Genomic DNA, 72089 nt, shown 5'->3' on the forward strand with positions numbered 1-72089 from the left:
AGAAATTTTTACCATTTAATAAATTAACTATGTGCCAGCAACCATAATTTATAGATTGAAACTCTGGTGATGGACTGGTTGACTTCAAATACCACAAGGATGTTTAATTTTGGGTAAGTCACTTACTTTCTCTATGCCTCAATTCCATGAGCTATCAAATGGAGGTAATAATGGTACCTACCACACAGAGCTATGTGTACTAAAAGGCATGATTCAGGTAAGTTAGCAAAGTATCTGGCACATAGTAGATGTTCAATAAATGCTAATAAATTAATTATCGTAGTTGCTACAATGATAGATACAATGGAAATAATGCTGCCACAGTAGCAAAAATAGGAAAAATATGAAAGTATGAAAACATTAATTCAAAAGATGGTAGTGATAAGTTGGGAATTTTAAGGTTTTTTTTTTTTTTAACTAGACATGTAGAAAGCCTGTAGATGATGAATATCATAAAACCTATAGCAACTGTTGACTTAAAATAGGTACAAATAGTGAGCCAAGAGTAGAGATAAAATGGAATAATAAAAAATACTTAAGAAAAAAGGAGACAGAAAAGAACGAGAAATAAAAGAAACAAAGGACTGCAAGAAAACAATTTCAAAATTATAGACTTGCATCCAACTATATCAATAATAAATTATAAATTATCCAACCACACAGTTAAAAGGCTGAGCTTGTCAAATTGGATAAAATTCAAGACCCAACTGTAAGAAGTCTAAGAGAAAATTACTTTAAGTATAAAAGTGTACACATATTAAAAGTAAATATCTGATAAAAGATGTACTATGTGAAGATTAATTTTAAAAGATGTAGTTATACTAATGTAATACAAATTACAATTCATAACAAGGAATATTACCAGGAATAAAGAAAGACACTAAATACCGATGAAGTGGTCAAGTAACTAAGAAAACATGGCAATACTAAATAAGTTTGTACCTAATAAGAGGGCTTCTTCACAAAACAAAAACTGATCAAACTTAAGAGAGAACTAGACAAATCCACAATTGTCATTAGAGACATCAAAATCCATCTCTCAATAATCAATAAAATAGAAAAAAAAAATCAGTGAGAATGTGGAAGACCTTAAAGTAACTATCAATATCAACTTTAACTATCAACCAACTTGACCTAATTGACATTTCAGGAACACTTTAAACAACATCAGCAACTAAATACACATTAATTTCAAGTACACTTGCAACATTCACCAAGATAGGCTATATTCTGAGTCATAAAAATACCTCAATAAATTTACAGAAATTTAAATCATACATAGTATGATTCAAGTATTGATTGTGTTGGATCAGTAGATCAAGTTGGGAAGACCTGAAATCTTAGCAATGTTGAATCTTCATATCCACATACATGGAGAATCTCCATTTATTCACTTTTGATTTTTTTCCATCAGAGTTTTATAGTTTTCCTCATATCAATCTTGTACATATTTTATAAGATTTATGCTTAAATATTTCATTTTTGGAGGTGCTAATGTAAATGGTATAGTATTTTAAATTTCAAAGTCTAATTGTTCATTGCTGGTATATAGGAAAGCAGTTGACTTTTGCATATTAACCTTGTACTTAACCTTTATTATAGTCACTTATCAACTCTAGGAGCTTTCTCATTGATTCTTTGGGATTTTCTACATAGGCAGTCACACCATCCACAAATAACTCAGTTTAATTTCTTTCTTCACAATCTGTTTACTTTCATTTCCTTTTATTTTCTTATTGATTTATTTAGGACTTCCAGAATATGTTGAAGAGGAGGGGTGAGATGGGACATTCTCGTCTTGTTGCTGATCTGAGAGGGAAGGCTTTTAGTTTATCACCATTGAGTATGATGTTAGCTGTAGATTTTTTGCAGATGTTCTCTAACAAGTTGAGGAAGATCCCCTCTATCCATGGTTTCCTGACCGTTTTTATCAAAAATGAGTGTTACATTTTTGTTAAATGCTTTTTCACATCTCTTAATATCATCATATAATTTTTTTTCTTCAGCCTGTTAATATGATGGATTATATTTGATTTTCAAAAGTTGAACAAACCCTGCATACTTGGAATAAATTCCACTTGGTCATGATGCATAGTTCTTTTCATACATTGTTAGATTTGATTTGCTATTATTTTGTAGAGGATTTTTGCATCTATGTTCCTGAGAGATATTAGTCTGTTGTTTTCCCTTCTTGTAATGTTTGTCCAGTTTTCTTATTAGGATATTGCTGGCCTTATAGAATGAGTTAGGAAATACTCCCTCAGCTTCTATTTTCTGTAAGAGATTGCAGAGAATTGGTAAAATTTCTTCCTTAAATGTTTGGTAGAATTCACTAGTGAATTTGGTGTTTTCCGCTTTCTTTTCTGTTTTTGGTTATTAATAATTGACTCAATTTCTTTAATATACTTAGGCCTATTCATACGATCTATTTTTCTTTGTATGAAATTTGGTAGATTGTGTCTCTAAAGTAACTGACCCTTTTTTATCTAAGTTATCAAATTCGTGGATAATAAATTTTTTATAATATTCCTTTATTATCTGTTTATTATAACTGGAATCAGTAGCTACGTCCTCTTTCTGTTTTGGAAAACTGTGTCTTCTCTCTTTTTTTCTTAGTTAATCTAGCTAGATGTTTTTCAATTTTATTGTTCTTTTCAAAGAACCAGCTTTTAGTTTTTCTCTATTAACTTCCTGTTTTGGATTTCATTGATTTCTGCTCTAATTTTTATGGTTTCTTTCCTTCTGCTTACTTTGTATTTAATTAGCTTGTCTTCTCTTAGTTTCTTAAGGTAGAAGCTTAGATTGTGGATTTTTAGATCTTTCTTCTTTTCTAGCATATGAATTCAGTGTTATAAATTTTCCTTTACTGCTTTTTCTGCATTTGACAAATTTTGATAAGTTGTATCTTTACTTTCATGTAGTTCAGTTTTTTTTTCTCTTGAGATTTCTCCTCTGACCCATGTGTTATATAGGAGTGCACTGTTTAATCTCCAAGTATTTGGGGACCTTCCAGCTATTTTTCTTTGGCTGATTTCTAGTTTAATTCCACTGTGGTCTGAGAGCAGATATTGTATGATTTATATTCTTTTAAATTTGTTAAGTTGTATTTTATGGCTCAGAATGTGGTCTGTCTTGGCGAATGTTCCATGTGAACTTGGGAGAAAGTGCTGTTGGGTGAAGTAGTCATTTATAAATGTCATTTACATCCAGCTGATGGGTGGTGGTTCAAATATGTCCTCACTACTTTTCTGCCTGCTCAATCTGTCAGTTAGTATAATGTTGTAGTCTCCAGCTTTAATAGTGGATTCATCTATTTCTCCATGCAATTCTATCAATTTTGTCTCACAAATTTTAATTCTCTGTTGTTAGGGGCATATACCTTAAGGATTATTCTCTTAGCAAGTTGATCCCTTCATCATTATATAAAGATCCTCTTTATCCTTGGTAATTTTCTTTGCTCTGAATTTGGCTATGTTAGAAATATCAGCTTTCTTTTTTTTAAATTTATTTTTTGAGGTAACATTGGTTTATAACATTATATAAGTTTCATGTGTACATCATATTTCTACTTCTGTATATGCTATAGCATGTTCACCATCAAAAGTTTAGTTCCCATCCATCACCATAGAGTTGATCCCCTTAACCCACTTTACCCTCCCTTTTACCCCTTCCCCTCTAGTAACCACTACTTTTCTCTCAGTCTACATGTCTGTTTGGTTTATTTATTTATTTTATTTGTTTGTTTTTTATGTCCCACATTACTTCTGATTAGTGTTAACAAACATGGTATATCTTTCTGTATCTCTTTATTCTGAATCTATGTTTCTTTATATTTAAAGTGTGTTTTCTTCTAGACAGCATATAATTCATTGTGTCACATCTCATTTTTTTGTCCACCTTGACACCTGACAGTCTCTGTCTCTTAATTGATGTGTTTAGCCATTGGCATTTAATGTGTTATTGGATTTATATTTACCACATTTGTTACTGTTTTCTCTTTGTTGCCCTTGTTCTTTGTTTCTATTTTTATCTTTTATTTTTCGTGTGCTATTGTGATTTTAATTGAACATTTTATATGATTCCACTTTCTCTTCTTTTTCAGCATATCGATTACACTTCTCATTTTTCCTTTTTATGGTGGTTCTAAAGTTTTCAATATACATATACATCTAATCCAATTCCACTTTCAAATGACACTATACCACTACATGGGTAGTGTATCTGATAATAAAGTATCCCTGATTTCTCTTTCCTGTCCGTTATATCATTGCTGTCATTCATTTCATTTATCCAAAAGGTATAATAACTGAATACATTGTTGCTGTTATTTTTTAAACAAACTCTTTTGTGCCAATTAAAAATAAGAAAAATTAAAGTTTTTAGTTTACCTTTACTTATTCCTTGTTTAATGCTCTTCCTTTCTTTATGTAGATATGAGTTTTATCTTTCTTCTCTCTGAAGAACTTATTTTGACATTGTTTTTTCAAGACAGATCTACCAGTGACACATTCCCTCACTTTTTAGTTGTCCTTTACTTTTAAAGGATAATTTCTCTGGATACAGAATTCTACTTTGGTGGTTTTTTATTCTTTAAATATTTCACTGCACTCTCTTCTTGCTTGCAGGGCATCTGAAGGTAAGTCTGGTGTAATTCTTACCTTTTCTCTCCTCTAGGTAAGCCTTATTTTCCTCTCACTTCTTTCAATATATTTTCTTTTCTGACATTTGAATATGATATGCCTTGGTGTAGGTTTTTGCCATTTTTTGCCTAATACTCTCTGGGCTTCCTAGATCTGTGTTTTGGTGTCTGATATTAATTTTGGAAAATTCTCAATCATTATTCCTTGTCTTTTTTATCTTGTCTTTTTTTCTTCTCCTCTTGGTATATTTCCATTACACATATTTCACATCTTTTGTAATTATTCCACAGTTCTGTTCTGTTTTTTTTTTTTTAAGCCTTTTTTTTCATTGGGATTTTTAGTTTGGGAAGTTTCTATTGACTTATTTTTAAGCTGACTGATTCTTTCCTCAGCGTGTCCAGTCTACTAATGAGTCCATCAAAGGAATTCTTCATTTCTGTTACAGTATGTTTTTATTTCTAGCATTTCTTTCTCTTTTTTTAAAACTTTTTATTTTATATTGGAGTATAGCTGATTAACAATGTTGTGATAGTTTCAGGTGCACAGCAAAGCGGCTCAGGCATACATATACCTGTATCCATTCTCCCCCAAACTCCCCTCCCATCCAGGCTGCCACATAACATTGAGAAGAGTTCCCTGTGCAATAAAGTAGGTCCTTGTTAGTTATCCATTTTAAATATGGCAGTGTGTACATGTCAATTCCAAACTCCCTAACTATCCCTTCCCCCCACCCTTCCCCCCGGTAACCATAAGTTGATTCTCTAAGTCTGTGAGTCTGTTTCTGTTTTGTAAATAAGTCATTTGTATCATTTCTTTTTAGATTCCACACAAGGGATATCATATGATATTTCTCTTTGCCTGACTTACTTCACTCAGTATGACAATCTCTAGGTCCATCCATGTTGCTGCACATGGCATTATTTCATTCTTTTTAATGACTGAGTAATATTCCATTGTATATATGTACCACATCTTCTTTATTCATTCCTCTGTCGATGGACGTTTAGGTTGCTTCCATGTCTCGGTTATCGTAAACAGTGCTGCAATGAACATTGGTGTGTATGTATCCTTTTGGATCATGTTTTTCTCTGGATATATGCCTAGGAGTGGGGTTCCAGGGTTATATAGTAGCTCTATTTTTAGTTTTTTAGGGAGACTCCACACTCTTCTCCATAGTGGCTGTTCCAATTTACATTCCCACCAACAGTTTAGGAAGGTTCCCTTCTCTCCACACCCTCTCCAGTATTCATTGTTTGTGGATTTTTTGATGATAGCGGTTTTGACTGGTGTGAGGTGATACCTCATTGTACTTTTGATTTGCATTTCTCTAATAATTAATGATGTTGAACAACTTTTCATGTGCCTCTTGGCCAATGGTATGTCTTCTTTGGAGAAATGTCTATTTAGGTCTTCTGCCCATTTTTTGATTGGATTGTTTGTTTTGATGATATTAAACCTCGTGCAGTTTGTAAAGTTTGGAGGCTAATCCCTTGTCAGGCACATCATTTGCAAATATTTTCTCCCACTCTGTGGGTTGTCTTTTCGTTTTGTTTATGGCTTCCTTTGCTGTGCAAAAGCTTTTAAGTTTCATTAGGTCCTATTTGTTTATTTTTGTTTTAATTTCTATTTCTCTAGGAGGTGGATCAAAAAGGATCTTGCTGTGATTTATGTCATAGAGTGTTCTGCCTATGTTTTCCTCAAGGAGTTTTTCTTTTTTTAGGTATTTCTGAGATGTGCATTTTAAAATAAAAACTAGAATTATGACTTATAACATTATACCAGAACATATAAGACTTTTTGGAAATTCATGTAATATCTGAAACATTTATATTAACATATTTCCATACAAATAACCCGCCAAAAATTTAGTATTAGTTTGTTTTTTTAAATATTTAATTTAATTTTATTTATTCTTTTATACAGCAGGTTCTTATTAGTCATCAGTTTTATACACATCAGTGTATACATGTCAATCCCAATCGCCCAATTCATCATGCCACCATCCCCACCCCACCACAGCTTTCCCCTCTTGGTGTCTATATGTTCTCTACATCTGTGTCTCAGCTTCTGCCTTGCAAACTGGTTCATTTGTCCCATTTTTCTAGGTTCCACATACATGCGTTAATATACGATATTTGTTTTTCTCTTTCTGACTTACCTCACTCTGTATGACAGTCTCTAGATCCATCCACGTCTCAACAAACGACTCAATTTCGTTCCTTTTTATGGCTGAGTAATATTCCATTCTATATATGTACCACATCTTCCTTATCCATTTGTCTGTCAAAGGGCATTTAGGTTGCTTCCATGACCTGGCTATTGTAAATAGTGCTGCAGTGAACATTGTGGTACATGACTGTTTTTGAATTATGGTTTTCTCACGGTATATGCCCAGTAGTGGGATTGCTGGATCATATGGTAATTCTGTTTTTACTTTTTTAAAGAACCTCCATACTGTTCTCCACAGTGGCTGTATCAATTTACATTCCCACCAACAGTGCAAGAGGGTTCCCTTTTCTCCACACCCTCTCCAGCATTTGTTGTTTGTAGATTTTCTGATGATGCCCATCCTAACTGGTGTGAGGTGATACCTCATTGTAGTTTTGTTTTGCATTTCTCTAATAATGAGTGATGTTGAGTAGCTTTTCATGTGCTTCTCGGCCATCTGTATGTCTTCTTTGGAGAAATGTCTATTTAGGTCTTCTGCCCATTTTTGGATTGGGTTGTTTGTTTCTTTAATATTGAACTGCATGAGCTGTTTATATACTTTGGAGATTAATCCTTTGTGCATTGATTTGTTTGAAAATATTTTCTCCCATTCTGAGGGTTGTCTTTTCGTCTTGTTTATGGTTCCCTTTGCTGTGCAAAAGCTTTGAAGTTTCATTAGGTCCCATTTGTTTATTTTTGTTTTTATTTCCATTACTCTAGGAGGTGGATCAAAAAAATCTTGCTGTGATTTATGTCAAAGAGTGTTCTTCCTATGTTTTCCTCTAAGAGTTTTATAGTGTCCGGTCTTACATTTAATCTCGAATCCATTTTGAGTTTATTTTTGGGTATGGTGTTAGGGAGTGTTCTAATTTCATTCTTTTACATGTAGCAGTCCAGTTTTCCCAGCACCACTTATTGAAGAGACTGTCTTTTCTCCATTGTATATCCTTGCCTCCTTTGTCATAGATTAGTTGACCGTAAGTGCGTGGTTTTATCTCTGGGCTTTCTACCTTGTTCCATTGATCTGTATTTCTGTTTTTGTGCCAGTACCAAATTGTCTTGATTACTGTAGCTTTGTAGTATAGTCTGAAGTCAGGGAGTCTGATGCCTCCAGCTCTGCTTTTTTCCCTCAAGACTTCTTTGGCTGTTTGGGGTCTTTTGTTTCTCCATACAAATTTTAAGATTTTTTGTTCTAGTTCCGTAAAATATGCCATTGGTAATTTGATAGGGATTGCATTGAAATGGTAGATTGCTTTGGGTAGAATAGTTATTTTCACAATATTGATTCTTCCAATCGACGAACATGGTATATCTCTTGATCTGTTGGTATCATCTTTAATTGCTTTCATCAGTGTCTTATAGTTTTCTGCATACAGGTCTTTTGTCTCCCTAGGTAGGCTTATTCCTAGGTATTTTATTCTTTTTGTTGCAATGGTAAATGGGAGTGCTTCCTTAATTTCTCTTTCAGATTTTTCATCAGTAGTGTATAGGAATGCAAGAGATTTCTGTGCATTAATTTTGTTTCCTGTAACTTTACCAAATTCATTGATTAGCTCTAGTAGTTTTCTGGCGGCATTTTTAGGATTCTCTATGTATAGTATCATGTCATCTGCAAACAGTGACAGTTTTACTTCTCCTTTTCCAATTTGTATTCCTTTTATTTCTTTTTCTTCTCTGATTGCCGTGGCTAGGACTTCCAAAACTATGTTGAAAAATAGTGGTGAGAGTGGACATCTTTATCTTGTTCCTGATCTTAGAGGAACTGCTCTCAGTTTTTCACCATTGAGAATGATGTTTGCAGTGGGTTTGTCATATACTGCCTGTATTATGTTGAGGTAGGTTCCCTCTATGACCACTTTCTGGAGAGTTTTTATCATAAATGGGTGTTGAATCTTGTCAAAAGCTTTTTCTGCATCTACTGAAATGATATGGTTTTTTTCCTTCAATTTCTTAATACGGTATATCACATTGATTGATTTGCATATACTGAAAAATCCTTCCATCGCTGGAGTAAATCCCACTTGATCATGGTGTATGATCCTTTTAATGTGTTGTTGGATTCTGTTTGCTAGTGTTTTGTTGAGGATTTTTGCATCTGTATTCATCAGTGATATTGGTCTGTAATTTTCTTTTTCTGTAGTATCTTTGTCTGGTTTTGGTATCAGGGTGATGGTGGCCTCATAGAATGAGTTTGGGAGTGTTCCTTGCTCTGCAAATTTTTGGAAGAGTTTGAGAAGGATGGGTGTTAGCTCTTCTCTAAATGTTGGATAGAATTCGCCTGTGAAGCCATCTGGTCCTGTACTTTTGTTTGTTGGAAGATTTTTAATCACAGTTTCAATTTCATTACTTGTGATTGGTCAGTTCATATTTTCTATTTCTTCCTGGTTCAGTCTTGGAAGGTTATACCTTTGTAAGAATTTGTCCATTTCTTCCAGGTTGTCCATTTTATTGGCATAGAGTTGCTTGTAGTAGTCTCTTAGGATGCTTTGTATTTCTGCGGTGTCTGTTGTAACTTCTCCTTTTTCATTTCTAATTTTACTGATTTGAGTCTTCTCCCTCTTTTTCTTGATGAGTCTGGCTAATGGTTTATCAATTTTGTTTCTCTTCTCAAAGAACCAGCTTTTACTTTTATTGATCTTTGCTATGGTTTTCTTTGTTGCTATTTCATTTATTTCTGCTCTGATCTTTCTGATTTCTTTCCTTCTGCTAACTTTGGGTTTTGTTTGTTCTTCTTTCTCTAGTTCCTTTAGGTGTAAGGTTAGATTGTTTACTTGAGATTTTTCTTGTTTCTTGAGGTAGGCTTGTATAGCTATAAACTTCCCCCTTAGAACTGCTTTTGCTGCATCCCATAGGTTTTGGATTGTCGTGTTTTCATTGTCATTTGTCTCTAGGTATTTTTTGATTTCCTCTTTGAATTCTTCAGTGATCTCTTGGTTATTTAGTAACGTGTTGTTTAGCCTCCATTTGTTTGTGTTTTTTACGTTTTTTTCCCTGTAATTCATTTCTAATCTCATAGCACTGTGGTCACAAAAGATGCTTGGTATGATTTCAATTTTCTTAAATTTACTGAGGCTTGATTTGTGACCCAAGATGTGATCTATCCTGGAGAATGTTCCATGTGCACTTGAGAAGAAAGTGTAATCTGCTGTTTTTGGATGGAATGTCCTATAAATATCAATTAAATCTATCTGGTCTATTGTGTCATTTAAAGCTTGTGTTTCCTTATTTTCATTTTGGATGATCTGCCCATTGGTGTAACTGAGGTGTTAAAGCCCCCCACTATTATTGTATTACTGTCGATTTCCTCTTTTATAGCTGTTAACGTTGCCTTATGCATTGAGGTGCTCCTGTGTTGGGTGCATATATATTTATAATTGTTATATCTTCTTCTGGATTGATCCCTTGATCATTATGTAGTATCCTTCCTTGTCTCTTGTTCTTTATTTTAAAGACTACTTTATCTCATATGAGTATTGCTACACCAGCTTTCTTTTGATTTCCATTTGCATGGAATATCTTTTTCCATCCCCTCACTTTCAGTCTGTATGTGTCCCTAGGTCTGAAGTGGGTCTCTTGGAGACAGCATATACATGGGTCTTGTTTTTGTATCCCTTCAGCGAGCCTGTGTCTTTTGGTTGGAGCATTTAATCCATTCACGTTTAAGGTAATTATCAATATGTATGTTCCTATGACCATTTTCTTAATTGTTTTGGGTTTGTTTTTGTAGGTCCTTTTCTACTCTTGTGTTTCTCACTTAGAGAAGTTCCTTTAGCATTTGTTGTCGAGCTGGTTTGGTGGTGCCGAATTCTCTTAGCTTTTGCTTGTCTGTAAATCTTTTGGTTTCTCCATGGAATCTGAATGAGGTCCTTGCCAGGTAGAGTGATCTTGGTTTTAGATATTCCCTTTCATCACTTTAAGTATTTCATGCCACTCCCTTTTGGCTTGTAGAGTTTCTGCTGAGAAATCAGCTGTTAACCTTATGGGAGTTCCCTTGTATATTATTTGCCGTTTTTTCCCTTGCTGCTTTCAGTAATTTTCCTTTGTCTTTAAGTTTTGCCAATTTGATTACTGTGTGTCTCGGCCTGTTTCTCCTTGGGTTTATCCTGTATGGGACTTGCTGCGCTTCCTGGTCTTGGGTGGCTATTTCCTTTCCAGAGGTCTCTTAGGCTGTCTTTATTTCTTTTCATTCTTTTTTCTTTATTCTGTTCTGCAGCAGTGAATTCCACCATTCTGTCTTCCAGGTCCCTTATCCATTCTTCTGCCTCAGTTATTCTGCTATTGATTCCTTCTAGTGTAGTTTTCATTTCAGTTATTGTATTGTTCATCTCTGTGTGTTCTTTAATTCTTCTAGGTCTTTGTTAAACATTTCTTACATATTCTCAACCTTTGCCTCCATTCTTTTTCCAAGGGCCTGGATCATCTTCACTGTCATTATTCTGAATTCTTTTTCTGGAAGGTTGCGTATCTGCACTTCATTTAGTTGTTTTTCTGGGATTTTATCTTGTTCCTTCATCTGGTACATAGCCCTCTGCCTTTTCATCTTGTCTGTTTTTCTGTGAATGTGGTTTTTGTTCCTCAGGCTGCAGGATGGTAGTTCTTGCTTCTGCTGTCTGCCCTTGGTGGATGATGCTATCTAAGAGGCTTGTGTAAGTTTCCTGATGGGAGGGACTGGTGGTGGGTAGAGGTGACTGTTGCTCTGGTGGGCAGAGCTCACTAAAACTTTAATCCACTTGACTGTTGATGGGTGGGGCTGGGTACCCTCCCTGTTGGTGTTTTGGCCTGAGGCGACCCAACACTGGAGCCTACCTGGGCTCTTTTGATGGGGCTAATGACAGACTCTGAGAGGGCTCACACCGAGGAGTACTTCCCAGAACTTCTGCTGCCATTGTCCTTGTCCCCACAGTGAGCCACAGCCACCCCCCGCCTCTGCAGGAGACGCTCCAACACTAGCAGGTAGGTCTGGTTCAGTCTCCCCTGGGGTCACTGCTCCTTTCCGTGGGTCCCGATGTGCACAGTACTTTGTGTGTGCTGTCCAAGAGTGGAGCCTCTGTTTCCCCCAGTCCTGTCGAAGTCCTGCAATGAAATCCCTCTAGGCTTCAAAGTCTGGTTCTCTAGGAATTTCTCTTCCTGTTGCCGGACCCCCAGGTTGGGAAGCCTGACGTGGGGCTCAGAACCTTCACTCCAGTGGGTGGACTTCTGTGGTATAAGTGTTCTCCAGTCTGTGAGTCACCCACCCAGCAGTTATGGGATTTGATTTTACTGTGATTGCACCCCTCCTGCCGTCTCATTGTGGCTTCTCCTTTGTCTTTGGATGTGAGGTATCGTATCTTTTTTGGTGAGTTCCAGTGTCTTCCTATCGATGATTGTCCAGCAGCTCATTGTGATTCTGGTGTTCTCACAAGAGGGAGTGAGAGCACGTCCTTCTACTCTGCCATCTTGTTTCCTACTGCCTCCTCTTGGAGTTTTATAGTGTCCGGTCTCACATTTAGGTCTTTAATCCATCTTGAGCTTATATTTGTGTGTGGTGTTAAAGAATGATCTAATTTCATTTTTTTACATGTCACTGTCCAGTTTTCCTAGCATTTGTTGAAGAGACTGTCTTTTTTTCAGTCTTTTATCCTCTGGGAGTTTTAGTTTGGGAAGTTTCTATTGACTTATTTTTAAGCTCATTGATTCTTTCCTCAGCCTGTCCAGTCTACTAATGAGTCCATCAAAGGGATTCTTCATTTCTATTACAGTATTTTTTTATTTCTAGCCTTTCATTTTATTTCTTAGGACTCTCTTCTCTCTGCTCATATTACCCACTGTTCTTGAATGTTGTCTACTTTTCCCATTAGAGTCCATAGCATAGCACTCGTAGTTATATTAACTTCCCAATCTGATAATTCCAACATCTCTGCCACATCAGAGTCTGTTTCTGATGCTTGCCCTGTCTCTTCAAATTGTATTTTTTACCTTTGTGTATACCTTACAATTTTTAGTTGATAGCCAGACATGATGCACTGGATAAAAGGAACTGGATTAAACAGGTCTTTAGTGATGTGTCGTTGAGGTGTGGGTGAAGGGGAGTGTTCTATAGTCCTATGATTTGGGCTCAGTCTTCAGTCCACCTGTGCCCCTGGGCTATCATCTTTATAGGTGGCTCTCGGTCTCCCCCAGCCCTTCTCGATAGAAGGTTAGACGGGGCTGGAAGTATTTTCCTGTTCCACACAGAAGGCTGTAGGAGGCAAAAACTGGGTATTTTCCTTCTCCTATGTCAAAGGCTAGAGGAGGCTGGAGTTGAATATTCCTTCCCCTAGGTTGGTTAGACTCTAGTGAAATAGTTCACTTTGAGGGCAGGCACTTTATTTCAAAATAGCTACTTTCCCTTGCCCCCTGCCAGATACACAAGGGAATTTGTCTCTGATCCTTACTGAAAGAACCCAGTGTGGCTCCTGGTGGTCAAACCCAAAAAAGTGTTGGCACCTCCCTAAGACAGGGTCCACTGCAGTTTTTAACTCAAATTTGCCCACCCTGAGCCTTGAGGGATTTGTTAATTACAGATTAGGTCTTCCTATCCTGGTACTGGATCCCTCAAGGTTTCTGCTTTTGAGTTTCTGCTCTAGTAAGTTGTGATTTTCTGTATCTGCCTCTCCAGATTTGGGGACAGCAATGTGTCTTATTTCAGTTCTCTGATACATCTAGGAAAAGTTGTTGATTTTCTGTTTGTACAGCTTTTTCCTTGTTGTACGTATGGGAGTGACAGCTTCCAAGCTCCTTAAGCGCCAGACCAGCAATCAGAAGTTGCTCTATTTTTTAAAAAAAAAGCCACAGTGAAATCAAGGGCTTGCCTAGGCAGTGCTATGTTTGTTTCTCAGATCATGGAACACGAAGGTGTAAGGCATGAGCATGTTTTGTGAAGGCACTCAGAATGAAAAGAAAGGAGACAAAGACTGGGACTCTCTTCCTGTTTCATTGATCGTATTTATTATGACCACACAAATAGGCATGTTCGTCATCCTACCTGACTTCACATCTAATTGGACTTGGAGACAAATGAAAAATGGAGTGTAGTTGTCAGTAAAGGGAGAAATTTGATGTGGAAACAGCTAAAGAAGAAATGATTGCACCCATCTTAAGGTGGAGAGAGTTCCATAGAAAGGAAGGTTAAATGTGGGAGACATATGGAAGATTCGAAAGAAATTTTTTCCTGATATTTGGTAAATAAAAGGAATCCATTTTCCCCTTAGAATGTGAGACTGGATACTAGAAGAACGATGGAAACCTGGTCAATTTTAAATGGCAAAAATGGTCCCTTAGTTCCTATTGGATATCATAATACTTAAGCATCAATAAATTTGTTGGACTGAATCCTTCAGTCTCACACTCTTAACCATGTTTATATAAAAAGCTTAGTTATATTCTGTAATGGCTTGCTTTTGCATTATTTGATTATGCAAACTCTCATCAAAGAGGTCATAATACAACTTTTACTTTCTGTAACAACCTAAATATTGCCCATGAATTTGAACTACTTCTAGATGTTGGCTCTCTTTCATATATTTATGGTTTGTATTAGTATGCCATTTGGGATATTTTATAATTGTGTGTAATCGTGTGTTACATTTATGTAGGCAAAGACTTTCTCATTGTTTTCAAAGTATTTGATTTATAGTAAAAAAGAGTTGTTTTCCCACATGCCATATATGTTGATGAGCTGATCTGGACAAGAAGTTCTAAAATAACATGGAGGTAATGAATGATTTCTAGTTTAATCACGTAACAGGAAAGCAGCTTACCCCTACTACATGCAAAGTATCATGCCATGGGATGAAGATCTATACAGTAATTTGGTTCAGTTTATCACATGTTTTGGGAATACATTCTTTGTCAGGTGCTAAGTATTAGATATTCAAGGGTAAATATAATGCAGGTTCAGCTTTGGGAGCCTTTAGTTTAGTAAGAGAGATGGAAACATTAAAAGTGACTTATATCGGTATATGTGCAAGGATGGACTTTGATAAAGGTGTTGAGGAAGCACAGAGGAGTTGTTTAGTCCAGAATGTTATTCCAAAAATGCTAGTAACCCAAAAAGAAAATAACTAAAACACCAAAAATGCAATGTTGTTGATGGTGATGATAACACATTTCATTTATTTCAAGCTTAATTAGTTACTTTTATGGTTTTCCTAGGAGAGGAAAGGCTGTATTATTCTTTTCATTTTACTAACAAGGAGAGGGAAGATTGGAGAAGTGACTTGTTGAATAGAAAAGAAATTCTATGTGGCAAATTAGAGACTAGAAACACAGTTACCTGACTCTATATAGGGCCCTCATAAATTTATGGAAAAATAGGATGTATATAAATGTCAAACACAGAAATCTGACTTACAGAAGTGTAGAGAAAAAAGAAATCAGAGAGGGTTGTAGTGTCTGGAAAGGCTTCCCTGAGGATAGGAATGGGAAAAATTGAGATCAACAGATAATATGGCAAAGAGCATTCCATGAATGAGGAATGATGTAAACAAGAGGGTCAGAAACTTTCCAGATGTCTTCTGGAGCCAATAAATACACATCTTTGATGAAGTGGAATTTTTATGAGGATAAAGGTGAGAAATGTAGTAGAAACTATGACCATTAATTGGAATGAAAATTCTATTGCCTTTCAAGAATGAGCCTAATTGTAGCAAAGGAGTGGCTTAAATATTCAATTTGATTCTAATTGTTCAAACACACCTGCCATAATTTATTCATGCTGCTGTTAATAGCCTAATGATCTAGGGAAGTCATCTGTACCAAGAGACACATCATCTCTTCTCCACTTGTACTGGTTTAGTAACATTTAAACTTTCCAAGATTACTTGCTTTATACATAAAATATGTTCTTACTGAAGGATAATTTGCCTTTTATGCAACCACCTGCACATAGACAGACTTATTTGTCTTTTTAGTTCCAGGAAGACTGTCTTTAGCCAAAGAAATCCATTTTGCCATCTCTGAAATAAAGATATAACAGAAAGTTCAGCTGTCAAGAATACAACAGGTGACGACTGCCTTCCATTTCTGGAGTCTCCTTTCAGTCAGTTTGACCAATAAACATTTTCTCTGCCTGTATTCTGGGTTTTTTTTCTTCCTTGTTTTGTATGAGGCATCCCTTGATCAAACAGGTAAACCTATGGTTTATCACTGCTCTTTGTATTTCTTTCCTTCTCCAGACATTGACCATGGAAATTAGCAATGCTTGTTCTCTCTACTGATGTCTATGGTCTAGCCATTGATCTCATAGTCAAGAAACACTGGCCTATGTGCTACTCAATCAGTAACAGATTTCAGCAATCAAAATGGGGCATATTCTTGGAAATGGACAGCTGACCCCATGCCTTTCTTCTTTATCAAAGCAGAGAAACTTTTGCAGCAGAACCATCATGACTCATAAGACTCAAAGAAAACTAGCTTTGATCATCTTCATTCTTATGGATTAATATATTTAACTTCAACTTTGAACTACCCAACCCCAACCCACAACTCAAGAACAGGAGACTGAGGTGATTGTTTTCATTTTCATAAACCATCAGTGGGACAACCCAGATCTACACCACTTTGAGTGTGAGAAAGTAACCCTCTCTGTCAACTACAAGCCACTACCTGTCCCAAGGACCTGTGCACCTCTAGGAATGTTTTGTGTGTTTTTTTTCTCTTTAATTTTTTTTTACACGTCTTTATTGGAGTATAATTGCTTTACAATGGTGTGTTAGTTTCTGCTTTATAACAAAGTGAATCAGTTATACATATACATATGTTCCCATATCTCTTCCCTCTTGCATCTCCCTCTCTCCCACCCTCCCTATCCCAACCCTCTAGGGGGTCACAAAGCACCGAGCTGATCTCCCTGTGCTATGCAGCTGCTTCCCACTAGCTATCTATTTTACATTTGATAGTGTATATATATCCATGCCACTCTCTCACTTTGTCCCAGCCTACCCTTCCCCCTCCCCATATCCGCAGATCCATTCTCTAGTAGGTCTGTGTCTTTATTCCCGTCTTGCCCCTAGGTTCTTCATGACCATTTTTTTTTAAAATTCCATATATATGTGTTAGCATATAGTATTTGGTTTTCTCTTTCTGACTTACTTCACTTTGTATGACAGACTCTAGGTCCTTCCACCTCACTACAGATAACTCAGTTTCATTTCTTTTTATGGCTGAGTAATATTCCATTGTATTTATGTGCCACATCTTCTTTATCCATTTGTCTGTTGATGGACACTTAGGTTGCTTCCATGTCCTGGCTATTGTAAATAGAGCTGCAATGGACATTTTGGTACATGACTGTTTTTGAATTATGGTTTTCTCAGGGTATATGCCCAGTAGTGGGATTGCTGGGTCATATGATAGTTCTATTTTTAGTTTTTTAAGGAACCTCCATACTCTTCTCCATAGTGGCTGTATCAATTTACATTCCCACCAACAGTGCAAGAGGGTTCCCTTTTCTCCACACCCTCTCCAGCATTTACTCTTTGTAGATTTTTTCATGATGGCCATTCTGACCGGTATGAGATGATATCTCATTGTAGTTTTGATTTGCATTTCTCTAATGATTAATGATGTTGAGCATTCTTTCATGTGTTTGTTGGCAATCTGTATGTCCTCTTTGAAGAAATGTCTATTTAGGTCTTCTGCCCATTTTTGGATTGGGTTGTTTGTTTTTTTGATATTGAGCTGCATGAGTTGCTTGTAAATTTTGGAGATTAATCCTTTGTCAGTTGCTTCACTTGCAAATATTTTCTTCCATTCTGAGGGTTGTCTTTTCATCTTGTTTATGGTTTCCTATGCTGTGCAAAAGCTTCTAAGTTTCATTAGATCCCATTTGTTTATTTTTGTTTATATTTCCATTTCTCTAGGAAGTGGGTCAAAAAGGATCTTGCTGTGATTATGTCAGAGAGTGTTCTGCCTATGTTTTCCTCTAAGAGTCTGGCCTTACATTTAGGTCTTTAATCCATTTTGGTTTATTTTTGTGTATGGTGTTAGGGAGTGTTCTAATCTCATACTTTTGCATGTAGCTGTCCAGTTTTCCTGGCACCACTTATTGAAGAGGCTGTCTTTTCTCCACTGTATATTCCTGCCTCCTTTATCAAAGATGAGGTGACCATATGTGCATGGGTTTATCTCTGGGTTTTCTATCCTGTTCCATTGATCTATATTTCTGTTTTTGTGCTAGTACCATACTGTCTTGATTACTGTAGCTTTGTAATATAGTCAGGGAGCCTGATTCCTTCAGCTCCGTTTTTCGTTTTCAAGATTGCTTTGGCTGTTTGGGGTCTTTTGTGTTTCCATACAAATTGTGAAATTTTCTGTTCTAGTTCTGTGAAAAAATGGCATTGGTAGTTTCATAGGGATTGCATTGAATCTGTAGATTGCTTTGGGTAGTATAGTCATTTTCACAATGTGGATTCTTCCAATCCAAGAACATGATATATCTCTCCATCTATATGTATCATCTTTAATTTCTTTTATCAGTATCATATAATTTTCTGCATACAGGTCTTTTGTCTCCTTAGGTAGGTTTATTCCTAGATATTTTATCCTTTTTGTTGCAATGGTAAATGGGAGTGTTTTCTTAATTTCTCTTTCCGATTTTTCATCATTAGTGTATAGGAGTGCAAGAGATTTCTGTGCATTAATTTTGTATCCTGCTACTTTCCCAAATTCATTGATTAGCTCCAGTAGTTTTCTGGTAGCATCTTTAGGATTCTCTTGTGTAGTATCATATCATCTGCAAACAGTAACAACTTTACTTCTTCTTTTCCGATTTGGATTCTGATTGCTGTAGCTAAAACTTCCAAAACTATGTTGAATAAGAGTGGTGAGATTGGGCAACCTTGACATGTTCCTGATCTTAGTGGAAATGGTTTCAGTTTTTCACCATTGAGCATAATGTTGGCTGTGGGTTTGTCATATATGGCCTTTATTATATAAAGGAAAGTCCCCTCTATGCCTACTTTCTGGAGAGTTTTTATCGTAACTAGGTGTTGAATTTTGTCGAAAGCTTTATCTGCATCTATTGAGACGATCATGTGGTTTTTCTCCTTCCATTTGTTAATATGGTTTATCGCATTGATTGATTTGCATATATTGAAGAATCCTTGCATTCCTGGGATAAACCCCACTTGATCATGGTGTGTGATCCTTTTAGTGTGCTGTTGGATTCTGTTTGCTAGTATTTTGTTGAGGGTTTTTACATTTATGTTCATCAGTGATATTGGCCTGTAGTTTTCTCTCTTTGTGGTATCTTTTTGTGGTTTTGGTATCAGGGTGATGGTGGCCTCGTAGAATGAGTTTGGGAGTGTTCCTCCCTCTGCTATATTTTGGAAGAGTTTGAGAAGGATAGGTGTTAGCTTTTCTCTAAATATTTGATGGAATTTGCCTGTGAAGCCATCTGGTCCTGGGCTTTTGTTTGTTGGAAGTTTTTTTTTTTTTTTTTTTGGCAGTACGTGGGCATCTCACTGTTGTGGCCTCTCTCGTTGAGGAGCACAGGCTCCGGACGCGCAGGCTTAGCGGCCGTGGCTTACGGGCCATGTGAGATATTCTCGGACCAGGGCACGAACCTGTGTCCCCTGCATCAGCAGGCGGACTCTCAACCACTGCGCCACCAGGGAAGCCCTGTTGGAAGATTTTTAATCACAGTTTCATTTTCAGTGCTTGTGATTGGTCTGTTCATATATTCTGTTCATTCCTGGTTCAGTCTCAGAAGATTGTGCATTTCTAAGAATTGGTCCATTTCTTCCAGGTTGTCCATTTTATTGGCATATAGCTGCTTGTAGTAATCTCTCATGATCCTTTGTATTTCTGCAGTGTCAGTTGTTACTTCTCCTTTTTCATTTCTAATTCTGTTGATTTGACAATTCTCCCATTTGTTCTTGATGAGTCTGGCTAACGGTTTATCAATTTTATTTATCTTCTCAAAGAACCAACTTTTAGTTGTATTGATCTTTGCTATTGTTTTCTTCATTTCTTTTTCCTTTATCTCTGATCTAATTTTTATGATTTCTTTCCTTCTGCTTTTGGGTTTTTTTGTTCTTCTTTCTCTAATTGCCTTAGGTGTAATGTTCGGTTGTTTATTTGAGATGTTTCTTATTTCTTAAGGTAGGATTGTATTGCTATAAACTTCCCTCTTAGAACTGCTTTTCTGCATCCCATAGGTTTTGGGTCGTCGTGTTTTCATTGTCATTTGTTTCTTGGTGTTTTTTGATTTCCTCTTTTGATTTCTTCAGTGATCTCTTTACTTAGTAGTTTATTGTTTAGCCTCCATGTGTTTGTATATTTAGTCTCATAATGTTGTGGTAGGTAAAGGTACTTGATATGATTTCAATTTTCTTAAATTTCCCAAGACTTGATTTGTGACCCAAGATATGATCTATCCTGGAGAATGTTCCATGAGCACTTGAGAAGAATGTGTATTCTGTTGTTTTTGGATGGAATGTCCTATAAATATCAATTAATCCGTCGTGTTTAATGTATCATTTAAAGCTTGTGTTTCCTTATTTATTTTCATTTTGGATGATCTGTCCATTGGTGTAATGGGGTGTTAAATAAAGTCCCCTGCTATGATTGTGTTACTGTCGATTTCCCCTTTTATGGCTGTTAGTATTTGCCTTATGTATTGAGGTGCTTCTGTATTGGATGCATAAATATTTACAATTGTTATATCTTCTTCTTGGATTTATCCTTTGATCATTATTTAGTGTCCTTCTTTGTCTCTTGTAATAGTCTTTGTTTTAAAGTCTATTTTGTCTGATATGAGAATTGCTACTTCAGCTTACTTTTGATTTCCTTTTGCATGGAATATCTTTTTCCATCCCCTCACTTTCAGTCTGTATGTGTCCCTAGGTCTGAAGTGGGTCTCTTGTAGACAGCATATGTATGGGTCTTGTTATTGTATCCATTCAGCCAGTCTGTGTCTTTTGGTTGGAGCATTTAATCCATTTACATTTAAGGTAGTTATTGATATGGTTGTTCCTATCACCATTTTCTTAATTGTTTTGGGTTTGTTATTGTAGGTCTTTTCCTTCTCTTGTGTTTCCTGCCGAGAGAAGTTCCTTTAGCATTTGTTGTAAAGCTGGTTTGGTGGTGCTGCATTCTCTTAGCTTTTGCTTGTCTGTAAAGATTTTAATTTCTCTGTCAAATCTGAATGAGATCCTTGCTGGGTAGAGTAATCTTGGTTGTACGTTTTTCTCCTTCATCACTTTAAATATGTCCTGCCACTCCCTACTGGCTTGCAGAGTTTCTGCCGAGAGATCAGCCGTTAACCTTATGGGGATTCCCTTGTGTGTTTTTTGTTGTTTTTCCCTTGGTGCTTTTTTTGTTTTATTTCTGTGGTACGCAGGCCTCTCACTGTTGTGGCCTTTCCCGTTGCAGAGCACAGGCTCTGGACGTGCAGGCTCAGCGGCCATGGCTCACGGTCCCAGCCGCTCCACGGCATGTGGGATCTTCCTGGAGTGGGGCACGAACCCGTGTCCCCTGCATCGGCAGGAGGACTCTCAACCACTGCGCCACCAGGGAAGCCCTTTGATGCTTTTAATATGTTTTCTGTGTATTTAATTTTCGATAGTTTGATTAATATGTGTCTTGGTGTGTTTCTCCTTGGATTTATCCTGCATGGGACTCTGTGTGCTTCCTGGACTTGATTAACTGTTTCCTTTCCCATATTAGGGAAGTTTTCAACTATAATCTCTGCAAATATTTTCTCAGTCCCTTTCTTTTTCTCTTCTTCTTGGACCCCTGTAATTCGTATGTTGGTGCATTTAATGTTGTCCCAGAGGTCTCTGAGACTGTCCTCAATTCTTTTCATTCTTTTTTTCTCTATTCTGCTCTGCAGTAGTTATTTCCACTGTTTTATCTTCCAGGTCATTATCCGTTCTTCTGCCTCAGTTATTCTGTTATTGATCCCTTCTAGAGAATTTTTAATTTCATTTATTGTGTTGTTCATCACTGTTTGTTTGCTCTTTAATTCTTCTAGGTCCTTATTAATCGTTTCTTGTATTTTCTCCATTCTGGTTCCAAGATTTTGGATCATCTTTACTATCATTATTCTGAATTCTTTTTCAGGTAGACTGCCTATTTCATCTTCATTTGTTAGGTCTGGTGGGTTTTTGCTGTGCTCCTTCACCTGCTGTGTGTTTCTCTGTCTTCTCCGTTTGCTTAACTTACTGTGTTTGGGGTTTCCTTTTCGCAGTCTGCAGGTTCGTAGTTCCCATTGTTTTTGTTTTCTGCTCCCGGTGGGTAAGGTTGCTTCAGTGGGTTGTGTAGGCTTCCTGGTGGAGGGGACTGGTGCCTGTGTTCTTGTGGATGGGTCTGGATGTTCTCTTTCTGGTGGGCAGGTCCATGTCTGGTGGTGTGTTTTGGGGTGTCGTGGCCTTATTATGATTTTAGGCAGCCTCTCTGCTAATGAATGGGGTTGTGTTCCTGTCTTGCTAGTTGTTTGGCATAGGGTGTCCAGCACTGTAGCTGCTGGTCATTGAGTGGAGCTGGGTCTTGGCCTTGAGATGGAGATCTCTGGTAGATTTTCACCATTTGGTATTACGTGGAGCTGTGAGGTCTCTTGTGGACCAGTGTTCTGAAGTTGGCTCTCCCACCTCAGAGGCACAGCCCTGACACCTGGCTGGAGCACCAAGAGCCTGTCATCCACACGGCTCAGAATAAAAGGGAGGAAAAAAAAAGAAAGAAAAAAACAAGATAAAATAAAAAAGTTATTAAAATAAAATTTTTAAAATAATTATTAAAAAAAACTTTTTTTAAGTAATTAAAAAAAGAGAAAGACAGGAGAGAGCAACCAAAGCAAAAAACAAATCCACCAATGATAACAAGTGCTAAAAACTATACTAAAAAAAAAAAAATCGGACAGACAGAACCCTAGGACAAATGAGAAAAGCAAACCTATACTGACAAAATCATACACAGAAGAATACACATACATACTCACAAAAAGAGAAAAAGGGAAAAATACATATATATCCTTCCTCCCAAAGTCCACCTCCTCAAATTGGGATGATTCGTTGTGTATTCACCTATTCCACAGATGCAGGGTATATCATGCTGATTGTGGAGATTTAATCCGCTGCTCCTGAGGCTGCTGGGAGAGATTTCCCTTTCTCTTCTTTGTTTGCACAGCTCCCGGGGTTTAGGTTTGGAATTGGCCCTGCCTCTGCGTGTAGGTCACCCCAGGGCGTGTATTCTTCGCTCAGACAGGATGGCGTTAAAGGAGCAGCTGTTTCAGGGGCTCTGTGTCACTCAGACTGGGGGGAGGGAGGGGTACGGGGTGCAGGGCGAGCCTGTGGCAGCAGAGACCAGCGTGACATTGCACCAGCCTGAGGTGTGCCGTTTGTTCTCCCGGGGAAGTTGTCCCTGGATCACGGGACCCTGGCAGTGGCGGGCTGCACAGGCTCCCCGGAAGGGGGGTGTGGATAGTGACCTGTACTTGCACACAGGCCTCTTGGTGGCGGCAGCAGCAGCCTTAGCATCTCATGCCTGTCTCTGGGGTCCGCGCTTTTAGCCGCGGCTCGCACCCTTCTCTGGAGCTCATTTAGGCGACACTCTTAATCCCCTCTCCTCGCGCACCGTGAAACAAAGAGACAAGATGTCTCTTGCCTCTTTGGCAGCTCCAGACTTTCTCCTAGACTCCCTCCCGGCACTAGCCCCCTTGATTCTGTGTTTACGCAGCCAACCCCAGTCCTCTCCCTGGGATCTGACCGAAGCCCGAGCCTCAGCTCCCAGCCCCCGCCTGCTCCGGCGGCTGAGCCGACAAGCTTCTCGGGCTGGTGAGTGGTGGTTGGCACCAATTCTCTGTGCGGGAATCTCTCCGCTTTGCCCTCCACACCCCTGTTGCTGTGCTCTCCTCCGTGGCTCCGAAGCTTCCCCCCTCCGCCACCCGCAGTCTCTGCCCGCGGAGGGGCTTCCTAGTGTGTGGAAACCTTTCCTCCTTCACAGCTCCCTCCCACAGGTGCAGATCCCATCCCTATTCTTTTGTCTCTGCTTATTCTTTTTTCTTTTGCCCTACCCGGGTACGTGGGGAGTTTTTTGCCTTTTGGGAGGTCTGAGGTCTTCTGCCAGCGTTCAGTAGGTGTTCTGTAGGAGTTGTTCCACATGTAGATGTATTTCTGATGTATTTGTGGGGGGGAAGTTGATCTCCACGTCTTATTCTTCTGCCATTTTGAAGCTCCTCCCCTCCTCTAGGAATGTTTTGCATTATTCATTACCTGGGGACAGGAGTGAAAATCCTTCAGCAGCCACTTATAAACAAATCCTGTGCTCCACTGACAACAACCTCCTGTCTCATATCTTTGATGTATCTTAGCAGGTAAATTGTGTATGTATAAGCAGAACTACTCTATACTTCCAGTGGCAACCTGGACAAGCCTCATGATCATAGCCATCAAAACACTTCCTATATTTTGAGAAGAAGCATTTTAGAGATCTCTGATACAAAAGCTAAGGTGGGAACGTATGGATTCGAGGCAGTTGACTTGTAGATCAGTTGGTGCTAAAATTATATGCAAGTCTGAGGAGTCCTTGGAAGTTGTGAAGTGCGATTCCTAGGCCAGATCAAGTATTGATACAACTGGTGACTTTTTTTTGCCTTGAATAACATAGCAAGGCTCTCATACTATTTTAAATGAACCCCCAATTTTTTATTAAGTCTATAGAGAGATTGTCAAACAGGATGTTTCATTGAATTGATTGAATGACTCAAAGCTCTCAGTTTGGATGCTCTATAGATATACCCCAGTTTGAAGGAATGTGAATTTTCAGGTAAAGGCTGTATCTTTTTATTTCTAGTGGCACAACAGTAAATATATACAACTTAGAAACAAATCCAAATTGCCTATATGTGTACATGAAAATCAATATTCAAATTGCTTCTGACTTGTACTCTTTAGCATTAAAAATACAAATATAGAATGACATTTTCAACCTGAAAATTAGATAAAATGAATTTAATGCTTTATTATTCTGAGTTAGAGAATTTATGTGTGTGTGTATATGTGTGTGTGCAAAATTTCCAAAAGATAAAATGGGAAAGAAAGCAAAATTTGTTTGTGTTCTCATAAGTAAAAACCAGCTAATTTGATGTTATACATTTATGGGGAAAAATACTGCCTCATGCTTTGAACAATTTTAGTTCAAGAGATGAATTTCTCATATACTAAAAGTTACAAATCAGAATGTAATTAAATTCATTTAACTGTTTAAGTGTAGCATTTGCCTATGTGAATTCTGTGATGTGATAAGAATAAATGTCAGAACATGTGAAAGTTAAATAGGGATTCAAATCCCCCATCATCTACGTTGTTCTCTGCAAAGTTATTTACTAAGTTACATTAATGTATTCCAACTACTAACATATCATTTGGAAACTTTGGCTGAACTTTAAATTTATTATGGGAATGAATATGGTCCCTTTTTTGAGAAATCTAGTACAGAAGTAGCTTAGTCAAATAAGTAGTATTTAATATTTTTTATGTCATGACCCCTTTTGATAATCTGATCCTCTCCCAAAGGGGGAGAAACACACATATAGATGACATTTTGCATTTAATTTCAGATGTTCATAGGTCCTTGAAGCTCTTGGCTCCAGGTTAAGAACTCTTAATCATGAATAGAACATTTGATTATAAATCAAACTTAGAGTCTTGTCCTCCTTTAATGCTGATGAACTGTGTGACCTTGGATAAATTATGTATTTTTCGTTCATTAAAATCTCCATTTATAAACATGGTTGCTAATGTTGGTAATAACGTATTCCTCAATATAAAGGAGAATTTCTGCTTCTCTGGAGACATATTACCATATAAATCTAAGATGACATCATTATTAAAAGTAATGTGTGGCTCAGATCCTGTGTACAATGAATAATGGCAGTTTTATATATTTACCTATATTTTTGTTTTCTTCTCCGCGTTAGAGGGATAAGCCTCAAACTAACTTTTTTATCCCTAGGGCTTTCCATTCTTACCTAGGTCTTCCTATGACTGTCTAATTTTTTTAACCCTATTTTGATACTGAATTGATATATAGGTGATTAATAGCATCCATACTTGATTATCATGTATTGCTTCCTATGTCTTGGTTTTAAACAAAAAATAATGCTCTAAGACTTCCACTAAATTGCACTATGGTACTTCAGTCAAAGGTTTCTTTTGGATCATTAAAAGTGATAGACCTTGTTTAGTACTGAAATCATGTGGTTTCATTTAAGGAATTTCACATTGACGCCAGACATTAGCATGACTTGAAATCATTTCATTTGAAATAAAGCCTTCCTCCATTTGGTCTCAATTTTCCTATCTGTCTGATTTTAGACAAGGGATGGCCATGGCCCTTCAAAGTCCTGTGTGTAATTTAACACGTCTCTGGAATCTTTCCATGCTGTCCAGATCCTAAAAGACAGCTCTCTTGCCAAATTCACCGCCTTAGCTACATGTCTTTATTAACTAAATCAGGGCAAGTAAAGATGAAAATTGGAACTGTTAATGCACCAGTCAATCACTAAGAAATAATGCAAACCAGCAAAAGTTAGTGGAAATGGAGATCCTTTGTGGTAGGATATGAATCAAGATTTGGCTAGGCTAACTAATCATTTTGGGGCAATGAAATATCAACAATTGTAAATGGGAGGTTCAAATGTTGAAATCATCTTAATGAGCTATTAACAAATCCCAAGTGCTATAAAAATCATTGGTAGATATGAAATTGTGGTTTCAGGGTATATGGGAATGACTCATTCTTCCTTTGTGGTTCTTGAAATGCTACAGGCTCAATGGCAATCTGCCTGATTATTGTTGGACCTTTCTGTATTTCATTTCAAATAAGGACACTAAACCACAAAGTAAAGACCATATTCTATAAACTTCCTCTGAATGAAAAACTGCCAACATATGCTTTCAACTGCCATAACTACCTTGAAGTATATTAATTGTATTATTCTTTTTTATTGGGGAAACAAAGGGCAAAGATATTCTCTTATAATTTTTCCTGATTTTTAATTTGTTCTCAAACTACAACCTAACTTCTGTTTGAAACATAACATTTTCAAACAAAGAGGGTGGTATACCCATCGGGTAGTAGTGTTATGTGGAATCACAGGATTTATTAAGGAAGTTGTTTTTTAAAAACTCACAATATGAGAATGGGTATATACTCACATATAATGTATAGCATGCTTATAATTCTTTTTCAAAATTTTTATTGAAATATAGTTGGTTTACAACGTTGTGTTAGTTTCAAGTATAAAGTGATTCATATACGTGTGTGTGTGTGTGTGTGTGTGTGTGTATTCATTTTTTACATTCTCTTCCATTATAGGTTATTAAAAGATACAGAGTATAGTTCCCTGTGCTATACAATAGGTCCTTGTTGGTTATCTATTTTACATATAGTAGTATGTATCTGTTACCCCAAACTCCTAATTTATCCTTCCCCCCCCCACCCTTTGGTAATCATAAGTTTGTTTTCTATGTCTGTGAGTCTATTTCTGTTTTGCATATAAGTTCATTTGTATCATTTTTTTAGATTCCACATATAAGTGATATCATATGATATTTATCTTTCTCTGTCTGACTTACTGCACTTAGTATGATAATCTCTAGGTGCATCCATGTTGCTGCAAATGGCATTACTTCGTTCCTTTTTATGGCTGGGTAATATTCGGTTACGTGTGTGTGTGTGTGTGCGTGTGTGTGCTTGTGTGTATATTCTTTATCCGTTCATCTGTTGATGGACACTTAGGTTGCTTCCATGTCTCGGCTGTTGTAAATAGTGCTGCTGTGGACATTGGGGTGCATGTATCTTTTCAAATTATGTTTTTCTCTGGGTGTATGCCCAGGAGTGGGATTGCTAGATCATATGGTAGCTTTATTTTTAGTTTTTTAAGGAACTTACATGCTGTTCTCCATGGTGGCTGCACCAATTTACATTCCCACCAACAGTGTAGGAGGGTTACTTTTTCTCCACACCCTTTCCACAGTTTATTATTTGTAGACTTTTTGATGATGGCCATTCTGACCCGTGTGAGGTGATACCTCACTGTAGTTTTGATTTACATTTCTCTAGTAATTAATGACGTTGAGCATCTTTTCATGTGCCTTTTGGCCATCTGTATATCTTCTTTGGAGAAATGTCTATTTAGATCTTATGCCCACTTTTTGATTGGGTTGTTTGTTTTATTTATATTGAGCTTTTTGACTTATTTATCTATTTTGGATATTAATTCCTTGTCAGTCGAATCGTTTGCAAATATTTCCTCCCATTCTGTAAGTTGTCTTTTTGTTTTGTTCATAGTTTCCTTTGATGTGCAAAAGCTTTTAAGTTTAATTAGGTCCCATTTGTTTATTTTTGTTTTTATTTCCATTACTCTAAGAGACAGATCCGAAAAGATACTGCTGAGGTTTATGTCAAAGAGTGTTCTGCCTATGTTTTCCTCTATGAGTTTTATAGTATCCATCTTACATTTAGGTCTTTAATCCATTTTGAGTTTATTTTTGTGTATGGTGTTAGAGAATGTTCTCATTTCATTCTTTTACATGTAGCTGTCCAATTTTCCCAGCACCACTTATTGAAGAGACTGTCTTTTCTCCATTGTATATTCTTTCCTCCTTTGTTGCATATTAATTCACCTTGTGGGCATGGGTTTATTTCTGGGCTTTCTATCCTGTTCCATTGATCTCTATTTCTGTTTTTGTGCCTGTACCATACTGTTTTGATTACTGTAGCTTTGTAGTATAGTCTGAAGTCAGAGAGACTGATTCCTCCAGCTCCGTTTTCCTTCCTCAAGATGGCTTTGCCTATTCGGGCTCTTTGTGTTTCCATACAAGTTTAAAATTCTTGTTCTAGTTCTGTGAAGAATGCAGTTGGTGATTTGATAGGAATTCATGCTTATAATTCTAAATTAGGTGAAGTAGACTGTGTTTTTTCCTCATGACATTAATTATACCTATAATGTAACAGTTACCTCTGCCACCATTTGTTTAATACCTATTTCTCTCACTTATTAAAGATATGATTGTGTCCATTTCATACTTACGTTTCCTAGAACATTTCCAGACATTGTATTAATGTCAATCAAAGAGGAAATCAACAAATATTTCTTGGCTATTACATTGATGTATGTTGAATTTTTCAAACATTTTAGGCAAAATTCATAGTCCTAAGAATAAACGTAGTCTTCTTTAAAAATTATATTACAAAGATCAGTTATTTATATATTCAAATTCACCCTTCTCAACAGTGTGCCCTGCCTACATAATCTTAACGTGCTACCTATAAGATTTTTCTAATGGGTCTTGCTCCTTTTAAAGACTGTGCTCCTGATGTGGAGGGAAAAGTATGTAAGTGACTCATTTGAGAAGGAGCCCTTTGCAGAGAGTCAGCATTCATTGGATATATCTTATAAAATCTCCACCCTTACTGATGACTAACTGGCTTTTGCAAAGACTGTTTCTGATGTTCCCTCTTCAACATTTTCAGCATTCAGAATGCTTTAAATGATCATAGTTTTGTACATATTGATACCTATTTCACTGTGTAACTTGTAACTTTTGGACTTTCACCTCTCTTCTATCAGCTTTGTTTGAACCATCCACTGACGTGGCTTAGAGGGATTCCTCATAGCACTCACTGAACTTAACCCTGACCTAACCACAGTACAAAGGCTTTTCCAAGTGACACCATCCTCCTTTTGTTATGTCCCTTTACTCTTTCCCATGAATTGGGCCCTGGGACACCCCAGGCAGGCATGGTATAGCATCCCTCCATTCTGTCTGGGCATGGTCCACACGTGGTATTAGCTTTAGTTCAGATACTTTTTAAACTTCTTTCTGCAACATGGGGAGTTGCTTTAATTTTTTTAAATCCCTTCGTGCGTGTTCCCAGTGTAGTTCAGTGAGAATGATTTCTTGATTTCTCCCCCTTTTCCAAAAAGAGCATGCAATTCCACCTTAATTTTAAAACACATTAAAGTATAATAAGCATAATAAATGTAAAACTGTTCACAAGTGGGGCTTGATAAAGACAGGGAGTTTTTCTTTTCCTGTGGTTTTTGCACAATTATAAGAACAATGTTGTTTTACGCGTTCAAATTCCTAAGAACATAAAGACCAAAGATGAAGTAGTAATTGCCGGCTAGTAAATGATAGAGTAAAAGCATATGAGAGGTTCTAAAGTGCCTCGATATATAAAACAATGAACTATGGTATTAGAGTAAAAAAGTAAATTGGTGAAATTATGCTATTTTAATTCTGCTTTAGAAATAGCTCTCATGTTGAATCAGTAATACTATGTTTCTTTTTCTGTCTTTAGAAGAATATGACATTGTTGGGTTTTTTCCCCCAAACCCTTCAGAGGGTATAACAAAGAGGTTCATCCAACAGAAATGAACTGTGACTTTTAATCTGCAAAAGCAACAAAAAAAATCATGATCGTTGGTGGTAAAGAAATTCATCAAAAACTCCACTGGTGTATAAAAGTACAAGTCTTTCTACAAAGAGCATAATCAGAAGAGAGAGGCTCAGAGAGTAGGGAAATCTTATCTATAAAGTGGGTTCATCTTTCTTTCTTCCTTAACTACCTTTTACATCAATTTTGGAAGGTCCAATATCTCTTTTAGCTAAGGAGTTCCTTTTGAATGTCGGGGCAAGCTTAAAGTTGGGTGGGAACACCTCATGCCCTCTGGCAATTCTGTTGAGAGTGACGGCCAATTTTTTGTACTAAAGTTAATATCAGGGCTATAGTTTAAACTAACACCCCTATTCTATTAGTAGCCCCTCTTAAGTTATGACAGTCAGAAATGTCTACAGACATTATCAAATGTCCTTTGGGGAACAAAATTGCCTCATGAAAATTCATAACATCAACCTTTTTTCTTACCAGTATCCTCATGTCTGTTTACCCATTGCCCATTTGTCACAAATGCCTCGAGACACACCAATACTGAACACCCTAACAGTTCATCTTCTTTATTCCTATTCCTGGGTTTCTGAGTACTGTTTTAAAAAATCACACGGTGGTTTCCAACATTATTGCTGCCTAGCAATGTTTCGTTGTTTCTCTAAGCTTCCCTCTTCAGTTCTCTATCACATCTATTTCAATAGTTATCTACTCTTCTTATGATTCCATTTTGTCCCTCTTGGCCCACCTTCTAATTCATGGAGAAAATAAAACCATCAGCAAATCAGTCTCTCAGTTTTCTGCCCTCGAACCTAAAAACATATCTGCCTGACATTTCCTCTTTCTGGCTTCTTATAGAAGAAGGATTCTTCCTCCTGCCTGTTCCTCCCTATGCCAACTCCAGCCCTTCTCAGGATCCTTACTCTGTGAATTACACGGTCAACAGCATTTATGCAGTTTCAGACATCTCAGCACAACACAGTTTCTTTTTCTAATTACTTACCTACTCTTGCCTGTTTCTTAATAGCTTAATTACATTCAAAAATTAAATTTGTATCACTCCTTCAGTGTCATCCAGTCATTTCTCAAAGAGCTTGTCTCCATCTTGTACTTCACCTTCCTGTGAATGTCTTTAGCCAATATCTTATTATTTATTTTATTGAGTTGGCCAAAAGTTTCATTTATTTTTTTCCATAAGATGGCTCTAGTAGTGCTTAGTTGTCTTTAACTTCATTCAAAACACTTTTGTTAGATTGTATGTGACAGCTGTCATATCAGCGTGCATCTAAAGAAAGACTTAAAAAATTGGTGAATTTTTGTGTAGCCATTTTAATATTGATGGAAGAAAAAAAGCAACATTTTCGGCATATTATTCTTTATTATTTCAAGAAAGGTAAAGACGCAACTGAAATGCAAAAAAAAGATTTGTGCAGCATATGGAGAAGGTGCTGTGACTGATCAAATGTGTCAGAAGTGGTTTGTGAAGTTTCATGATGGAGATTTCTCGCTGGATGATGCTCCGAGGTCGGGTAGACCAGTTGAAGTTGATAGCGATCAAATCGAGACATTCACTGAGAACAATCAACATCATACCATGTGGGAGATAGCCGCCATACTCAAAATACCCAAATCAAGCTTTGAAAATCATTTGCACCAACTTGGTTATGTTCATCGCTTGGATGTTTGGGTTCCACATAAGTTAAGCAAAAAAAACCTTTTTGACCATATTTCCGCATGCGAGTCTCTACTTAAAGGTAATGAAAACGTTCCATTTTTAAAACAAACTGTGACAGGCAATGAAAAATGGATACTGTACAATAATGTGGAACAGAAGAGATCGTGGGGCAAGTGAAATGAACCACACCAAAGGCCGGTCTTCATCCAAAGAAGGCGATGTTGTGTATATGGTGGGATTGGAAGGGAGTCCTCTATTATGAGCTCCTTCTGGAAAACCAAACGATTAATTCCAACAAGTACTGCTCCTAGTTAGACCAACTGAAAGCAGCACTTGACGAAAAGCGTCTGGAATTAGTCAACAGAAAACACATAATCTTTCATCAGGATAATGCAAGACCGCATGTTTCTTTGATGACCAGGCAAAAACAGTTACAGCTTGGCTGGGAAGTTCTGATTCATCCACCGTATTCACCAGACATTGCACCTTTGGATTTCCATTTATTTAGGTCTTTGCAAAATTCTCTTAATGGAAAAAATTTCCATTCCCTGGAAGACTGTAAAAGGCCCTTGGAACAGTTCTTTGCTCAAAAAGATAAAAAGTTTTGGGAAGATGGAATTATGCAGTTGCCTGAAAAATGGCAGAAGGTAGTGGAGCAAAAGGGTGAATACATTGTTCAATAAAGTTCTTGGTGAAAATGAAAAATGTGTCTTTTATTTTTACTTAAAAACCAAAGGCACTTTTTGGCCAACCCAATACTCAACCTCTTAGCAACATTTTGCCACTGTTAAATTGCTTAAAAGAATATTTAACATTTCTGCTCCTTCTTAAAGTTTTCTACATTTTTGTGACACTAAAATTCCTTGATTTTCTTCCAGCCCTCTGGACATTCTTTCTTGAGGTCCTTTCAGTTCTCTTCTTCCCATACATGTTCATGTTCCTCAAGGCTCTCTTCTCACAGTGCATCAGCTCACTGCTTTCATCTTCTGCATTGTGTTAGGTGCCTTCCCATATTTAATACCACATGTCTGGTTTGATTCACACAGTTTTGATTGTGTTCTGTAGGTTTTCTCATTCAGATTAAAAATTTTCTCTTAGAATTTGATTATTTGTAATCCAGATGTTGTAACCCCTCTTTCATTGCATTCTGGCATCTTTTTACCTCAGTTTATTTTCTTCCTCTTTCTTTTGCCAAAAAAGCAAACGTTTTCATGTTTCTGCAAAGTTAGGGCCCTCTAACCAAGGAAAACTGGAATGTGGGTTAATAGACAAGCCTTGGAAGTTAAAGTGTCTGAAAAGATAGTGTGAGAACTCTAGAGAGGTTTAGGTCCCCAAAGTATGTATTCACATTCCAAAGGGGAAAGAAACATGGAGCCTTGGGTACATGGAGATGTAAACCTGGAGACACTTGTTTCATAGCTCATCTAGAGACCATTACTTTTCTAACCAAGGAATCTTCCCTTTCTCTACCCGAGGAGAATTTGTTTGCATTAGGGAGATTCATTTCTCTTCTCAGAAGGGTAGGATGTTAACAGGACAGCAGTACATTAAATCCCTGATTCCTAATTTCAGGGCTCCTCTCCTGTTGTATGACCCATACATGCCAGCCTGTCCATACAGCATGACCTGGAAGAAGGAAGAAAAAATTGGTGTGTAGAGAACTGATATAGTTATTACTGTCAGTAATAACAACCTCTCTTGATCCAGAAACCTCCTGTTTGAATGGATGGTGATAGAAACAAATATAGATATTAAAAACGTAACAGTTTTTTGCTTTTTCATAGAAATCATGTCAACTTGGTTACTACTGAGGGTAGTAAATAATTTCATTATATTTTTGTTTTTTTTCTGGCATCATTCTTCACACATATAGGTAAGGGACATTTGAACGAGGGCAAATTGATTGGACTGCTACATGGGTTCCAGCTATACTTTAGGCTCTGCCTGGTTACTTTGAGAGCTGAGAAGAATACATTTCAGCCACTTGTAGTCTGTCTGCAGCATCTAGATGTGCTCCAGTACACTGGTTGGTAGTCTTGGCGATAGAAACTCATTTCAAATAATATTTATTTTTCCTTGTTTTGCAGACATTTTATAGCTCACTTCATTGTTGTTATTGCTATTTTTTGTTTATGACAACAGATTCTTGAAGTAATTCACCCAGACCAAGTATTTGCCCATAGACAGAGTTATGTGTTCTCAGTCTTCTGTCTCCTGTCCCCAGCTACAGTGCTGCACTCGTGGATACATCTCCCAAAATGTGTTGTACCACTAGTGGTCACCCCTTTCCCCCTTGAGCTTCTTTCTTTCTTCCTTCAGTTATTTCTACTTTGTTTCTTTTGTGTGTGTGTGTGTGTGTGTGTGTGTGTGTGTGTGTCCGTCTGTCTGTCTGTGTCTGTCTGTCTTTCTTGTGGGGAAGTATGATGAAGTTGAAGATTCTAAGATTGGATGTTGAAGGAGAAGCCTTAAAGCTTGAGACAGGCAGGAATAGCACTCTGTCCTCGTCAAAAATCTGAGCATGTTATGAAAGGATGATTTTCCTGTATATTGGAAGAAATAGACTGAATGGTTCTAAACTAGGTAAGAGAAAGTGGGGAGGCAGATGGTAATTTCCCTGCTTTGATTAGTTTTTCAACATTAGCAGACAAAAACATAGAAAAGGGATGGATATGTAGTTCTTCAAACATTTTTTTATTCCAGTAAAAATTATTCTTCTACAATCAGTTGCCCTATTTATTCTATTTTAAATTACTTGCACCAGAAGAATGAAAATGCACCAGTGTCCCACCAGTATGGAGCTCCAGGTTCTTAACACCTCAGTGTTTCAAATACTCTAAACTTTGGGTATATTTAGGCCATGTTGTCTTTCCAAGTGCTTTGATGCATAAATGTTTCTAATTGGCATTCTACACCTAAAATTAAATAGAAACTGTTCTTATGCTCTGTGTAGAAAAGGTCTTGGAGGGTTTTAAAGAATTTTAAATTTGTCACAATTTGTTTTGAAAGAATCCAAAATTTCACTTGAGTTATATCATAATTTTCAAAGTATTGAAGTATTTTAAAATCAAAATGCAGTCTTATTACTTTTAAAATCTGTCATCATCAGATTAATAGCAGAGAATTAAATGATTCTGCTTTGTGTTTCATTTAAGTTTTATGAAGGTTTTACATATCTTATTAGAACTGGGGAGGATCATCTTAACAAAGAAAAAGAAGTTGTAATTATTTTATGGTGAACATTCATTCAAGCATATTTATTAAGTTACTCCTCTGGGCAAGGCAGTGTGCTAGCTATTCTGGTATATCAAAATAAATATGTTAAGTCAAAAGAGGAATATAATCTCAAAATGCTTATTGAAAAACTACTTCGTGTATCTGTGTTTTTCTTAATCTTAAAGTTTATTTGAGGAGACTAAACGAAGACACACGAAGAATTCATAATCATATAAAGTCAAATAGGAAATTCCAAGGCGGATTTTGGCTGCTTTATAATTCCTAATAAATTAATTGTTACAGGATTAAGAGACCACTGTGGACCAAAGGTGTCATTGAAGCCTTTCTAGGAAGGGAATAAAAATGGATTAGATTTGAATGGGCCAAGAGGGTGGAGACGATCCAAAGAGGGGTGAAACTGATGTGAGAATAGGAATTTGAAAGCTCATTTGGAAACTTGCTGTCGGTATAGGAATGCGAGTGGGAATTGAGGGACAAAATTGACCATGAACTAATAAAAGAGGGATAAATTGAGAGACTGGGACTGACATATACACATTACTATATATAAAACAGATAACTAATAAGAACCTGCTATACAGCACAGGGAACTCTACTCAGTACTCTGTAATGCCCTATATGGGAAAAGAATCTAAAAAACAAAAGAGTCGATATATGTATATGTATAACTGATTCACTTTGCTGTACAGCTGAAAGTAACACAACATTGTAAATCAACTCTACTCCAATGGAAAATAAAAGTCTTTTTGGATGTGAATAATGGATAGTGTTTGCTTCATGAAGTTGACTGTTTTTAGAGAGGATGAGCCCAAGTTCCAAAGAAAGGAAAATGTGGGCTGGATGCATCTCTCATCTTTAGGGATCATGGCTGGTGGAAAAAATTAATTAAAAGTAAATTTTTCTTCAAACAAATAATTTTGCATTTGAACTTTTCTTCCATTTTCTACTTCAGTGTGATGCTTATAAATCTCTCATCTTCTAGTTGATTCTTCTTTCTGAAGTGTCTCCCTACTGTGTGTATTCTTCAAATATTGAATCAGTGAGCCATTCCCAATACCAGTTAAAAGTTTAAAAAAATATGATTGAGAAGGAGTAATTGGTTAAAGGCAGAATTTATGAAAGAGTGTATTAAATGATCCCAGAAAATAGTGATTATGGAGGTTGAAAATATCTGAACAGCTTTAAATCCACAAAGACTATTAATCCCAGAAAATAGTGATTATTGAGGTTGAAAATCTGAATAGCTTGAAATCCACAAAGACTATTAATCCCAGAAAATAGTGATTATTGAGGCTGAAAATATCTGAACAGCTTGAAATCCACAAAGACTGTTTCAACATTTTATTTTTTCATTGTATGTCAGTTTAAAAAGTCTTCTATAGATATTTACCTCTAATTTTCATTAAATGTTAAACCTTATTTTGTCCTAGATATTTCTCCCTAATCTTTTTTTTTTATATTTCATTCCATTCTTCCCTCAATCCTTTAGTTTCTATTCCATATCTTTTATTTTCTGAATTAGAAAAATTTAGTATTATCCACTTCTGTAATTTCCTGTTTCCCCTTTGAGTTCCTTATGGATGAGGTTTTTAATTAAATTTCTTTTTCTCTCATCATTTTATTTTGTTTGCAACTTTTAAATGTCTATTCTTGGTGATTTTTCCCATGGGGGAGTAAATTAAATGAATGTCTTTCTCTTAAAGGAAAGGCTCTTATTTAAGCTGAAAAAAATTATCTTCTAAAATATACAAATGCATTAGAAAATTATTACTAATATTGTACACATTCTCTTATTACTAAGAGCATGAATATCATAATGAGAAAAGTTATACACAGTCATTTCTTGTACAATTATTCTAGCAAATGTATATGTTTTTGACTATATGATAACTATATGTTATCTAAAGCTTTTAGTTCCATGATCCTCAACTAAGGGCAAGGCCTGTTGCAAACAAATATCCCATTTTTAATAAACTGGTGCTAAGCCCTCTTAGCTCTTTGGGGATGTAGTTTTATCAGAAAGGAAATTGACCTTGTTTATTGCCTTTCTTTTGCTGCCCTGAGTGGATTTTCATGCTTGTGAAAATGAGGTACTGGCAGGGACTGGATTAAAAGAAGGAGAGAATTGGGCCCATTTCCTCCTCTGACTCTGCCAAACCAATTGCACTCATGTAAGTAACCTTCCTGACCTTCCAAACTTGAGCCTCTCCTGTGCAGAAAATCAGGACAGCATCTGAGGAGGTCTAGGACAAGGACAACTGTCCACCAGGGACCAATCTAAGATTGGTAAACCAATTTTCACTTGTGAACAATGCCAGAATTCAACCCATATGTCTCCCATGGTGAAGCACTGTAGTGTGTCATTAACCCACTGTGCCACTTAGCAGCTTCTCTCGGCTTGCTGTCTTGTGAATTAACATCTCAGCTGCCACCACACCAGACCCTGGGTTTATTTCTGCTAGGAGTGCTGCTGAATGAATAGCAGTTCTCTATAACAAGTGATCAGGACACAGCACTTTAAAATTTTCAACTGAAAGCAATAGCAATTTGCCATTCAGTCCTATCTTATCATCATCATTAGGTTGGGAAATCGCAATTTGAAGGCTCCTTGCAATGTGCTGTCAGCCTGATATCTTGTAATTTTAATATGTCTGTGGTTAATAATTAATTGCTTTAACTCAGTAGGTGGGATCTGAATTTGATGCAAAAAAAGAAATCCCTCTGAGCTGAAATATTCTTTGAGACTCCAACATCTTACGAAGTTCCCCCTCAATCAGCCTCCTTGCCTTCTTATTTAAATGATCTGCCATATAATGAAATCTGGATCAAAAGCTCCAAGCTTAAAATATACAACAAAAAGCTGCTTCTGGGTGAAGAGTTTGGATCTAAATCAAAACGTTTCTGTGCTGTGGCCATTATCACATGCAGTTAACTGCTGGGAAATACTGATGTTCAAAAGATATGGGGGAAAAAGGCACCTGCTTTCTCACGCTGGTGTATGTTTGTCGTCTTGATAAAAATGCAAGGCAGCATATGCAGAAATTGTGCGGAAACACCATTCACATGGTAATTCCTTTGTAATAGAATAATTTCTTTTCAGGTGCTGGACTGAATGGCAGGCTCTGGGAGGGTTTGAGCATCTCCCTGCCTTAAGTTCTTCTATGACCATATTTTAGTGTCTCGTTCATTTTTTGATCAAAGAAACCCACTTTCTCAGGTCTTCAGAATGATGGTACTGCCCCTTGATTTTCCTGGATCATAAGCCATAATGTGGAAAGGTTTCTCACATTTTGTCTGATGAATACTACTAAAAATATAGCCAGGATATGAACTTTAATTCTTTCTCTCAGCCCAAATCTTTGGTCTAATACGTTTAACAGGTGGAGGGATATTTGGGTAGATTCAAGGATGCCTACCATAAATCAGGCCTATGATAGATTTCAGTGATGTTTCCACTTGCAAGTTCCAATTGTGCTCTGCCTTTCCATAATATTAGGTGCACTCGCTGCATGTTCTCATCTATACCTGCCTGATGTTGAAATTCAGTAACTCTGAGCATGATTCTATTTCTATCAAGAAAAGCTTAAGATTTTTCAAAAGTTATTCTGGAACTATACAAAATTCTTAAAAAATCTACAGCATATTGAAAACAGATAAAAGTATATATGTAAAAGTCTGTGAGATATTACACCAGAGATGGCTTAAGGGCTTCATCTTATATTCAGTTATAATTAAGTACTAGTGATGTGCTTGAAGCGCCATGTTGAGGTGGCAGGCCGTGACCAGCCTCTGAAGGTGTAAGTTCGTTGATAAACCAGTGACGTTCGTCATTTGGCAGAAGGTAGGACTCTCACTCTTATGCCCCACAGCCTTCACTCTGACCCCAGTAAACCACTTATGATTGGACCTATGGTGAAGTGCATATGGTAACCAGCTGGTAAAAAGAGCATTTCAAAGTCTTAATACATGTTGATTTTTTTCTTAAATTCTTCAATACCTCCTTTCAGCCAAGTCTTCTCAAATCTCAAAGACCATTTGGAGATAGCCAAATTGTTCTTTTTCTACAAGAGGCAACTTTATGACTGCATATAGTCTTAAAATGTAATCATACTAAAGTATTTGGGTTTTTAAATTTTTCTGTGTAAGGCTTAATGTTTGAGGCTATTAATTCATAGCTGAATTGCCAGACAATAATATATTACTATCAATAGGGCAGTGATGTATCTCCACTAGGGGTTCAAAATCAAAGTTCATATGCTTCAACTAAAGAGATGGTTAGTGGGATGTAAGAAGCAATGAACTGGAGCCACCTTACATCCATTTTTGAAAGCCGATTGTTAAATTCTCAGTACCCTGTGAGCAGGTTGTTATACAAAGCCATTACGAAAGATTAAATTGTATGGACTTATAACTAAATAATTTTTTAAAAAAGGAATGCATTCTTAAAATTCATCAATTCCTAATATTTCACTACAGTTTGCTATTATCTGTGCTGTTGCAGTTACTTATGCCATTCATAAGTATATAGTAAAACTAGAAATAGCAACGTGTTGATGTGCATTTCTTCCCAGCTCTGCCTTCAGTGATTATCATGTTGGTGTCTTGGAATTTGAATGGTCTGGGCATTTACATCACAGTAATTGGCAAACACTAAAATAAAGGCATGATTTATGAAGTTAATTGCCTAGATCATGGATCAACAAACTTTTCTGTAAAAGGCCAGATAGTATATATTTAAAGCTTGTGGAACTTTAAATAAATACTTCATAGTCTATGTGCAACTACTCCACTTGGAGGTTCTATCAAATCTCATAGACAGTACACAAATAAATGAGTGTGGCTGTGTTCAGATAAAATTGTATTTACAAAACCAGGTGATTAGCCCACTGGCTGTAGTTTGGTCTAGACAAAGTAATTGAAAAGTGTTATCATGCAGATTAAATTTTAAAATGGTCCATATTTGTAGCCATTGCATAGTGAATAGCACAAAAATCTGAGAAATTATTCTTTCAGTGTTAGAAAACTATTATCTGGTTCAGTAAAGACATAGGTCAAAAAGACTCAGAAGCAAATTTGCATAGCCTAACAGTAGTCAAAGAGAAGAAATTTAGAAATCATTAAAAATAAGGCAATAGATTGAAATGTATCAGACTTCTTTACATCCATGAGTTTATTACAACACTAAAATAAACACGAGTAGGTGACCTATGAAGATGGTAGGAAACCAATTGACTATTTTGAAAATTTCCATGTAATGGAAAGTAATCAAGATGTTTTTTCAAATCTTTTCTATATGAACTATAATTCAGGGTGAGAAACTTGTTATAAGGTGACATTTTACTCTGTGGAATTATTTCAGCTAATACATGAAGAAGAAGTGGTAGAATGTCAAAAATTTGAAACTCCAATTAAATTAATAGATCTAAGCAATTATAAATGGCTGAAAACAGAGAGACAATGTTATGTAACTCTTTATTTGATTACATAATACCACCTATGAAATAACAAATTGCCCAATCAAACCTGAATATGATCAAACCGTTAAACTATCAATTGATAAAAAATTAAAGGGCTAGAAGAACATATTAAACCCACCATAGTTACGTAATTAGCAAAATCCAGAGTGTTGTAAACTCTGTATGATGAACAAACCGGTTTCTTCTACAATAATAACCAAAAAGTTTTATAGAAATATAATCAGATGGATAGGAAACTATAGAAGTAAAGATATTTGAAAACCAAATTATCCAATTACAAGTTATTATTGTAATTGGATCCCAATTAAAGCAAACAAATCAGGGAAATATGAACAAGGAATAGGTATTTAATGATAAAGAATTATTTATATTTTACGTATGAAAGTGGAATGTTTATAAAAGCAAGTATCTGTCATTAAGAGATACATACTGAAATGTTTACAGATTAAATAAAATGATATCGAGTATATATTATACACACACACACACACACACACACACACACACACTCACACAGGCTGTTTTAAAATACTTAAGGAGAAAGGAGAGAGAACGGTGATTGACCTTAGGTTGAAACTGGGTGGTGGATGCATAAGCATTTATTACACTATTTCCTCTACTTTGTATATGTCTAAAATATTCTATAATCAAACAGAAATAAAAGGAATTCAGACTCTAATGCTGTAGTAGAGTTAGGCTTCTTAAAGTTTTCTGATCTTGAGAATAGATTTTCTTAAACTAGTGGCAACTTTTTAAATAATGTTCAAACCAAGTGTTAGGCAGTCATAAGACATACCTCTAGTTCGTTAATTCTACTTTCTTCCAAAAAACTTCATACCTTACCCTCTTTCCTCAAAACCTCCTTTCCCACCCTCACTCTCAGGTTATAACACTTAGAGCAATCTGAAGAGAATTCCGTTGGCCTCCACCCCCATATTCCCCACCTACTGGGTCCTGCATCTGCATACTCTTCCTTCCATGTTTCTAAATACAGTTCCTCAACTTGTAGCCTAGATACTAAACACCTTATATCTACTCAGAGACATTTTTCCATCAATTCTCTCCTTTCTTTCCTATATTATTATTTTCCCTCTCTTCTTGATTATTTTTGTGCTATTATTTCTCTCATCTTAAACAAGAACTTCTCTTTTTTTATCCTTTTTTCATTGGAATATAGTTGATTTACAATATTGTGTTAGTTTCAGGTGTACAGCAAAGTGATTCGATTATATATATACTTTAGATTATTTTCCATTATAGGTTATTACAAGGTATTGAATATAGCTCCTCTACTAAGTGAAGTAAGACAGAGAAGGACAAATATTACATGATAGCACTTATATGTGGAATCTAAAAAAATAATGCAAATGAATCTATATACAAAACAGAAACAGACTCACAGGCATAGAAAACAAATTGATGGTTACCAAAGGGGAAAGGGAGCTGGGAGGTTGATAAATTAGGAGTTTGGGAGTAACAGATACAGACTACTACGCATGAACAAGAACTTCTCTTAACCATACTTCCCCTGCCAACTACCATTGTATTTCCTTGCTCCCCTTTACAGTAAAACTCTTAAAAAGAGATGACTGTGTATGCTTCTCCAATTTTTATTTTACCAGTCTCTTTAATCTACTCAAGTTGGGCTTTTGCCCTCACTACTCCACCAAAAAATGATATTGTTGAGCTTACTAATCGCCTTCATACAGCTAGACAAGTGGCCAGTTTTGGGGTTCTCATGCTACTTGACCTCACAGTATCATTTGACAGTGTTGATCACTCCATCTTCCTTGACTGGCTGGCTTCATTTAGCTTGTAAGTCACCACACAGTTTGCTTTTTCCTTTCACCTCACTCATTTTTCTTTTCCAGTCTCCTTTGCTGGCTTCTCCTCATCTCTTTGATTCTCATTGCCGTACTTCTGAGCTCAATATTTGATGTTCTTATTCTTTACTTAACACTCACTTCCTTGAAGATCTCATCCAAATACTGGCTTAAACACCATCTACATGCTGACAATATCCAAATTTATATCTTTAGTAGTAATTCAAATAAGAAAATAATTTAAAAAATAAATCTAAATTTCATTGAAGAGATTGTTATGCATTTTCCCAGCGAACTTAAGTTCCTAAAGTAAGAATTTAGTCATTCATTAAAGATTTGTATGTAATATTTTCTGTGTACATAGCAGTTGGAAGTCAGGGAAAGGAGATCAGGAAAATATTAAATTGTTGGGGAAGATCTGATTACAGAAAAATTATATGTCACAGGTATCTGAGAAGCAACAATATATGTAGGATATCATTATGATGCCATCAAAATAGGAGAGTTAGAGCCTGAATTAGAGAAACAAGGAAAAATGAATCTCTAAAGTCATTTCATCTGTCATCTCGTGATTTTTCTTGAGAAACCTCTGATTGCAGTAGTCTTCAGTGACTCAAGGGTCAAAAGTTCTAACACTTTTCTTGTAAGATTATGTCACAATCATATAGTCATTAATTTAATGTTAAAGCTCTCTTCAAAGTCTTTACATTACATTATGCTGGAGAGTCTTATTTATTCCATGATTACCTTCTGAAAAAAAATAAGATCTCACTGGGAAATACTTTTTCAACTCTAGGATAGGATTAAATGTAAATACAAGAGTTATTTGATATTCTAAATGAAGAGTGGAGTTAATTGTTTCAAGGTTCTGTCTTTCTATAACTGAAAATGGAGGCTGATAATAAATAGTATTTTAACAATTTTAACAAAAGTTCTTCTATTTGTAGTTCTTTAGTGGGATATTTTTCCCTCACCTAGTAAGATACGAGATTATCATCAACATTCGTTATCTCTTTGGAATACTGGTCAGACAAGTTCTAAACAGGATAACCACATATAATTATATCTTGTGCACTGTAAAAGGTTTGTTGGATACCAAGCTACTTAGCAAGCATGTGGTTAGCCAAGTTGAATCATTGAAAATAGTGTTGGTAACCACTGGGCCATTGTGGTCTGGGGACGGTTATTTTGGCTTTGGCTCTCCATTCCTAATCTCTTGGAGAAGTGTTTACCTTCTATGTTTGTACTTCCAGCTCTACACCAAGTTGTATCTTGCATTTTAAAATTTCAGTGTCTTCTGGAATACTGTTGGTTTATCTTTTTCAAGGTTTGCCTTGAGAGCCTGCGTTTTATTGCCAATTAGGAAGAGTTCTTAAACTATAGTCTGAAGGGAAGAAAAAAATTCTAAAAACATTAACCATAATAAATAGGTTTTATAAAACTTTTAAACCCCACTATAGTTTGAACAAGACATTTAGTCTGTAAATAGCATTTTAAAGTAAATAGAGCTTTACACAAAGTGACAGTGAGGATTACATTTTCTGCTTCTGAGTGTGAGAAAATTAATGTACCAAAAAAAGTGCCTACTATTTAAAGACGTCTTGCTCCAGACATATTTAATAACTGAGATTTGCAATGGGTAGACCACTGAAGTGTCTCGTCATTAAATTATGCACCGTACATTAGAAACAGATGTACTCCTGGAAGTCTTGCATGACAACATTGTTTTGCAATTTTCCAATTAAGACATTGCTAAAACTGGAAATGGAACTGAACTAACAAGTCAGCTATCTTATCTTAATCATGGAGGAGGAGAGTGGTCAGTTTTGAGAAGGCCTAGTGGTTTTCCTTGGCAGTTTGATGTAAGTTTGAAATGCTAATTCTTTACCTTGTTTTTCTCTAAAAGCTAAGGAATTCACAAAATTATTCATTTTAAATATCGTTCAAGCTTTAAAGTATTTAGATTTTAACAGGCCAATGTCATAAGCTACTTTAGCATATTGAGGTGAGTCACAAGAGAAATCTTACAAATCAAGTGAAAAAAAAACTGGAAAAATGTATACTCATTCTTTCTAATCAATGGAAAAATAGCTATATAATTCTCTGGAAATGAATTGTATAAAACAATATTTAAAGGAAAGTGAAATTTCATTGAGGCATAATTATTGGGACGGGATTGGACAAAACCAATATACAAGAAAGAAGGATTATTGTCCAGCCCTAAAAGCAGAAGATGAAAATTCACTGACCAGTTCTCTAGGAACAATTTTTAAAAAGAATGGATATTAACTCTATAAAAATCCATCAACTTATATTTCAACATGTGATATATTTTCCATGAAAATTAATTTGGGAAAATTTCTCAAATTCAGGTGATATGTGTGGGAATTCTTTTTTTTAGACTTCACTGTGCTCAAAAGTGTTAGTAATTACAACTTATAAAAGAGTCAGGCTTTGCTAGACAAATAAAATTGAGAATATTTTTGCAACTTTTATTTTGTAAAATATTCTCCATTGGAGGCTTCTGTATAAAGTGTCTTTTAAAAATTAACAAACCAAATATTTTACTGAAGTGGGGAAATAAAAGCTGCAAATCGTCTTTATCTATGGTTGTCATCCTCAAAAATGAAACAAGAGCAATATTTTTTTGCTATTCTTTTAACCATGAGCACATGTTCTTTTGCTCACCATCTATTTATATGCATATGAATTTCTTCACTAAGAATGTTTTATTTCAAAAAGCAAATCTACAATTATTCTATATCCACAGTTAAGGTTCTCGTGTCCAGATACATGCATTTTTATTCCAATGAGATAAACACTCAGAGACATCACTTTTCACTAAAAGGTTTATACACTTCAAAGTGGCTACAGATGACTGATTCTGCCTTAGTTACTGCCTAATTGTAAATCTTTGAGCAAGAAAGAATTTCTTCATTCATTTCTCATTCCTTACAAATACAGGTTAGAATAGTGTAAGCCTAGGGAAAATACACCCAATTTGTATTTTGCTAACCTTAATTTTGAAATAATGTCAAGTGAAAAAAGTTATCCATTCAGTTAGTTTATAGTTTTTAGTTTGTAGTTGTCTCAATTTGTTTGGATGACTAAAATTTCATTAGTTAAGAATACTGTTATACATGGCTTGAGGTTTTATGGGGATGGGAAGAATGCATAATATTATGAAAGACACACACATGTTCAAAGTGTTTCCATTTGTTTCACATGAATTAGAAAAGGATGATACAACTCTATGTTTTGAAGTCATCAGTCTTCATGAATTATTTTATAAGTAATATAGTTGAAATAAAACCTCAAACTTATTTTTAGACCAAATTTTTCCCTGTGATCTTTAACTCCAGGCATATATTTAGGGAAACTAAATCCTTACGTTTTAAAGTTATATATACTTCATGCACCAAAAAGGGATTTATGGGAATTTTTTTCCCCTGTTTTTGGATCCCCAAATATTTTGAGTATTTCTGTTTATTTGTTTGGAGAGTGCTCTAAGTCCTTTTTTATTTTTGTAGAAACTGGAAATTGTGCTTTGCTAAGTGTAAACAATATCAAAAACTAAAGTACTTTCTAGATTTGAATCAAAACCCTAAACCCATGAGACTGAGTAGCTTCTCACATTGGCAAAATATGTGCTCATCTACCAAAGATGAAAAATGGGCCAACAAGTAGCTTTAGGATTTTTGCCAGATATTTACATATGAATCAAATGTGATGTCCCTTAAATTGTACTTAATATAGGAAACAGCCTGTTTGATTTAAAACTTAATTGGTATTTGATGCAGTCATTGGCTGTTCATGATTAAAATCTTAGAGAAAGCCCACCTATGATGAGCAATCTAATATTTGTGGTCTCATGTGGTAAACTGTGCCAATTTCATGAAAATCATATTATCATAGTTGGATCCAGGCTAACCACATAGAGCTCTTTTTCTATCCATAAATACATAATTAGATTATTTTTATCTTAAAGCATACTTTAAGAAACATTTTCTCTATGGTATATTATTAAAGAATCATGCCTTCTTAAAGTCCCCTTGTAAGCCAGGAAATCCACATGTTATTCATTATAGGAAAAAAAAAGTTTTCATGAGATTTTTTCCCAGCTTTGAATCAAGATCCAGGAACCGAAGGAAGCTTGCACAAGCCTCTTAGATAGCCTCGTCCACCAGAGGGCAGACAGCAGAAGAAAGAAGAACTACAATCCTGCAGCCTGTGGAATGAAAACCACATTCACAGAAAGACAGACAAAATGAAAAGGCAGAAGACTATGTACCAGATGAAGGAATAAGATAAAACCCCAGAAAAAAAACTAAATGAAGTGAAGATAGGCAACCTTCCAGAAAAAGAATTCAGAATAATGTTAGTGAAGATGATCCAGGACCTCAGAAAAAGAATGGAGGCAAAGATCGAGAAGATGCGAGAAATGTTTTACAAAGAACTAGAAGAATTAAAGAACAAACACCTAGAAGAATTAAAGAATAAACAGAGATGAACAATACAATAACTGAAATGAAAAATACACTAGAAGCAATCAGCAGGATAACTGAGGCAGAAGAACGGATAAGTGACCTGGAGACAGAATGGTGGAACTCACTACTGCAGAACAGAATAAAGAAACAAGAATGAAAAGAAATGAAGTCAGCCTAAGAGACCTCTGGGACAACATTAAACATACCAACATTCTCATTATAGGGGTCCCAGAAGAAGAAGAGAGAGAGGAAGGACCCGAAAAATATTTGAAGAGATTATAGCAGAAAACATCCCTAACATGGGAAAGGAAATAACCACCGAAGTCCAGGAAGCACAGAGTCCCAAGAAGGAGAAACACGCCAAGACACATAGTAATCAAATAAACAAAAATTAAAGAAAAGAAAAATTATTAAAAGCAGCAAGGGAAAAATCACAAATAACACACAAGGAAACTCTCATAAGCTTAACAGCTGATTTCTCAGCAGAAACTCTACCAGAAAGGAGTGGCATGATACATTTAAGTGATGAAAGGGAAGAACCTACAACCAAGATTACTCTACCTGGCAAGGATCTCATTCAGATTCAACGGAGAAATCAAAAGCTTTACAGAGGAGCAAAAGCTAAGAGAATTCAGCACCACCAAACCAGCTCTACAGCAAATGCTAAAGAAACTTCTCTAAGTGGGAAACACAAGGGAAGAAAAGGACCTACAAAAACAAACTGAAAATAATGAAGAAAATGGTCATAGGAACATACATATCAATAATTACCTTAAATGTGAATGGATTAAATGCTCCAACCAAAAGACACAGACTTGCTGAAGGGATACAAAAACAAGACCATATATATGCTGTCTACAAGAGACCCATTTCATACCTAGGGAAACATACAGACTGAAAATGAGGGAATGGAAAATGATATTCCATGCAAATGGAAATCAAAAGAAAGCTTGAGTAGCAATATTCATATCAGATAAAATGGACTTTAAAATAAAGAATGTTACAAGAGACAAGGAAGGACACTACATAATGATCAAGGGATCAATCCAAGAAGATATAACAATTGTAAATATATGGACCCACCATAGGAGCATCTCAATACATAAGGCAAATTCTATCAGCTATAAAAGAGGAAATCGACAGTAACACAGTAATAGTGGGGAACTTTAACACCTCAGTTACACCAATGGACAGATCATCCAAACAGAAAATTAATAAGGAAACACAAGCTTTAAATGACACAATAGACCAGATAGATTTAATTGATATTTATAGGACATTCCATCCGAAAACAGCAGATTACACTTTCTTCTCAAGAGCACACAGAACATTCTCCAGGATAGATCACATCTTAGGTCACAAATCAAGCCTCGGTACGTTTAAGAAAACTGAAATCATATCAAGCATCTTTTCCGACCACAATGCGATGAGATTAGAAATCAATTTAGAAGGAAAAAAACGTAAACAACAAAAACACATGGAGGCTAAACAATACGTTACTAAATAACTAAGAGATCACTGAAGAAATCAAAGAGGAAATCAAAAAATACCTAGAGACAAATGACAGTGAAAACATGACGATCCAAAACCTATGGGATGCAGCAAAAGCAGTCTAAGAGGGAAGTTTATAGCAATACAGTCCTACCTCAAGAAACAATGAGCATCTCAAATAAACAATCTAGCCTTACACCTAAAGGAACTAGAGAAAGAATAACAGACAAAACCCAAACTTAGTAGAAGGAAAGAAATCATAAAGATCAGAGCAGAAATAAATGAAATAGAAACAGAAAACCATAGCAAAGATAAATAAAACTAAAAGCTGGTTCTTTGAGAAGAGAAACAAAATTGATAAACCATTAGACAGACTCATCAAGAAAAAGAGGGAGAGGACTCAAATCAATAAAATTAGAAATGAAAAAGGAGAAGTTACAACACAGCGCAGAAATACAAAGAATCCTAAGAGACTACTACAAGCAATGCTAGGCCAATAAAATAGACAACCTGGAAGAAATGGACAAATTCTTAGAAAGGGATAATTTTCCAAGACTGAATGAGGAAGAAATAGAAAATATGAACAGACCAATCACAAGTAATGAAATTGAAGCTGTGATTAAAAATCTTTCAACAAACAAAAGTCCAGGACCAGATAGCTTTACAGGTGAATTTTATCAAACATTTAGAGAAGAGCTAACACCCATCCTTCTCAAACTCTTCCAAAAAATTGCAGAGGAAGGAACATTTGAAAACTCATTCTATGGGTCCACCATCACCCTGATAGCAAAACCAGACAAAGATACTACAGAAAAAGAAAATTACAGACCATATCACTGATGAATTTAGATGCAAAATCCTCAACAAATTACTAGCAAACAGAATCCAGCAACACATTAATAGGCTCATACACCATGATCAAGTGGGATTTATCCCAGGGATACAAGGATTCTTCAATATATGCAAATCAATCAATGTGATACACCATATTAACAAACTGAAGAATAAAAACCATATGATCATCTCAATAGATGCAGAAAAAGCTTTAGTCAAAATTCAACACCCATTTATGATAAGAACTCCCCAGAAAGTGGGCATAGAGGGAACCTACCTCAACATAATAAAGGCCATATATGACAAACCCACAGCAAACATCATTCTCAATGGTGAAAAACTGAAACCATTTCCTCTAAAATCAGGAACAAGACAAGGATGTCCACTCTCACCACTATTATTCAACATAGTTTTGGAAGTCCTAGCCATGGCAATCAGAGAAAAAAAAGAAATAAAAGGAAAATAAATTGGAAGAGAAGAAGTAAAACTGTCACTGTTTCCAGATGACATGATACTATACATAGATAATCCTAAAGATGCCACCAGAAAACTATGAGAGCTAATCAATGAATTTGGTAAAGTTGCAGGATGCAAAACTAATGGACAGAAATCTCTTACATTCCTGTACACTAACAATGAAAGATCAGAAAGAGAAAGTAAGGAAACAATCCCATTCACCATTGTAACAAAAAGAGCAAAATACCTAGGAATAAACCTATCTAAGGAGGTAAAAGACCTGTACTCAGAAAACTATAAGACACTGATGAAAGAAATCAAAGATGACACCAACAGGTGGAGAAATATACCATGTTCTTGGATTGGAAGAACAAATATTTTGAAAATGACTATACTACCCAAAACAATCTTCAGATTCAGTGCAATCCCTATCAAATTACTAATGGCATTTTCTACAGAATTAGAACAAAAAATCTTAAAATTTGTATGGAGACACAAAAGACCCCAAATAGCGAAAGCAATCTTGAGGGAAAAAAACAGAGCTGGAGGAATCAGACTCCCTGACTTCAGACTATACTACAAAGCTACAGTAATCAAGAAAATATGGTACTGGCACCAAACCAGAGATATAGATCAATGGAACAGGATAGAAAGCCCAGAGATAAACCCATGCACATATGGTCAACTACTCTATGACAAAGGAGGCAAGGATATACAATGGAGAAAAGATAGTCTCTTCAAAAGTGGTCCTGGGAAAACTGGACAGCTACATGTAAAAGAATGAAATTAGAACACTCCCTAACACCATACACAAAACTAAACTCAAAATGGATTAAAGACCTAAATGTAAGGCCAGACACTATTAAACTCTTAGAGGAAAACATAGGCACAACACTCTTTGACATAAATCACAGCAAGATCTTTTTTGATCCACGTCCTAGAGTAATGGAAATAAAAACAAAAATAAACAAATGGGACCTAATGAAACTTAAAAGCTTTTGCAAAGCAAACTGCAAACAAGATGAAAAGGCAACCCTCAGAATGGGAGAAAATATTTGCAAACGAATCAATGGACAAAGGATTAATCTCCAAAACATATAAACAGCTCATGCAGCTCAATATTAAAAAAAACAAACAACCCAATCAAAAAATGGGCAGAAGACCTAAATAGATGTACCTCCAAAGAAGACTTACAGATGGCCAAGAAGCACATGAAAAGCTGCTCAACATCACTCATTATTAGAGAAATGCAAATCAAAACTACAGTGAGGTATCACCTCACACCAGTTAGAATGGCCATCATCAGAAAATCTACAAACAACATAAGCTGGAGAGGTTATGGAGAAAAGGGAACCCTCTTCCACTGTTGGTGGGAATGTAAATTGATACAGCCAGTATGGAGAACAGTATGGAGGTTCCTTAAAAAACTAAAAATAGAAGTACCATATGACCCAGCAATCCCACTACTGGGCATATACCCAGAGAAAACCATAATTCAAAAAAGACACATGCACCCCAATGTTCATTGCAGCACTATTTACAATAGCCAGGTCATGGAAGCAACCTAAATGCCCAATGACAGATGAATGGCTAAAGAAGATGTGGTACATATATACAATGGAATATTCCTCAGCCATAAAAAAGGAATGAAATTGGGTCATTTGTAGAGACATGGATGGACCTAGAAACTGTCACACAGAATGAAGTAAGTCAGAAAGAGAAAAACAAATATTGTATATTAACTCATATATGTGGAATCTAGAAAAATGGTACAGTTGAAGCAGTTTGCAATGCACAAATAGAGACACAGATGTAGAGAACAAACATATGGACACCAAGCGGGGAAAGCGGGGGGCAGGGTTCGTGTTGGGATGAATTGAGAGATGGGGATTGACATATATACATCAATATGTATAAAATAGATAACTAATAAGAACCTGCTGTATATTAAAAAAATAAAATTAAATTTAATAAAAAGAAAAGATACAGTAACTGTATTAGAGACTGCCAGTGATATTTAGGGAGAAAAGAGAATACATTTGCAAAGCAAACTTTACTAAGGTAATTGATGAGACAAGATATTGGTTGTTAAAAAAATGTTAATACTCAAGAGTTAAAGACTTGGACATTTGAGATAAGATTTTAAAACTATGTCCTCTGTATAGAGACTGCATCTGCTATGGTGGGCTGAGGGGTGGAGGCTGTCTTGATCTGTAAGAAGTTTATTTTGTCTCTATATTTGGTTATTAATATATATATTATTTTCATCCTCCTTCTCAGTTCTATATATGCCGAAGGGATAGTGTAAAGTCATCAAGAATACACAGACCAGGCATACAGGGTTTAGTAACTATGACTATGAATTCTGGTAAATTGCTTATATTTCTCTTATCTTTCATTATACTAGAAATGTCAGTTTGCCAACCTCATGCTTGATATGGTAGAAATGAGTGATAAATATACGGCTCAAGTTAAGGACAGAAAGCCTAGGGAAATAGAAACATGTAATATGATAACCCCACTCAACCAAATGGACATTAGTGAAGTGGTAAATGGTTTTGATTACATTTATTTTGTTTTCTGTGGATCCAGTGCATAAAAAAATTAACTTAAAAAAGAAGGCTACTCTTGAGGCTGAAGGATACAAAGAATCAAATATGGAAGAATGTTCAAGTCTTATCAGAATGAGTCTGAATTCTTATCTTTTTTTTTATTACAGAATGCTGCCTTATGTAGATCTGCAATGAATCCTTGGAGAGGAGAGTTATTTGTCTTCCCACTCTTCCCTGTATTAAAACCCAGTGACAACACAGCTAACAGTAAGATATTAAATTTGTTCTTAGTTCTGTCTACAGTGTTACAGCTCTTTGGAATTTCTCACAAAGCTTTTCTCCAGGTTGGGATTCTACTCTGAGGAAGGATAAATTGGAGTAAGTTTCAGTTTCCTATATCTAATGTTCAAGATCACTGTTGCATCTCTGTTTTATCCTATGATACAATGTATCATTGATGCCATTTCTTTCTACCTTTAGCAAATTTTCTTTCACTAGTTTTGTGATTCTTCTATGGTGCTGAAATTTGAGCATGGACCTTTGAGTACACAACGATACATCCTGGGCAAACTGGATTTGGTTATCAGTCTTTTCACTCTAAGAAGGTTGTGGGTTCATGATGCAAATTTGCCTATCCCAATCCCAATAGTATAGAGCTGTATATCAATCATTAAAAAATAGTTCTCATCACTGAACTAAAATTATTGAGGAAGACATGTATCCATTTTTAAATAGTTTACTATGCATTAAATTTCATTTGGGATTGTGTGTACTTGACATAGTTATTCAATAGGGAAGGGAAAGAGTGTTGATTTAATGATATTTCACCTCAGTTGTTTTGTATATACTAGATAATATGTAAAATAAAAATCCTGAAATACTCTGAAACTTACACATACACATTTTTTATCATGGAGTAAGAAGTAATTACAAATCTCAATTCTAATTTTGTACTTTTTCTATGTGTAATAATTGGTAGAAAATGGATATTTTAGATTCTTTTTCTTTTCTATTTTTCCTCATAGCATCGAATAGGAAAGCCTAACAAATGAATAATACCTTTTGTTTGCTTTCAGGGAAATGGGGTGATTTGGCTTATTCCATAAACTCTTAAGCAAAAAAGAGATATTCCAAAATTGACAATAGATAAATTCCTATTTTAAAAAGGGAAGAAAGATGTGTGTGTGTGTGTACACACATCTATTTATAGGATTCTCCACTGGAGGCACAGCACAGGGATAGGGAACACAAACAGAGCCAGGTAATCAAACAGAGTTAAGGAAGTAGAGATAAAAGCTCTGGAAGACTGTAGTGGAATGAACTTTGGGGGCAGAATATGAAGAGTCTTTTATGAAGTGTATCGTCGGTGTTGTATCTAAAAAGTCATTGCCATTCCCAAGGTCATCTAAGTTTTCTCCTATGTTATCTTCTAGGAACTTTGTAAGTTTACACTTTACATTTGGTCTGTAATCCATTTAGAGTTCACATTTGTGAAGGGTGTAAAGTCTGTGTCTAGATTCTATTTTTTTTTTTTTTGGCATGTGATTGTCAAGTTGTTCAGCACCATTTGTTAGAAAGATTAACTTTGTTCAATTATATTGTCTTTGTTCCTTTGTCAAAGATCAGTTGACTGTATTTATGTAATTCTATTTCTGGCCTCTCCATTCTATTCCAGTGGTACCATTGTCTCTTCTTTCACCAATATCACACTGTTTTGATTACGTTAGCTTTATAGTAAGTCTTGAAGTCAGGTGGCATCATTCCTCCAACTTTGTTCTCCAATATTGTGTTGGCTATTCTGGGTCTTTTGCCCCCACCCCTCCATATAAACGTAACATCCATTTGTCAATATCCACAAAATAACTTTCTGGGATTTTGATTGGAATTTTATTGATGCTGTAGATGAAGCTGGGAAGGAGTGACATCTTGACAATATAGAGTCTTCCTGTTGTTGAACATGGAATACATCTCCATTTATTTATTTATTTTATTTCTTTCATCAGAGTTTTGTAGTTTTCCTCATATGGATCTTGTACACATTTTGTGAGATTTATACCTAAGTGTTTTCATTCCTTACACTAATTTGAATGATACTTTATTTTTTTATTTCAAATTACATTTGTTCCTTGATGCTAAATAAGAAAGCAATTGACTTTTGTGTATTTATCTTGTATCCTACAACCTTGCTGTAGCCACTTTTTAGTTCCTGGTGTATTTATGTCAGTTTGGGGTTTTCTTCATAGGCAACCATGTTATCTGTGAACAAAGACAGTTTTATTTCTTCTTTCCCTATCTGTATACGATTTATTTCCTTTTCTTGTGTTATTTCATTAGTTAGGGCTTCCAGTATGATACTAAATAGGAGTGATGAGAGGGGACATCTTTGTCTTCTTCATGAAGTTAGCAGAAATGATTCTGGTTTCTCACTAGTGAGTTTTATATTAGCTGTAGGTTTCATGTAAATGTTCTGTATCAAGTTGGAGAAGATCCCCCCTACTCCTAGATTGCTGAGATTTTTATAATGAATATTATATTTTGTCAAACGTTTTTCACATCTCTTGATATAATTACGTGATTTGTTCTTTAAGCTTGCTGACATGATGGAATACGTTAATTGATTTTTAAGTGCTGAACTAGTCATACATATCAGGAATAAATCCTACTTGGTTATGTTCATAATTCTTTTTAGACATTGTTGGATTTGATTTGCACTTTTTTGAGTATTTTTGCAACAATATTTACAAGAGTTATTGGTCTTTTTTTCCCCTTTTTTATACTCTCTTTGTCTGGCTTTGGTATTAGGGTATTGCTGACCTTATAGAGATGAGCTAGGAAATACTCCCTCTGCTTCAATTTTCTGGAAGAGATTGGTAAAATTTCTTCCTTAAATTTTGGTAGAATTCACCAGTGAATGCATCTGGGCTTGGTGCTTCCTGTCTTGGTAGGTTATTAATAATGATTCAATTTCTTTAATATATATAAGCCTATTCAGATAATGTATTTCTCCATGTGTAAATTTTGGTACATTGTGTCTTATAAATAATTGGTACATTTTACATAGGTTATCAAATTTTTGGACAAAAAGTTGCTCATAATATTCCTTTATTATATTTTCAAATATCCATGGGATCAGTAGTGATAGCCTTTTTTTTTTTTCACTTCTGGTATTAGTAAATGTGTGTTCTCATTATTTTTCTTAGTTAATTTGACTAGAGGTTTATCAAGTTCATTGATATTTTCAGAGAGCTAGCTTTTGGTTTTGTTGACTTTATTGATTTCTGTTCTAAATTTCTGATTTCTACTCTAATTTTTATTATTACTTTTCTTCTTACTTTGGATTTAATTTTCTCTTTTTCTAGTTTTCTCACCTTGGGTGAGGCAGAATGGATAGGTTTCTGAAGTTGGGTATTTCCCTTTCCCCACGTCAAAGGTGAAATGGGGCTGGAGTTTTATCACTTCCCTTCTCCTAAGTCAGTTAGGCTTTATTAAAACCCAAGTCAGTTAGATTTTGGTAAAATAGTTACTTTAGAGGGCATTTCTTTGTTAAAGAGAATAGAATGCTTTTGGAATATTTCAAAATGCTGCTTTCTCCTCACACTGTGGGACTCAGGAGGGCATTTCTCTCTAATGTTCATCCTGAGAACCTAGTGGGACTATTGGAGGTAAAACTCTCATAAGCGTGAAGTACCTTGTAAGACTGGGCCTGCCTGGAGTTTCTAACTCTCAAGCTCATCCAAACTGAGCTTCCAACAATTCAGCAATTGCAGTTTAAGTGTTCCTTCCATCAACTCTCTGATGTATCATATATCCAAAAATAATTGTTGATTTTTAGTTCATTTTTTTCTTTTTGTGAAAATGAAGTGACAATTTTCAAGATTTCTATGTTTGTTAGACCAGAAACCAGAAGTTATCACAGCTTTTCAAAGACCTTTGTTAATTTCCCTATGTATTTATTTCTGCATTTATTTCTATGAAGTTATTTTTCTCCTGATGAAAATTTGATTTTTTCTGCTTCTTTGATTGCCTAGTAATTTTTGACTAGATGCTGGACATTGTGTATTTCATATTGTTCAGTAAAGGATTTTTTTTTTGCATCCTTTAAAGAGCACTATACTTTGACCAGGCAGACAGTTAAGTTACAAGTGGGTTATATTAATCCTTTCAGGCCTTTCTTTTTAACTTTGTAAATGTGTCCAGAGACTCTTGATTGTAAGGCTAACTCACCTTCGCTACTAAGGCCTAATGTATCATGAGGTGTTTCCACTTTGGCTTTTAAGAATACAAATTACTTCTATCTCATGTGAACTCCAAAAGTTCTTCACCCTTGGCTTTCCCATGTTCTTTCTCCAATTTCATGGAGTTTCACCCAATGTTTGTGTAGATCAGTACTCAGCCAAAGACTCAAGATGACCCTCCTGCATTTTTCCAAACCTTTCCCACTATGTGGCTCCCTCGACTCTCATGTTCTGCCCCCAATAATTGATAACCTGGGCTTCACAAAAATCAGAAAATCTTGCTCTGTAAAGGAGAATCTCAAGAAAATGAGAAGACAAGCCACAGACTGGAAGAAAATATTTTCAAAAGACATATCTGATAAAGGACTATTATCCAAAATATACAAAGAACTCTAAAAAGTCATCAATAAGTAAACAATCAACCTTGATGAAAAACTGGGTCAAAGATTTTAATAGACACCTTGCCAGAAAAGATATACAGATGGCAAATAAGCATATGGAAAGATGCCTCACATCATATGTCATTAGGGAAATGCAAATTGAAACAATGGAATACCACTAAACACCTAACAGAATGGCCAGAAAATCCAGAACACTGATAATTCCAAATGCTAGTGAGAATGTTCTTTGGTATCTACCCAAGGAGTTGAAAACTTATGTCCACACGAAAACCTTGACATGGATGTTTACAGCTGCTTTATTCATAATTGCTAAAACTTGGAAGCAACCAAGATGTTCTTCAGTAGAAAAACTGATAAATTGTGGTACATCTAGGAATATTATTCAACACTAAAAAGAGATGGGCTATCAAGCCATGAAAAGACATGGAGGAACCTTAAATGCATATTATTAAGTGAAAGAAAACAATATGAAATGACTACAAAGGTAAAACTATGGAGACAGTAAAAAAAACCATTGGTTGCTAGGGATTGGTAGGGGATGAACAGGCGGGGCACAGAGGATTATTAAGGCAGTGAAAATACTCTTTATGGTACTATAGGGTATCATTTTGTTATACATTTGTTCATACGTATGGAATGTAAAACATCAAGAGCGAACCCTAATGTAATATATGGATATTGGGTGATTATGATGTGTCAATGTAGTTTTATCGGTTATAATAAGTGTACCTATCTGATGGGGAATGTTGATAATGGGGTAAGCTATGCATGTGCAGGGGTAGAGGGCATGTGGGAAATCTCTGTACTTTCCCCTAAATTTGCACTGAGCCTAAAACTAAAAAAACAAAATCTTAAAAAATGAGCAGAAAATCTGAACAGACACCTAACCAAATAAGATATGAAGATGACAAATAACCACATGAAATGATGCTCAATATTATATGTCACTATGGAATTTAAAAATGAAAACAAGATACCAAATATACCACTGTATGAGTGCAAATTAAGACTTTATGTAGTGTTTATATATTGTAATATTTCTTCAAATAAATCTCTCCTATAAAAAAAAAGCACTACAAACACCTGCTAGAATGGCTAAAATCCAAAACACTGACAATATCAAATGCTAGTGAGGTTGCAGAGCAAAAAGATATCTTATTCATTGCCAACAGATGTGTCAAATTTTACAGCCATTTTGGGAGAAAGTTTCTTACAAACCTAAGCATAGTTTCACCATATGACCCAGCAGTTGCCATCCTAGGTATTTACTCAATTAAATTCAAAACTTATGATCACACAAAAAGTTGCACACAAATGTTTAAAGCAGTTTTATTCATAATTGCCAAAACCAGGAAACAAGCAAGATGTCCTTCAATTGGTAAATGGATAAACTGTGGTACATCCAGACCATGGACTAATATTCAGCACTAATAAGAAATGAACTATCAAGCCATAAAAAGACATGAAGGAGCCTTAAGTGCATATTTTCAGGGAAAGAAACCAATCTGAAAAGGCTACACAGTGGATAATTTCAAATATATGACATTCTGAAACTGGCAGAACTAAAGAGACAATAGAAAGACCTGTGGTTGCCTGGGATTAGGGTGGTGGGAGAGGGGGATGAATAGGTGGAGAAAAGGGGATGATTTAGGGCAGGCAAACTATCTGTATGATACTGTAATGGTGGATACATGACATTATGCATTTGTCAAAACCCATAGAAGTATACACATAAAGAGCAAAGGCTAACGTAAACTATATACTTTAATTAATGATAATGTATCAATAGGCTCATCCACTGTAACGTTACCACACTACCCTGAGATACTAAACATGGGGGAAACTGTCTACAGAGTTTAGGGGAAAGTGAGTGTATACTGGAATCTTTGTACTTTCTGCTCACTCTTTTCTGGAAAATTAAAGTGGCTCTAAAAATATAGTCTATTAATTTAAAAACAGCTATGATAAACATTAGAACTCTGCTAAAGGGTATAAAAGAAAACCTGACCATGATGAGATCTTAAACACAATAATTGTAATGAAGTTGTAAACAAAATTCAAATACAATGTCTAAAGATAAAAAGTGCAATATGTACTTGAAATTTAAAAAATACACTAAATGTTATTAAAAGTATATTAGGCACAGGAAAGGAAACATTATTACACTTAAAGGCATATTAATAAGAAGTATGTTAAATAAGTCATAGAAAAAGATGAAAATAGTGGCCATTGATTAGAGGGACATTATCAAGTATTATAACATATTTATAACTGGAGTCCTAGAAGAAGAGAAGAAAGAGAATGAGGCAGGGGAAAAATGTGATAAAATAATGATTAAAGGTTTATAAATTTGATGGCTATAACAGACACACAAATTCAATAATTAAAAAAAAACAAAAGCACAATAGTGATAATGAAAGCAATACCAAGGCTTACCATAATGAAATTACTGAAAATCAGTTTTAATGAGAAAAATCTTAAAAGAAGGTAGAAGAAAAAAAGACACATGCCAAACAGAGAAACATACATCAAAATGAAAGCAGACTTCTTGTCAGAAACTATAAAACCAGAAGACAATGGCATAAGATCTTTAAGATGCTAAAAGAAAAATATTTCTTGACCTAGAATTGTACACTTATCACAACATCTTTCAAAATTGAAGGCAAAATATGTTTTCCGACCAACAAAATTTGTGAGAATTCAAGAAGATTCACACTAAAAGAGTAATACTTAAGGAAAATTTTCATACAGAAATTGATTGGTACCAAATATATATTTAAATCTACAAAAGGAGTGAGAGTGCTAGAGATGGTAAATATTTGAATAAATATAGAAGGCATTTTTTCTCACTTTAAAAAATTTCTGTAGAAGATAATTTCCTGGTCATTATTAATAAATATACTTAATATTTATTATTAAGAAATAATAACAATGCATGATGAGTTTATAGCATTAGTAGAAATAAAATATATGACAACAACAGTACAACCAAAGTGGAAAAGTGAATATGGAGATACACTCTTATAAGGTTTTAACACTATATTGGAAGTGATAATAATATAATCTTAATGTAGACTTTGATAAGTTAAAGGTGAATATGGTAAACTCTAAAGCAATTACTAAAAAAGAAAAGAAAGAACAATGTGAGATAACTAATAGTACAGATACAATAGAATCATAAAATTAATCTCAAACTCACTAATATAAAAAATGTTTGAGAAGGGAAACAAAGATCAGATGGAACAAATAGAAAGATGCTAGATTTAACTTCAATATTATTGATAGCCACACTGAATGTATTGTGCTGTCTGATACTATAGTCACATTTAGGTATCAGGCACATGTGTGGCTAGGCCGAATTGAAATGTGATGTGAGTATAAAACATGCATTGGATTTCAAAGACTTAGTATGAGTTAAAATAATGTAAAATATTCAGTAATATATTTTTACATTGATCATATGTTTAAACGATAATATATTTGGATAAATAAAATAATATTGAAATAATGTTTTACCCATTTTTTTGTCATGTCTAGTAAAATTTTTTAAAATTACATATGTGACTAATATTTGTGGCTCACATTTTACTTTTATTGGATAGCACTGGCCCAAATACTCCAGTTAAAAGTAAATATTGTCAGATTGGATGAAAACCAAGACCTATATATATGTTGTCTACAGGTAACCCACTTTAAGTGTAAAGACATTAAGTTAAAAGTTAAAGAATGGGGCTTCCCTGGTGGCGCAGTGGTTGAGAGTCTGCCTGCCGATGCAGGGGACACGGGTTCATGCCCCGGTCTGGGAAGATCCCACATGCCACGGAGCGGCTAGGCCCATGAGCCATGGCTGCTGAGCCTGCACGTCCAGAGCCTGTGCTCCACAACAGGAGAGGCCACAGCGGTGAGAGGCCCGCGTACTGCAAAAAAAAAAAAAAAAGTTAAAGAATGGAAAAAGTTACAACAGTAAAACACCACATAAATGAAAGCTGGAGTGTTCGTATTATATCAGACCAAGTTGACTTCAGAGCAAGGAAAAATGCCAGGACAGGAGAGACATTATATCTTAATAAAGAGATCAGTTTATCAAGAAGCTATAATAATTCTAAATTTAACCAATAAGTTTGAAATATGTGAATAAATAACAGCAGACTGGCATCTTAAGAAATGCTAAATCAAGCTAAAACAATTTATTCAGGCTGAAGGGAAATGATACCAGGTAAAAACTGGATCCTCAGAAAGAAATGGTAAATATCTGGGTAAATGCAAAACACTGTTTCTCCCCCGCCCCTCCCCCTCCCCCTCCCCCGCCCCCTCCCCCCTCCCTCTCTCTATATATAATATAGTGTTGCCCAAAATGTTTGTTCAGATTTTCCCATTAAATTAGACCTTATCTTATTGGATTTATAAACTGTGTAGGCTCATTTATATATATATAGTTGCACTGTTTCTACAGTTTATATCAATTGGTACAATTTTAACTCTATAATGGTTAGGAAAAACTAAATATGTGTACTATAATCCCTAGAGTGAAAAAAAAAAGCTATAGTTAATGAGACAGTAGATAAAATTTTAAAGATATTCAAAAAATATTAAAAAAATGAGGAAAGGGGGAGTAGACTAACAAAAAAAACAGTAAAGGGGACACATGAAAAACTACATGGAAGATCTAAATTGAGTCATATCAATAATTATATTAAATATTAGAAACTAAACACCCAATTAAAAAACTCTACCCAGATGGATAAAAGACCCAGCCATATGCCATCTAACAGAGATACAGTTCAAGTAAAAATGCATAGAAAAATGCAGAAATTCTAAGAAAAGGAAGCACGACCATATTAATAAGCAATGTACTTAAAACTTACAGATAAATTCTAAGTAAATGGCTGAAGATGAGAAATATATATACCATGCCAAGGGTAAGCAAAAAAAGGCTACAGTGGCTGTGTTAATAATACATAAAATTAACCTTAGCACAAAGTGTATTCCTAAAGTTAGATTTCATAATGATAAAACTCATCTCATTAGGAAGACAAAATTATCATAACTGTATGTGTGCTTAAGAATAAAGTTTCAAAATACATGAAGCAAAAATTAACAGGATTAAATAAAGAAACAGATAAATGGAAAAATAAATTTTGATAGAAAGAGATTTTCTCCTCTTTCAGAAATTGATAGAGAAACTAGACTTTAAATACTCAAAACCAATTCAGCTTCAAAGAAACTAAAGTTTCAAATAATTCAATATATGCACGTGGAGATGTGCAAGATGTGCATATAAAAGTGAAAATAAAAATTAATCTTTAAAAATTTTGGCTCTTAATTTTCTGTTTCATATCAGAAGATAAAACTATGTCTTTTACATAAAATATCGAGAATTAGATTTACTTTCTTTTATTCTGATGTCTTTGTAAAAAGCTATTTTCTATCTTGATTAACTTTAAAAACAAACATTCAGAATAAGGGTGAAGGATAGCAAATATATGACACTTAATTAAGCCCTATTCTAAACTAAGTCAACACCACCTTTGCTTCCCATTCTTATTTAGAAGTTAACGGCAAAAAAAAGTCAATGGCTAAAACTGACAGTATTTTTATTTTTAACATCTTTATTGGAGTATAATTGCTTTACAGTGGTGTGTTAGTTTCTGCTTTATAACAAAGTGAATCAGCTACACATATACATATATCCCCTTATCTCTTCCCTCTTGCATCTCCCTCCCTCCCACCCTCCCTATCCCACCCCTCTAGGTGGTCACAAAGCACCGAGCTGACCTCCCTGTGCTGTGCGGCTGCTTCCCACTAGTTATCTATTTTACGTTTGGTAGTGTATATATGTCCATGCCACTCTTCTCACTTCGTCCCAGCTTACCCTTCCGCCTCCCCGTGTCCTCAAGTCCATTCTGTAGTAGGTCTGTGTCTTTATTCCCGTCCTGCCCCTAGGTTCTTCATGACCATTTTTTGTTTGTTTTTAGATTCCATATATATGTGTTAGCATATGGTATTTGTTTTTCTCTTTCTGACAGTATTCTTTGAAAAAGAAAATTATCAGAAAACATCTCAAATTCAAAAATCTTTCAGGCATGGGAAATATAACTTTGTTTTATGTCTCTTAGTCCAGGTAGAGTGTCTGCTTTTCACCATTTAAGTCTGGGGTGTATCTAGCGGTTGCAATGCACCATGATCTTTTTATATGGAAAACATGGTTCATATATAGTGGTCAGTATGGTATGACATTTCAATAGACATAAAGTGATAAAAATATATTTCTTGAGGAGACCTTCAAGATGGCAGAGGAGTAAGACATAGACATCACCTTCCTCCCCACATATACATCAGAAATACATCTACATGTGGAACAATACTGAACGCTGGCAGACCTCAGACTTCCCAAAAGTCAAGAAACTCCCCACGTACCTGGGTAGGGCAAAAGGAAAAAGAAGAAACAGAGACAAAACAATAGGGACAGGACCTGCACCACTGGGAGGGAGCTGTGAAGGAGGAAACGTTTCCACACACTAGGAAGCCCCTTCACTGGCAGAGACAGGGGTGGGGGGGTGAAGCTTCGGAGCCATGGAGGAGAGCGCAGCAAAAGGGGTGCAGAGGGCAAAGCGGAGAGATTCACGCACAGAGGATCAGTGCCGACCAGCATTCAACAGCCTGAGAGGCTTGTCTGCTCACCTGCCAGGAGGGGTGGGGGCTGGGAGCTGAGGCTCAGGCTTTGGAGGTCAGATCCCAGGGAGAGGCCTGGGGTTGGCAGTGGGAACACAGTCTAAAGTGGGGTAGTGCGCCACAGCTAGCTGGGAGGGAGACTGGGAAAAAGTCTGGAACAGTCTAAGAGGCAAGAGACCATTGTTTCGGGGTGTGCAAGGAGAGTGGATTCAGAGCACCGCCTATCTGAGCTCCAGAGACGGGCACAAGCCATGGCTATCAGCGTGGACAACAGAGAAGGGCATGAAACGCTAAGGCTACTTCTGCAGCCACCAAGAAGCCTATGTGCAAGCACAGGTCACTCTCCACACCTACCTTCTGGGGAGCCTGTGCAGCCCGCCACTGTCAGGGTCCCATGATCCAGGGGTAACTTTCCCGGGAGAACACACAGCGCACCTCAGTCTGTTGCAACGTCACGCTGGCCTCTGCCGCCGCAGGCTCGCCCCACATTCCGTACCCCTCCCTCCCCCCAGCCTAAGTGAGCCAGAGCCCCCTAATCAGCTGCTCCTTTAACCCCGTCCTGTCTGCGTGGATGTCCACAGGCTATGTACACACAGAGGTGGGGCCAAATCCAAAGCTGAACCCCGGGAGCTGTGTGAACAAAGAAGAGAAAGGGAAATCTCTCCCAGCAGCCTCAGGAGCAGCGGATTAAATCTCCACAATCAACCTGATGTACCCTGCATCTCTGGAATACCTGAATAGACAACGGATCATCCCAAAATGGAGGCGGTAGACTTTGGGAGCAACTGTAGACTTGGGGTTTGCTGTATGCGATTGACTGGTTTCTAGTTTTATGTTTATCTTAGTTTAGTATTTAGAGTTTATTATCATTTTGTAGATTTGTTTCTTTGTTTTAATATATAGATATATATTTTTTCCTTTTTCTCTTTTTGTGAGTGGGTATGTGTATGCTTCTTTGTGTGATTTTGTCTGTATAGCTTTGCTTTTACCATTTGTCCTAGGATTCTGTCTGTTCATTTTTTTTTCTTTAGTATAGTTTTTAGCGCTTGTTATCATTGGCGAATTTGTTTTTTTTGGTTTGGTTGCTCTCTTCTTTCATTCTTTTTTCTTTATTTTATTACTTATAATTTTTTGTATTTTTAATAATTAAAAATTTTTTTACTGAAATTATTTTATTTTATTTACTTTTTCTTTCTTTTTTTCTCCCTTTTTTTCTGAGCCTGTCACCCTGTGTGGCTGACAGGGTCTTGGTGCTCCAGCTGGGTGTCAGGCCTGTGCCTTTGAGGTGGGAGAGCAGAGTTTAGAAGATTGGTCCACCAGAGACCTCCCAGCTCCACGTAATATCAAACATCAACAGCTCTCCCAGAGATCTCCATCTCAACACTAGGACCGAGCTCCACTCAATGAACAGCAAGCTACACTGCTAGACACCCTATGCCAAACAATTAGCAAGACAGGAACACAACCCCACCCATTAGCAGAGAGGCTGCCTAAAATAATAAGGTCACAGACACCCCAAAACACACCACCAGACGTGGTCCTGCCCACCAGAAAGACAAGATACAGCCTCATCCACCAGAACACAGGCCCTACTCCCTTCCACCAGGAAGCCTACACAACCCACTGAGCCAACCTTAGCCACGGGGAGCAGACACCAAAATCAATGGGAACTACCCCGCAGCCTGCAAAAAGGAGACCCCAAACACAGTAAGTTAATCGAAGTGAGAAAACAGAGACACACAGCAGATGAAGGAGCAAGGTAAAAACCCATCAAACCAAACAAATGAAGAGGAAATAGGCATTGTACCTGAAAAACATTTTAGAGTAATGATAGTAAAGATGATCCAAAATCTTGGAAATAGAATGGATAAAATACAAGAAACTTTTAACAAGGACCTAGAAGAACTAAAGAGCAAACAAACAATGATGAACAACACATTAAAGAAATTAAAAGTTCTCTAGAAGGAATCAATAGCAGAATAACTGAGGCAGAAGACTGGAGAAGTGACCTGGAAGATAAAATAGTGGAAATAACTACTGCAGAGCAGAATAAAGAAAACAGAATGCAAAGAATTGAGGACAGTCTTAGAGACCTCTGGGACAACATTAAATGCACGAACATTCGAATTATAGAGGTCCAGAAGAAGAGAAAAAGAAAGGGACTGAGAAAATATTTGAGGAGATTAGAGTTGAAAACTTCCCTAATATGGGAAAAGAAATAGTCAAGTCCAGGAAGCACAGAGAGTCCCATACAGGATAAATCCAAGGAGAAACATGCCAAGACACATATTAATCAAACTATCAAAAATTAAATACACAGAAAAAATATAAAAAGCAGCAAGGGAAAAGCAACAAATAACATAGAAGGGAATCCCCACAAGGTTAACAGCTGACCTTTCAGAAGAAACTCTGCAAGCCAGAAGGGAAAGGCAAGACGTACTTAAAGTGATGAAAAGGAAAAACCTACAACCAAGATTACTCTACCCAGCAAGGATTTCATTCAGATTTGACAGAGAAATTAAAACCTTTACAGACAAGCAAAAGCTAAGAGAATTCACCACTACCAAACCAGCTTTACAACAAATGCTAAAGAAACTTCTCTATGCAGGAAACGCAAGAGAAGGAAAAGACCTACAATAACAAACCCAAAACAATTAAGAAAATGGTAATAGGAACATACATATCAATAATTACCTTAAATGTAAATGGATTAAACGCTGCCAACAAAAGACATAGACTGGCTGAATGGCTACAAAAACAAGACCCTTATATATGCTGTCTACAAGAAACCCACTTCTGACCTAGGGACACATACAGACTGAAAGTGAGGGGATGGAAAAAGATATTCCCTGCAAATGGAAATCAAAAGTAAGCTGGAGGAGCAATACTTATGTCAGACAAAATAGACTTTAAAGACTATTGCAATAGACAAAGAAGAATACTACATAATGATCAAGGGATCAATCCAAGAAGAAGATATAAAAATGGTAAATATTTATGCACCCAACATAGGAGCACCTCAATACATAAGGCAAATGCTAACAGCCATAAAAGGGGAAATCGACTGTAACACAATCATAGTAGGGGACTTTAACACCCCGTTTTCACCAATGGATAGATCATCCAAAATGAAGATAAATAAGGAAACACAAGCTTTAAATGATACATTAAACAAGATGGATTTAATTGATATTTATAGGACATTCATGAAGAAGCAACAGAATACACTTTCTTTTCAAGTGCTCATGGAACATTCTCCAGGATAGATCATATCTTGGGTCACAAGTCAGGCCTTGGGAAATTTAAGAAAATTGAAATCATATCAAGTATCTTTTCTGACCACAATGCTATGAGACTAGATATCAATTACAGGAAAAAAAACTAAAAAATACAGATACATGTAGGCTGAATGTACACTACTTAATAACCAAGAGACCACTGAAGAAATCAAAGATTAAGTCAAAAAATACCAAGAAACAAATGACAATGAAAACACGATGACCCAAAAACCTGTGGGATGCAGCAAAAGCAGTACGAAGAGGGAAGTTTATAGCAATACAATCCTACCTCAAGAAACAAGAAACATCTCAAATAAACAACCTAACCTTACACCTAAAGCAATTAGAGAAAGGAGAACAAAAAAACCCCAAAGTTAGTAGAAGGAAAGAAACCATAAAAATCAGATCAGAGATAAAGGAAAAAGAAATGAAGGAAACGATAGCAACAATCAATAAAACTAAAAGTTGGTTCTTTGAGAAGATAAACAAAATTGATAAACCATTAGCCAGACTCATCAAGAACAAAAGGGAGAAGACTCAAATCAACGGAATTAGAAATGAAAAAGGAGAAGTAACAACTGATACTGCAGAAATAATAAGGATCATGAGAGATTACTACAAGCAACTATAGGCCAATAAAATGAACAACCTGGAAGAAATGGACAAATTCTTAGACAAGCACAACCTTCAGAGACTGAACCAGGAAGAAATACAAAATATAAACAGACCAGTCACAAGCACTGAAATTGAGACTGTGAATAAAAATCTTCCAACAAACAAAAGCCCAGGACCAGATGGCTTCACAGGCGAATTCTATCAAACATTTAGAGAAGAGCTAACACCTATCCTTCTCAAACTCTTCCAAAATATAGCAGAGGGAGGAACACTCCCAAACTCATTCTACAAAGCCACCCTCACCCTGATATCAAAACCACAGAAAGATGCCACAAAAAAAAGAAAACCATAGGCCAATATCTCTGTTAAACATAGATGCAAAAATCCTCAACAAAATACTAGTGAATGGAATCCAATAGCACATTAAAATGATCATACACCACGATCAAGTGAGGTTTATCCCAGGAATGCAAGGATTCTTCAATATATGCAAATCAATCAGTGTGACACACCATATTAACAAATTGAAGGATAAAAACCATATGATCATCTCAATAGATGCAGAAAAAGCTTTTGACAAAATTCAACACACATTTACAATAAAAACCTTCCAGAAAACAGGCATAGAGGGAACTTACCTCAACATAATTAAGGCTATATATGACAAACCCACAGCCAACATCGTTCTCAATGTTGAAAAACTGAAACCATTTCCTCTAAGATCAGGAACAAAACAATGTTGTCCACTCTCACCACTATTATTCAACATAGCTTTGGAAGTTTTAGCCACAACAATCAGAGAAGAAAAAGAAATAAAAGGAATCCAAATTGGAAAAAAAGAAGTAAAGCTGTCACTGTTTGCAGATGACATGATACTATGCATAGAGAATCCTAAAGATGCTATACCAGAAAATTACTAGAGCTAATCAATAAAATTGGTAAAGTAGCAGGATACAAAATTAATGCACAGAAATCTCTTGCATTCCTATACACTGATGATGAAAAATCTGAAAGGGAAATTAAGGAAACACTCCCCATTTACCATTGCAGCAAAAAGAATAAAATACCTAGGAATAAACCTACCTAAGGAAATAAAAGAACTGTATGTAGAAAACTATAAGACACAGATTAAAGAAATTAAAGATGATACAAACAGTTGGAGAGATATACCATGTTCTTGGATTGGAAGAATCAACATTGTGAAAATGACTATACTACCCAAAGCAATCTACAGATTCAGTGCAATCCCTATTAAACTACCAATGGCATTTTTCACAGAACTAGAACAAAAAATTTCATATTTTGTATGGAAACACAAAAGACCCCAAATAGCCAGAGCAAAGTTGAGAAAGAAAAACAGAGTTGGAGGAATAAGGCTCCCTGACTTCAGACTATACTACAAAGCTACAGTAATCAAGAAAGTATGATCCTGGCAGAAAAACAGAAATATAGATCAATGGTATAGGATAGAAAGCTCAGAGATAACCCCATGCACATATGGTCACATATGGTCCTTTGATAAAGGCGGCAAGAATATACAATGGAGAAAAGACAGCCTCTTAAATAAGTAGTGCTGGAAAAACTGGACAGCTACATGTAAAAGAATGAAATTAGAACACTCCCTAACACCATACACAAAAATAAACTCAAAATGGATTACAGACCTAAATGTAAGGCCAGACACTGTAAATCTCTTAGAGGAAAACATAGGCAGAACACTTCATGACATAAATCACAGCAAGATACTTTTTGACCCACTGCCTAGAGAAATGGAAATAAAAACAAAAATAAACAAATGGGACCTAATGAAACTTAAAAGCTTTTGCACAGCAAAGGAAACCATAAACAAGACGAAAAGACAACCCTCAGAATGGGAGAAAATATTTGCAAATGAAGCAATTGACAAAGGATTAATCTCCAAAACTTACAAGCAGCTCATGCAGCTCAATATTAAAAAAACAAACAACCCAATCCAGTAATGGGTGGAAGACCTAAATAGACATTTCACCAAGGAAGACATAAAGATGGCCAAGAGGCACATGAAAAGATGCTCAACATCACTAAATACTAGATAAATGCAAATCAAAACTACAATGAGGTATCACCTTACATTGCTCAGAATGGCCATCATCAAAAAATCTACAAGCAATAAATGCTGGATAAGGTGTGGACAAAAGGGAACCCTCTTGCACTGTTGGTGGGAATGTAAATTGATACAGCCACTATTGAGAAAAGTATGGAGGTTCCTTAGAAAACTAAAAATAGAACTGCTATATGACCCAGCAATCCCACTACTGGGCATATACCCTGAGAAAACCATAATCAACAAGAGTCATGTACCACAGTGTTCATTGCAGCTGTATTTACTGCAGCCAGGACATGGAAACAACCTAATTGTCCATTGACAGAAGAATTGATAAAGAAGATGTAGCACATATATACAATGGAATATTACTCAGCCATAAAAATAAACGAAATTGAGTTATTTGTAGTTAGGTGGATGGACCTAGAGACTGTCATACAGAGTGAAGTAAGTCAGAAAGAGAAAAATAAATACCATATGCTAACACATGTATATGGAATCTTAAAGATAATAATAATAATAATAGTAATGGTTCTGAAGAACCTAGGGGCTGGATAGGAATAAAGACGCAGATGTACAGAATGAACTTGAGGACACGGGGAGGGGGAAGGGTAAGCTGGGATGAAGTGAGAGTGTTGCATGGACTTATACATACTACCAGATGTAAAATACATAGCTAGTGGGAAGCAGCCGCATAGCACAAGGAGATTAGTTTGGTGCTTTGTGACCACCTAGAGGGTTGGGATAGGGAGGGTGGGAGGGAGATGTAACAGGGAGGAGATATGTAGATATATGTATATGTATAGCTGATTCACTTTGTTATATAGCAGAAACTAACACACCGTTGTAAAGCAATTATACTCCAATAAAGATGTTAAAAAAAAAAGCAAAGAAAAATGAACATGACAATCTTTATGATGGCATATCTCACAAACAGTAAAAGGGAATTTTCAGGAGAGTATTTATTAACATGAGAAAACAGCCATATTGTGTGATGGTTGCTAAAATCAGAGGCAAAATGGTGTATAAGCATGACTTTATCAAAAGTTATATATCGGGCTTCTCTGGTGGCGCTGTGGTTGGGAGTCCGCCTGCCGATGCAGGGGATGTGGGTTCGTGTCCCGGTCCGGGAAGATCCCACATGCCGCAGAGCGGCTAGGCCCGTGAGCCATGGCTGCTGAGCCTGCACGTCCAGGGCCTGTGCTCCGCAACGGGAGAGGCCACAACAGTGAGAGGCCCGTGTACCACAAAAAAAAAAAAAAAAAAAGTTATGTATAACATAATTACAAAATATTTATAAAATTATATACTTATGTTCATATATTTATTTTTATATATTCATATTCATATTTAAGGCCAAAGTCAATGATGATCTCTCTCTCTGTTTATATTAGTGCACAAACTGTTATAACAAAATACCATAGACTGGGTGGATTAAACAACAAGAATTTATTTCTCACAGTTCTGGAACTGGAAATCTGAGGTTAGGGTGCTAGCAGGGTGGGTGTCTGGTGAGAACTCTGTCTTTGGATTTCAGCTGGCTACCTTCTTGCTGTGTCTTCACGTGGAGGAGTGAGAGACTCTTTTTATAAGGACACTAATTCCATCATGAGGGGTCTTACACCCCACCCCACCCTCCCCGCCACAATGGTATCATCTAAACCTAATTCCTCCCAATGTCCATACCTCCAAATATCATCACATTGGGGTTTAGGGCTTTAATGTACGAATTTGGGGGATACACATTCAGTGTAACTTAACATTTCACAGGTAACTTATAATTTTTTCTTTAAACAAAGTAATTAAGCATATTCCAGGGATTCTAAACAGATAAATTTTATAATCAAACAGTATTAAAAACAATTAAAATATTAAGATTCTAAATGGTACTCTGATGAATCTGGTTTCATTGTACACTTTTGAGCATTTCACAAACCTTCCCTTGATCATCTCTCTCATATACAGGAGCTCTTTGAGATCAAAACTTGAGAATCACTATGAATCCTATTTCTTAGATATGCACATTAGTACCTCAAATAAGAGTAGTAATTTAATCAGGGTATATAGTTGCTATGGAGCAAAATTGGGAAATGTAGAATATTTTTAGATTCTTAATGTTACATATACTCTAGCAGTCCTCACTGCCATTAAATAGCTATGTTTCCAGTAAAATACCTTGGAAGGAAGTCCACAACAAAGAAAGATCAGGGTTTTCCTTCATACAGTAATTAATCAAGTAAGAAATTGCTAATGAGTAAACAGTGCCAGCCACAGGTATCACATTGAGACAAGAATGAAGCTGCCAGGAACCCCTTCTTAAAACTTGATAGCCCAGTTGTCTCTCTCCTAATGTATGGCAAACAGAACCACCATGAGGAGAAAGAACGAGAGAGAAGGAAGGAAAGAAGAGAGAAAACAAGTGATATGAGGCTTAGCCCACAGTCCAGAAGTTCATCCTATTAAGGGAAGAACTATATAAAACAAATTTCACTGGTTGAATGATCCCACTTAAT

The sequence above is a fragment of the Aethalodelphis obliquidens genome, unplaced genomic scaffold (genome assembly GCF_003676395.1).
Source record: "Aethalodelphis obliquidens isolate GAN/ISIS:26980383/991018 unplaced genomic scaffold, ASM367639v1 scaffold7, whole genome shotgun sequence".
Lineage (NCBI taxonomy): Eukaryota > Metazoa > Chordata > Mammalia > Artiodactyla > Delphinidae > Aethalodelphis > Aethalodelphis obliquidens.